This window comes from Onychomys torridus, chromosome 4 (genome assembly GCF_903995425.1).
Source record: "Onychomys torridus chromosome 4, mOncTor1.1, whole genome shotgun sequence".
In the NCBI taxonomy this organism is placed as follows: Eukaryota; Metazoa; Chordata; class Mammalia; order Rodentia; family Cricetidae; genus Onychomys; species Onychomys torridus.
Window position 1 is genome coordinate 128,566,785 of NC_050446.1, and position 72,089 is coordinate 128,638,873.

General features: G+C 45.2%; 1 protein-coding gene across 3 annotated transcripts; it reads right to left on the reverse strand.

The window, feature by feature from the left end:
* Positions 1 to 12,187: 12,187 nt before the first annotated feature.
* Positions 12,188 to 34,244, reverse strand: Znf217 (zinc finger protein 217). 3 transcript variants are annotated; one of them, XM_036186138.1, is made up of 6 exons: positions 34,105 to 34,244; positions 23,193 to 24,905; positions 20,372 to 20,488; positions 18,302 to 19,798; positions 15,983 to 16,118; positions 14,172 to 14,230 (listed from the first exon to the last, which is right to left on the reverse strand). In XM_036186138.1, the coding sequence occupies exons 2-5, from the start codon at positions 24,580 to 24,582 to the stop codon at positions 16,009 to 16,011; spliced, it is 3,114 nt and encodes a 1,037-aa protein (XP_036042031.1). In that variant the 5' UTR covers positions 24,583 to 24,905; positions 34,105 to 34,244; the 3' UTR covers positions 14,172 to 14,230; positions 15,983 to 16,008. The 3 variants fall into 3 exon arrangements, with proteins under 3 accessions (XP_036042033.1, XP_036042031.1, XP_036042032.1); XM_036186139.1 differs by lacking the exon at positions 34,105 to 34,244 and adding an exon at positions 33,917 to 34,051; XM_036186140.1 differs by lacking the exon at positions 15,983 to 16,118 and having other exon boundaries at positions 12,188 to 14,230.
* Positions 34,245 to 72,089: the final 37,845 nt, after the last annotated feature.

The following is a 72,089-nucleotide window of genomic DNA, read 5'->3' on the forward strand; positions in this document are numbered from 1 at the left end:
GCAACTGTGTATCTTCAAGAAAACCCAAAGCTCCAACAAAATGACAGCCACACTGGGGCCTGAGCTCCACAAAGGAGCATCCACGCTACCACGAACCTGCTGCCAGCGCCACCATGTGGCAAAGATAAAGCTTCTGTCCACTTGGACTGGAAGATTTCTGTCAAGTTTCTAAGTTTATGAGATTAATATTACCGAAATTTTCAGACACATAAAGAAATTAACACATCCCTACATCATGGTTCTAAAATATCTCAACTGAGGCACAACCTGTAATCCAAGGGGGAGGGGCAGAAGTATGAAGACTTCAAGACTCTCCTCAGCCACATAGTAAGTTGGAGGCCAACCTAAATTGCATTGAGACCCCTGTAAGTGTTTTGTCCTTAATTATGTCATCATCCTGGGACGTGGGCCAGCCTAAAAAGCGGGCGGGCCCTCTGTGCCCCCTTCTCTCTTCCTCTCTTCTCTCTGCCCTCAGCACGGTCTCTCTCTCTCCCTCCCTCCCTTCCTCTCTCCCCCTCTCTCCCAATAAAGCTCTAGAAAGGTAACCATGGCTCATGATTCTTCCACCAACCAGTACACCCCTCCAGTACACCCCTCCGTTACAGGAGTTACAGGGTGTTGTGGGCAGCCATGAGCTGCTGGGAACAGAATCCTGGAATTTTAAAGATGGTGACAGGCACAAGTGAGACAGGAATCCAGGGAGAAGGCATGGCAGAGAAAGGAAGAGGCGGGCTCAACTCTCACACTCTTACATCAGGACCAGTCTCTTTCCAGAGTTTCCTTGTTTTCCTCTCAAGGGTGATTTACTAGGGATGCTGGTGGTGGGTGACTGGTTTGTTTTGTTTTTGACACAGACCAGACTTGAACTCCCAATCCCCTGCCTCCATCTCCCACAAACTGGGATTATAGACATGAGCCACTACCCACTCAGAACACGGCACTTTAATCTGGGACCCACCTACCCCATTTCCACTTTTGATCTGCAGAAGACAGAGGCATCCCGATTCAGAACCCAAGCAGAGAAGGCGGCGGCGGCAGAGATTAGGAGCTGGTATCTCTAACCCTCCTGGCTCTACTTCCACAACACAAGCGGGAGCAGAGAGAGCCCTGGGTGAAGTCCTGAGGGAATGTGTGCTGTAGGCACAGGCACCAGGTGCCAAGGACACCATAGAGGGAGGGCAAATCCTCGGGTCCCAGGGAAGTGCTGACGTGGGCTGGAAATGTCCACAGCAGCTGTCTCCCCCGGGATGTTTACGGGCTACTTTGCCTACAGAGAACAGTCCTACCGCCGTGAGCTGTCTCCTGGAACCAGCTGCACAGCCCAAGCCCCGCCCCCTTCCTCAGCTGTGTGCGCTAACCCTACCACTAACCCTACCTCTCAGTTCAACTCCATATAATCAACTTGCTGCACTTCCCCCTGGTGGTGGTGCGGTTTCTCTAGCCCAGACCGCCAAACCCAGCTTTTCTGTGTGTCCGTTTTGTGTCCTTCACTCCCTCAAGCCCCAGTCGGACCCATTCCTGGAGTCATGCTGGACAAGACAAACACATTGAGGTTATAGGAGTGCACCACCATCCTAGTTAGTGTGGCTGGGGGATTCACCCCAGGGCTTCACACATACCAGGTGGGCAGCCTGACGATTCTCAGCCCGGTTTGTTCTTCTTTAAAGTTAAATTGGGCTCCTTGTGTCTCTGGCAAAAAAATACCAAAACAGCACCTGTACCCTCTTACACCAGTGCTGTGACCACACTACGTAAGGAGTGGAGAGTACCTCTGGATGGTAAACATTAAAAGTAACCCTCCAGTTGACTCAAACATGTTCATCTTTGAGAACTTGCCCCAGATGGTAAAGCTGAACTGTCAATCTGGAAACAAGGGGATGGTCTACATTGTTCACAGGGGCCATCTGCGGGGGACACTTCAGTCTTGGTCTTTGGGCCCTATAGGGGAGGCACCCATGAATTTACTCCAGCATTCAATTAGGATTTCTCGAGAAAGAGCCTCTCAAAAATCAACAAAAACCTAAGGTGGAGGTGCACACCTGTAATCTCAGCACTCTGGACATGCAAGCCAGACAGTTACATCTAGTTTCCATCGAAAGAGCACATCTGGAGGTGGGCATTTCAGCAGGAAAGAGATTCCTATCATCCTCCCCAGCACATTATTACATGGCTGTCCTCATGGGGTATCCCTGCAGTTCCTACCAACAAAGGATCTGGATACTGCCCCACCCACTGTGGTACTTGACCCAACAGGTCTAGGGAAACCTGACAATCTGCATTTCTAATGACCTTGCTATTCTGGGACAACTGAGCACTGCTTTAGACAAGCAGCTTCAGAAAGAAATACAAAGGCCTCCATGAGCGACCTAGTGAGCAACACTGGATTTGTAAACAGTAAGCTAAAGTATAAGTCATGATGTCACCCAGAGCCCGGGTGTTCAAATCATTAGGAAAAGTCAAGGACTCTAGAAAGTGAATTGACAAGAACAGTATAATTCATCAAGGTGTGTGCTCCACAGCCCTTAAAAAAGAAAGGAGAACCTGTATTTTCATGTTCCCAACATGGAAACGATCCAGGAACCAAATCACCAGGAACTCAAACCCTCTCCCTGCTCCAGTAAGTCCTGACCTCCATGTCTCATGGTGGAGAGAGCTCAGCCTTTTACAGGGCTTTTTGCTCTTACTGAAGATGCTCTAGCCTGTGGCACCTGCAGTCACATACACGTAATTAATAATTTGTGGAGACTGCAGCTGCTCCCTAAGACAGAGCCAGCCAGTGTCAATTGGACTAAGAGGTGAGTCTTTGTTCTCAGACCAAACACCCCAGCCGCTAGGCTTTGGGGCCAGGGGCACAACCCTGCACCCCCACACCACTACCCACTGTAATCCCAGTTTCAGGCCAGCAGACAGGTTTCCTGCAGGCAGGTCAGACTACCACCATCCCCCCACCAAACCCTGTGACCTACAAGCCCCACCCCTCCCAAATTCATTCACCCTCTGAGACTCCAGCTGCTCCCTGAGACAGAGCCCACCAGTGCCGATTGGACCAAGAGAGGCTACCTCAGACACAAACACTGCTTGCACCGAGTGAAGGAAAAGATGGGTAGACACCAATGCAAAAATACAATCAACAATATAAAGACCAATATGGCTCCATCAGAACCTAGTGATCAACATCAGCAAGATGTGAACATCCCAATGCAGAAGTAGCAGAAATTGGCCTTTAAAATGACTTTAAGAATAGAGGCCTTTAACAAGGAAATGAAAAATTCTCTTAAAGAAATCGAGGAAAAGACAAACAAAAAATTGGAAGAAATCAATAAACCCCCTAAAGAAAGCCAAGAAAAAGCAACTTAACAGGTGAAGGAAACAGTTCAAGATTTGAAAAATGAAATAGAGACAATAAAGAAGATACAAACTGAGGGAATGCTGGAAATGGAAAATCTGAGTAAATGAACAGAAAGCATACATAACAAGCTACAGATGCAAGCGTAACCAACAGAATACAAGAGATAAAAGATGAAGATACAATAGAGAAAATAAATTCATCAAAGAAAACACTAAAGCCAACAAAGTCATAACACAAAATGTTCAGGACATCTAGGACACCATGAAAAGACCAAACCTAAGAATAATAGGAATAGAAGAAGGAGAATACCAACTCAAAGGCACAGAAAATATATTCAACAACATCATAGAAGAAAATTTTCCCAACCTAAAGAAGGAAATGCCTATGAAGATACAAGCTTACAGAACTCCAAATAGACTGGATTAAAAAAAAAAAAAAAAAAAAAGTTCCCTTGCCACATATTAAACCACTAAACATACAGAATAAAGAAAAACATATAAAATATTGAGAGCTGCAAAAAAAAAAAAAAAAGAAAGAAAGACCAAGTAACATATAAAGACAGACCCATCAGAATAACACCTGACTTCTCATTGGAGACTGAAAACCGGAAGGTCCTTCCTGGACAGATGTTATGCAGACACTAAGAGACCATGGATGGCAACCCAGACTATTATACCCAGCAAAACTCTCAATCACCATAGATGGAGCAAACAAAATATTCCATGATAAAACCAGATTTAAACAATACCTATCCACAAATCCAGCCCTACAGAAAGCACTAGAAGTAAAAAAAATCCAACCTAAGGAAGTTAGATACACCCATGAAAACACAGGTAATAGATAATCCCACACCAACAAATACCAAAGAAGGGAAACATACAACACTACCACAGAAAATGACAGGAATTAACAATCATTAATATCCATTAATATCAATGGACTCAATTCACCTATAAAAGGACACAGGCTAACAGAATGGATATGAAAACAGGATCCATCCTTCTGCTGCATACAAGAAACATACCTCAACTTCAAAGACAGACACTACCATAGAATAAAAGGCTGGGAAAGAACTTTCTAATTAAATGGACTTAAGAAGCAAGCTGGTGTAGCTATCCTAATATCTAATAAAATAGACTTCAAACTAAAATCAGTCAAAAGAGATCAGGAAGGACATTACATACTCATCACAGGAAAGATCCACCAAGATGAAGTCTCAATTCTGAACATTTGTGCCCCAAATACAAGGGCACCCACATTTGAAAAAGAAACATTACTAAAGTTTAAATCGCACATGAAACCCCACACACTCTTTCTTAGTGGAAGACTTCAGCACCCCACTCTCACCAATGAACAAGTCTGCCAGATAGAAATTTAACAGAGAAATAAGGGAACTAACAGACATTTGACTCAAATGGACTTAATAGATAACTACAGAACATTCCACCCTAACACACACAAAAAAATATATACCTTTTTCTCAGCACCCCATGGAACCCTCTCTAAAACTGACCACATGCTCAGTCACAAAGCAAATCTCAACAGATATAAAAAAAATTGGCCGGGTGGTTGTGGTGCACGCCTTTAACCCCAGCACTCGAGAGGCAGAGCCAGGTGGATTTCTATGAGTTTGAGGCCAGCCTGGGCTACCAAGTGAGTTCCAGGGAAAAGGCGCAAAGCTACACAGAGAAACCCAAACCCTGTCTCGAAAAACAAAAAAACAAAAACAAAAACAAAAAAAAATGGAATAACCTCCTGTATTTTATCAGACCACCATGGCTTAAAGTTAGATTTCAACAACAACAAAAATTACAGAAAGCCTACAAACTCATAAAAACTGAATAATGCTCAACCGAATCACCAATGGGCAAGGAAGAAATAAAGAAATTAAAGATTACCTAGAATTCAATGAAAACGAATGTACAATATACCCAAACTTATGGGACACTATAAAAGCAGTACCAAGAGGGAAATTCACAGCACTAAATGCCCACATAAAGAAGATGTAGAAATCTCACACTAGCGACTTAACAGCACACCAGAAAGCTCTAGGGGAAAAAGAAGGAAACTCACCCAGGTAGGAAATCAATGCCAGGAAATAATCAAATTGAGAGCTGAAATCAACAAAATAGAAACAAAGAGAACAATACAAAGAATCAATGAAACAAAGAGTTGGTTTTTTGAGAAAATCAACAAGATAGACAGGTCCTTATCCAAATTAACCAAAAGACAGAGAGACAACATCCAAATTTAAAAAATCAGAAATGAAAAGGGAGCTATAACAACAGACAATGAGGAAATCCAGAGAATCATCAGGTCATATTTCAAACACCTGTACTCCACAAAATTGGAAAATCTGAAAGAAATGGACTATTTTCTGGATAGATACCACATACCTATCCAGAAAGTTAAATCAAGACCAGATAAACTATTTAAATAGATCAATAACCCCTAAGAAAATAGAAACAGTCATTAAGTCTCCCAACCAAAAAAAAAAAAGCCCAGAACCAGATGGTTTCAGAGCAGAATTCTACCAGATTTTCAAAGAAGAGCTAATACCAATAATCTTCAAATTGTTCCACACAATAGAAACAGAAGGAACATTACCAAACTCTTTTTATGAGGCTAGTTACCCTGAAACAAAGAAAGAATTGCAGACCAATCTTCCTCATGAACATTGATGCAAAAATACTCAATAAAATATTGGCAAGCCAAACCCAAGAACACATCAAAAAAATTATTCACCATGACCATATCCAGCATCATCTCAGGGATGCAAGGATGGTTCAACATACAAAAATCTGTCAATGTAATACACCATATAAACAAAATGAAAGAAAAAATCATGATTATCTCAGATGCTGAAAAAGCCTTTGACAAAATCCAACGCCCCTTCATGATAAAGAACATACCTAGACATAATAAAGGAAATTTACAGCAAGCCAACAGCCAACATCAAATTAAACCAAAACTCAAAGCGATTCCACTAAAGTCAGGAACAAGACAAGGCTGCCCACTCTTCCCATATTTATTCAATATAGTTCTTGCAGTTCTAGCTAGAGCAATAAGACAACAAAAGGAGATCAAGGGGGATAGAAATTGAAAAGGAAGAAGTCAAACTTTTGCTATTTGCAGATGATATGATAGTATACATAAGTGACCCAAAAATTCTACCAGGGAACTCCTACAACTGATAAACACCTTCAATAATGTGGCAGGATACAAAATTAAAATTAAAAAAAAAATCATTGACCTTCCTATGTACAAATGGGCTGAGAAAGAAACCTGAGAAACAATTTATAATAGCCACAAATAATATAAAATACCTTGGGGTAACTCTAAGCAAGTGAAAGACCTGTATGATAAGAACTCATAAGTCTCTGAAGAAAGAAATTGAAGAAGATATCAGAAAGATATGGAAAGATCTCCCATGCTCATAAACAGGATTAACATAGTAAAAATGGCAATCTTTACCAAAAGCAGTCTACAGATTCAGTGCAATTCCCATCAAAATCCCAACACAATTCTTCACAGACTTGAAAAAAACAATATTCAGCTTTCATGTTGAAAAAAAAAAAAAAAAACCCAGGATAGCTAAAAGAATCCTGTACAATAAAGCAACCTTTGGAGGCATCACCATCCCTAACCTCAAGCTCTACTATAGAGAGAGCTACAGTAATAAAAACAGCTTGGTACTGGCATAAAAACTGACATATGGACCACTGGAATCGAATTGAAGACCCTGACATTAATCTGCACACCTGTGAACACTTGATTTTTGAAAAGAAGACAAAACTGTACAATGGAAAAAAAGAAAGCATGTTCAACAAATGGTGCTGGCATAACTGGATGTTAGCATGTAAAAGATTGCAAATAGATCCCTATCTGCCGCCATCCACTAAACTCCAGTCCTAGTGGATCAAAGACCTCAACATAAATCCAGTTACACTGAACTCGATAGAAGAGAAAGTAGTTTTGAACTCACTGGCACAGGAGACTACTTCCTAAATATAACACCAGTAGCACACACACTGAGAGTAACAATTAATAAAATGGGACCTCCTGAAATTGAGAAGCTTTTGTGGGGCAAAGAACACACTCAATAAGACAAAAATGACAGTCTACAGAATGGGAAAAGATCTTCACCAACCCCACATTTGACAGAGGGCTAATCTCCAAAATATATTTAAAAATTTCAAGAAATTAGACATCAAAATACCGAACAATTCAATTTAAAAATGGGCTACAGAGCTAAACAGAGAATTCTCAACAGAAGAATTCCAAATGGCTGAAAGACATTTAAGGAATTGCTCAACATCCTTAGTCACCAGGGAAATGCAAATCAAAATGACTCTGAGATTCCATTTTATACCTGTCAGAATGGCTATGATCAAAAACACTGATGGCATCTTATGTTGGAGAGAATGTGGAGCAAGGGGAACACTCCTCCACTGTTGGTGGGAATGCAAACTGGTACAGCCACTTTGGAAATCAGTATGGCAGTTTCTCAGAACATTGGGAATCGATCTACCTCAAGACCCAGCTATACCACTCTTGAGCATATACCCAAGGAATGCTCAATCATAACACAAGGACACATGCTCAACTATGTTCATAGCAGCACTATTCGTAATAGCCAGAACCTGGAAACACCTAGATGCCCCTTAACTGAAGAATGGATAAAGAAAATGTGGCACATATACACAATGGAGTACTACTCATTAGTAAAAAAAGAGTGACATCATGAAATCTGCAGGCAAATGGAGGGAACTAGAAAATACCATCAGGAGTGAGGTAACCCAGACTCAGAAGGACAAACATGTTCTCACTCCTAAGTAGATACTAGATGTAAAGCAATGGATAACCAGACTACCCACAGCTCCAGAAAAGCTAGCTAACAAGAAGAACCCTAAGAGGGATGCATAGATCGCCAGCGAAGGAGAAATAGATGAGATCTATATGAACAAACTGGGGGTGACAGGAGGTAATGGAGGACAAGGAATGAGGGATGAGAACATATAGGAACAGGAGGGTTTAGCAAGAACAAGTGAAGAGTGTGAGAGCAAGGAAAGAAATACTATGATAAATGAAGACACAGGAATAGGGAGAAACAAGGTGCTAGGGAAGTTCCCAGGAATGCACAAGGATGACCCCACCTTAGACTACTAGCAATAGTCGGAGGGTGCCTGAACTGGCCTATTCTGGTAATCAGATTAGAGAATACCCTGTCATCACAGAGCCCTCATCTAGTAACTGATGAAAGCAGATGCAGAGATCCATAGCCAGGTGACAGGCCGAGCTCCAGGAGTCCAATCGATAAAACAGAAGGATTCTATGAGCAAGCGACATTGAGATCATGATGGGAAAATGTACAGACAGACAGCTAAACTAGTGGAAATTCCCGAACTATGGACCAATAGCAGTGGAGCCTCTGTGGGACTGGACTAGGCCCTCTGGATAGGTGAGACAGTTGTTTAGCTTGAACTGGTTAGGGGGCTCCCAGGCAGTGGGATTGGAATCCATCCCTGGTGCATGAGAGGGCTTTTTTGAGCCCAGTGCCTATGGTGATACACCTTGCACAGCCTTGGTGCATGGTGGAGGGGTTTGGACCTGTCTCAACTGAATGTACCAGGCTCTGCTGCCTCCGCATAGGAGACTTTGCCTTGGAGGAGGTGGGAATGGGGAGTAGGTTGGGGTGGGGAGAGAAGGCTGGGGAGCAGGAGAAGAGGAGGATCTGTGGTTGGTATATAAAATAAATAGAAAAATTCTTTAAAAAATGAATGGTTGGAGATTTAGCTCAGTGGTAGAGCACTTGCCTAGCAAGCACGGGGCCCTGGGTTCGATCCTCAGCTTTAAAAAAAAAAAAAAAAGAGGGGCTGGAGAGATGGCTCAGAGGTTAAGAGCACTGATTGATCTTCCAGAGGTCCCAAGTTCAATTCCCAGCAACCACATGGTGGCTCACAACCATCTATAATGAGATCTGTTGCCCTCGTCTGGTGTACAGACATACATACAAACAGAACACTGTATACATAATAAAGAAATAAATCTTCAAAGAAAAAATGAAAAAAAAAATTTGAGGGCTGCAGAAAGAGCTCAGTGGTTAAAAGTACTAACTGCTCTTTCAGAGGACCTGAGGTTCAGTTGCCAGTAGTCACCTCAGGCAGATCACAGCTGTGCCTCTAAGGAGCCAGTGACCCTGGCGCCCTTGGGTAGTGTGTTCACATATACATAACGCATAATTACAAACCAAACTAATCTTTTTATAAAAGGTAGGCTAAAAGGCTCAGTGGTCATGAGCACTTGCACCCACATAGGACAGCTGAGAGCATCCTACAACTCTAGCTCCAGTGGATCTGGAGACCTTTTCTGGCCCCTGTGGGTATCCACACTGATACACATGCATACTTTAAAATTGTTTACCTTTGTAATACAAAGAACCCAAGATGATCAGGTCTGGTCACAGCAAAAGGGTGATTCCACAACACTCGCAACAAACCCTGGACCACCAGGCAATACTGCCATTGGCCAGCCAGGAGACACTGGACTTCAGCATGGCTTGTTGCCTAAAGCATGTGTCACACACAGTAACACATTCATTCCTGGGTCACTGCGAAGTCAGGAGGCAGCAGCCAGGAATATAGTCTTTGCTCAAACTGTATTTCAGAGCCACAAGTCTGGGGGTCTTGCTTTTGTTACTTACAGACAGGTTCTCCTTGAGTAACCCAAACTGGCCTGGAATTCACAATCCTCCTGCTTCAGACTCCCCAGCACTGGGACTATAGGCCTGAGTTCCCAATCACCACGAATACGGTCTCCTTTATAGTTTCAATAGGTGATGAAGGAACAATGGAATCTTTTACCTTTTAAATACTCTATTACACTTTTATTTATTAATTCTTTATGTGTCTGTGTAAGTATGTATGTGGGTTTCAGGGACTGAACTCAGGTAATCAGGTTTGGAAGGTAAATGCTTTTACCATTGAACCATCTCATTGGTCCCCACAAGGCTTTTTGTAAATAAGTGCGTGCGTGTGTTTTGAAGCCAGAGGACAACTTGCTGGCATTCTCTCCTTCCACCATTACAGGTTCAAGCATGGCAGGAGCTGCCTTTATCCACAGACCCGTCTCACCAGCCCCATGGAACTTTTATAAACATCTTTCCCACATTCCCAGCTTTGACTTTTGGCCACTGAAAGCTTAAGCAGAAAGGTGGGGCAACTTTATAAAGGCATCGTTCTGACTCGCCCTAACCCACTATTCAGCCTGGTATCCCTACCAGCTAGAAATAGCAGGAGGCATTCACCCTTATCCAGAAAAACTGAACCCAAATCCACCTTAAGGTTTTAACTTCTCAGTTCAGTAACATGGATCACAGACAAGGGCAATAAACCCCAAATACAGAACCAAATCTCACCCAGGACTCAGTCTCTTCAGTAACTAGTGCCACAGTGCACAGGAGAGGGGTTGGGGGAAAATGTGGCTCAAGAAACCCACCACCTGTAGCTCCTGGCTCGTTCTACTCAATAGCAATGGGCCTTCCATCAGAGATACTTTTGAAATGCCATAAAATACACAGACTGGTTGATAGTCTGTTGACAGTAAGAAACACTGGTCCCACAGGGCCAGCGACCCAGGTTCAATTCCTAGCACCCACATGGAAACTCACAACTATCCGTAACTTCAGTTCTGGGGTGTCCTGTGTTCTAGACTGCCTTGAACAGCAGGCACACATGTGGTACATACACATACACGCCGGCAAAACACTCACATATAATAAACCTAAAACATTGTAGTCTTTATCTGCTAGGAATACACATCCACATAGTTCAAAGACAACAACCCAGGAAAAACTGGACATGTGACCCAGGACTTGGGAAGCAGTGGCAAGAGAGCAAGTCTGAAGCCAGCCTGAGGCCCGTGCTAAGTCTGGCGGGGCTGGGCTGTCCAGTGTACAGAGCCGGCCTCAAATAAACCCAGGGAGGGAGGGGCTGGAAAGCACTAAGTGCTCCCAAACCCCCACCCCCCCCCCCACCAACAAACCTAAACCTCCAGCTTGGTGTGTAAAAGGCACTCACTACCTGGCATACAGGTCGGGTCCCCAGGTCCTCCTACATGGTGGAAATAAAGAACCAACCCTTAAAGGTTGTCTTCCAACCTCCACGTGCACACCATGTTGCATGTACCTCAACACAAAATAAAAATAAGATTTAAAAAGAAAAAAAAAGTGGATGAACTGGTCCAAGAGATAGGAGCACTAGCTGCTCTGGCCAGGACTCTGAGGACAGGGCTCTCTACCCAGCACTTATGTGGTGGCTTCACAACCACCCATAACATCAGTTCCAGGGAATGCAACACCCTCTTCTAATGTCAATGGGCACAGACAAAAAAAATTTAATTTTTTAAGTAAACAAAACAAGCAAAAGTTAAATTTAAAACAGGAACCAGGGCCCAAAGCCAGCAAGGTGGCTCAGTGGGTAAAGCCATCTGCAGGCCAAGCCTAATGACCTACCTTAGTTCAGGTCATTTTCTCCTTCAGGGCCCCACAGAAAAGGAGAAAACCAACCCCTAGAAGGAGAAAACCAACCCCTAGAAGGAGAAAACCAACCCCTAGAAGGAGAAAACCAACCCCTAGAAGGAGAAAACCAACCCCTAGAAGGAGAAAACCAACCCCTGGAAGGAGAAAACCAACCCCTGGAAGGAGAAAACCAACCCCTAGAAGCTCGTGCTCGCTCGCTCGCATTCGCACGCTCCCCCCACGCGCACACGCACACAGAGAATGAACGAGAACCAGGGACACAATAAAAACCAGAACACCAGAGCTGTAAAACACCAAATCTATATTTACATCCACATATAATAACATAACTTTAAGCTGAAATATATCATAAATAAAGCATGTCTACGGTCTGACAACTTAAGTATCAACAATTAAAATAAATCAAACCGGAATGAAATAAATACATTAACAAAAATCCAACGAATTGTACCTCTATCACATGTACTGTTGCCCCAAAGGAAAGACACAGGAAGCCAGTAGTATCCCAAGAGTTAATACTGATGACAAGACACTCTGTGAAGTACAAAGGGCTGCTTATAAACAAACAAACAAAACCTGGAATTCTTATGCATTCGGAAAATATAACTAGAGAAATCTGAAAGCCCCCAAAATTTCAGCATTACACACATTGACTTGTTTTCTAATAGATTTGGTGATTTTTTTTTAATACAGGTTTAATTTTGCCCCCCATTGTATATAACCTCCCCCCTCAAGATTTACATGTATCATCTCTGCGAGCTTCCTGCACACTCGCTGGATTTAGGCAAAGATTGAGTCAATCATCTTGCAAATGTGTTAATCTTCAAAAATAGGCTATAAAAGTGCAGAACCTAAGAAAACAGTCTATATTATGTACATATGGCTCAGCTTGTGGACGGGAACAGGGCCTAGTGTACATGTTCTTGATACAAAAGCACTTTCTGCAAGAGCAGACACATCTGAACCCGGATCTCCCTTCAACACAGGAGGTCAGGTCTCCCTTGGGGACCGTCCACAGGTCTCCAAGGACCCCCATGTCACATAATCAGGGTGGGAAGAACCGGGGTTCTTTGAGCTCTTCGCCCTTCTGTCCTACCGAGGGGGGGTAAGGAAAAGGAGCAGTGCAAATTCACCTTTGAAACAGTTTCTTAATAAAATACTTTGGGTTTGCTAAACCCAAAAACTGTTGGATAAACTCAAGGCATCAAAGGAACTCAAGTTTAAAATGTCGAGTGAGGCAGCTGGTGGCTGTCACCCTCAAGCCAAGCTGCCTGTGCACTGAGGACATCACCCTGGCTGAGAAACAAAAAGGGGGACGAGCATGACTACAGCAGCTCTTCTCTCCCTGCCTGCCAGGAGGCTCAGTCAGCACTCAAGGTGTTCACAATTCACACCAGACACACCAAGACTCCAGATACAAACTAAAAATCTCCCAAAACCTTTCACTCCCTTTAAAACTGCTTCCCAGCATGCAATTTACACAATGAAATTTGGCATATTTGTCTAAACTTAACCCAGACAACTCTCCAAGAAACTGACTCTCACAACAGAAAGGAAGAACTGAGATGGCCCCCATGGAGCCTGGCTCTGCCACTCTACAGAGCGATGGCGTCTCTGTAGGCACGCTTGCTCAGAAGCACCATAGGCCACCCCAAGGCAGGATGCTGGGGTTCCAGGACAACCTGTCCACAGGAAGACAATGTTATCTTCCTCATTGACTGCCTGATAACAGCTGACTAAAGGTGCCAGGTTCAGTCCTGCTGACTCAAGGTGCACAGCCATCTTCAGAGTGTCACTACTTCCATCAGCAATTGTGTGAAGATAAACAATAGACCGTGGAGGACTCAACATAATACAGGACAGGGAGAATTTGCTTTAAAACACATCTTAAATGAAAAAGCACAAAGAAGCAGAAACTGCTCAAATGATTGAGCTCCATGAGGGAAGGAAATACACACAGTACTTAAGCAAGTTTACAATGTAGGTATTTACATTTACCTGAGGTGCGAGCGTTACAGCAGTCCCCTCCCCACCCCACCCCAAATGATTTCTTTTCAGCAGCGCTCAAGTATGCAAAAACTTATTTGGTCAATTCTTTAAAAAAAATATTTAGGGACAAAATAGATTTGCAGTCCCCATTTGTGTACAGCCCAACTGCTCCCACTAGTTTTTATTGCTATTTGGTACAAAAGTTAATAGAACTTAGGAGAATGTAGTGTTCCTTCTCTGCTCTGCAGTCTATGTACAATACAGTCACAGCTTGTTCAGTAGCTCTCATCACATGCTCTCAGATGAACCGAAGTGTGATTCCATGGAAAGTGTGTACTTGCATCCAGCGAGACCTAAGGGAAACGGTTGAAAGCCATTAGGACAAAGCACTCTGGTCAAGGGTCCTAAGAAGTAAGCTGGAGAAATGGCCCTAGTTAGTTACCACAACTGCCTCTTCCAGGACCCATGTCTGGTTCCCAGCACCCACTCCAGACATCTCACAATGCCTGTAGCTCCAGCTCCAAGGGATCAAATACCCTCTTCTGGACAGTAAGAGCACCCGCACTCACATGGCATTCACTCACAGATGCACACATCAACAAAAAGTATTTTCAACAGACATGAATCAACTATGGGAACCTACAAGTAAAGGATTTCACTTAAACTCCAATTTCCCAATCAACACAGCTAGAGACTAAGTTATCTCAGGGGATGAGATAATTACAGCAAGAACCAGAACCAAGTACTCAGGAAGGGTTACCCAGTGTAACAGCTCACTTCTGTAATACCAGGACTGAGGAAACTGAAACAGGATCCCTAAGTTCAAAGTTAGCCTATGCTGTACAGCAAGACCCTGTTCCCTACTTGCAAAAAGGAAAATCAAACTGGTGCTGAGCAAAAGCCCCTATTCCCTAAAGCTGGAGCATCTTCTCACCTCTACACCACAGCTCCATCCACGTGCACACAGGACGGTTTTACGGGACTCACCTGAGAGGCAGCCTCCTCTGTCCAGGAGCCCCAACTAAGCCATTTAACTGCACTGCTCAAGTCCTAAGCCGAAGAGCCATCCTGGCATGACAGCTGCCCAGGCTATGACATCTAAACGGACAGCCATGCAGTGCTGACAATGCCTCCCTGAGCTCAGGAAGCTGCCACTCACACACGACTGAACTGTTAAGCCAAAAGTCAAAACACACCTCTGCTTGCCCATCCCCAGTTCCCTTCCCAGAATAGATAAGGACTTCAGAATGCTCTGATCAGCTCTGAACCAAGAAGGCAGGCACAGCTTCAGCTCTGTGTAGACCCAAGACATTGCCAGGCAGAAGAAGCTGAACTCTGGGAAGCCACCCAGGCCAAGCCTGTCTCCTCAGGCTGGCTTGGAGTCTGTGTCTTCCAGCCTCAGATCAGGAACTTTGTCTATTTCCTTGGTTACTGGGTTACACGCCCAATTTTGTGCTATGGGGGGGGGGGGGGCAGCTATGGGACTGTGAGTAAACAGATGGGTGTGGCACGCCCCAATCCAACCCCTTTTCTCAGCAGCAGCAGCTGGAGTATAGCCTGCTGGGCCCTAACCTAATGGCCTGGCTGCAGTGGGGATGAAAGCTTGATTATTAGATGCTCACTACATGGTAAAGACTCAATACATTTCACGGGCTATCTACTGCCAGACACCTATAGTTCCTGAGTACTGTAAATTTCAAATAAAAATGGGGCCACTCAGACAGTTCACCTGGTCCAAGCACTTGCTCCGAGCTGACAACCTGAGCAATGTCACCCGTGGTAAGAGAAAATGACTCCCTAAGATACTCTACACCCGCCAGGCAGTGGTGGTGCATGCCTTTAATCCCAGCACTCGGGAGGCAGAGGCAGGCGGATCTCTGTGAGTTGGAGGCCAGCCTGGGCTACCAAGCGAGTCCCAGGAAAGGCGCAAAGCTACACAGAGAAACCCTGTCTCGAAAAACCAAAGGAAAAAAAAGTTTTAAAAAAAGATACTCTACACCCACCCCACAGCACACAAATCAACCAACACATGGACTTTAAAATATTTCTAAAACTTTAAAAAGAAAATTAACCAATACAATCTATTTAAAGATACTAGCACTCACCTTCCCCCCCCAAAAAAAATCAGAAATCAGGTTTTTTTGTCATTTGGTGGATAATGTGTATTTCCAGCACAATTCTCATAGCTTCTCTTCGGCAGCGTGCTGTTGGACAGGTGTTGATACGGCACAGGCCTCTTTCCTAAGTGAAGAGAAAGGAAGAGGTCACCTGGAGGCCAGCCCCAGCAACTGACAGGAGGTGCAGGTGCTCAGTCTGGGAAGCCAGCGTCCACAGCTATTTGTTTAGACAACAATCGGGGACTAAGAAAGGACAACAGTAGTGCATACCTTTAATCCCAGAGGCTGAGGTGGAGACGGGCCAGCCTAGTCTACAAAGTGAGTTCAAGGCCAGCCAGAGCTACAAAAATCAGACTTTCTCTTAAAAGAAACATATGCCAGGATGAGTGGCACTCACCCTTAACCTCAGCACTTAGAGGCAGAGCAAGAGGTATGTTGTAGCAGGAATCTTAAACGTTCTTATTAATAGAAACAAACCTGAGGCCAGTTATTGGGGTGAATGCTGGAAGATCAAAGAAGCAGAACAAGCCACAGCTACCTCACCTCACCAGTTCCTCAGCTCATCCTATTTCCTCAGACTGGAAGCCTCTGTGTCCTCATCCAGAATGAATCTCAGCTAAACTGTGCTGCTCCAAAGCCTAAAAGCTTAATCAGCCAAACGCTTCTTATTTCTGGTCTTCACGCCTTACAAATTTTTCTGCCTTCTACCATCACTCCCTGGGATTAAAGGCGTGAGTCACCATGCTTGGCTGTATCCTTGAACAGATGGATTTCTGCCTCTGGAATGCTAGGATTAAAGGCATGTGCTACCACTGCCTATCCTCTATGTTAAATATTGTGGTTGTTCTGTCTCTGACCCCAGATAAGTTTATTAGGGTCACACAATATTTTGGGAACACAATACCACCACAGAATGTCTAAAAGATTGAGGCTAGCCTGGTCTACATAGCCAGTTCCAGACAGCCAGGGCTACATACTGAGATCCTGTCCCGAAAAGTGAGTAGGTAGGCAGGTAGGTAAGTCGGTAGGTGGGAAGGCAGACAGGCAGGCAGGCAGGCAGTCAAACAGATAAGCACACACACTTAAACTGGGCACCAACAAGATGGCTCAGTCAGTGAAGGCACTTAAGGCTGCATAAGACTGGAGACTGAGTATGGAGGAAGGAAGTGTGTCTACACACATCACACACACCATAACCAAACAAACAATGCACTTAAGCCTATACAGACCATAAACAAAACTCTCTACAACAGGAAAAAGGGTCAGACTTACGTTAAAGACCATGGAATACTAGACACCTAAATCCTCAGGGAGCAAAACCTACCGCTTCCTTCAGGAGTAGGGATGCAGCTCAGCTGGTGGAGTGTTTGGTGAAAGCACCCAAAAGGCCCTGGGTTTGAGAGCCTACACCCACAAAACACATCACTACTTCATCACGACTTTAATGCAATCCACTGAAGTAGATGGGAACTCCTGGTTGTCTCCAGCAGGAACTGCCTGCCCAGAACACACTACACTGAGAGCAGTCCTCAGGGCTTCACCATACAAGTGAAGTGGTGTACAGATCTACAAAATCCAAACTGAAACTGCCTCTCCAAGGCCAAACCAAAAGGTTTGACTGTGGCTGTCTGTGGCGCAGCCCAGACCCACAACACCATGATGTAGACAAGTCTGCAAGAGAGACACATGGACTACTGTCCTCTAAGCACTGGAAAGAACCAGAAAGCTCCATGAAACACTGGAAAAGAAACTAGTTCACTATGGGAACTCCAAAGTCATCCACAAGAGGACCCGACCTCCTCAGCAACAGAGCCAATAGCAGACCACAGTGTACCAGTGCCACATACAGTCTCTTCAGCACAGGAACACAGAAGAATCCCAAATCCCACCAGAGGTTTACAGTGTTGGCCATGACTTGTGGAAAGAAGAGAGTTGTGACAAACGCCTAAGCAGGATCTCAATGGCACTCAGTTTTGGTTTGTTGTTGTTTTTCCTTTGGGACCAGTGTATATAGCCCAGGCTAATCTCAAAAGCCTTAGTCACCCAGTGCTGGGACAACAGACATGCACCACCATGCCCAGACGGTAACTGGCCTTCAACAGTAAGGAAAGAAACTACTTTTAGCTTGTTTTTATTTTTGTTTTATTCAACATTATTTCCTTAAGAGAAATTCAAGACTTAATCCTTGAAAGTTAAGCTCTGAAGGCTCATAATCCATTGCTGTGTGCTGGGTATGGAAGAATGCTTGCTTGGGCTCCTATAGGATGTGTGCCTAAACTCAGTGCCAACCAAGTGCCTGGGCAATACCTTCAAGGGCTGGGCTGGCTCCTGTGTGTCCCACAGGTGCACAGGTGTACAGAGGTCCAGAGGCGTTGTAGGGCTTCTGCACAGTCAACACACTGGGCGACTCCACCTCCCCAGGGCTCAGGAAACGGGCTTTCGGAGGCATCACAGGCGATGGGCACACACACTCTGGTAACAGCGAGGTTATGCTCCTGACCACATGGTACTTGGGTAGCTCGAAGCCCCTTCTGCCGTTGGGTCCAGGATGTTCTGTGTCCAGGGCCACCACGCTAGATTTGAGTCTTTTGGGAAGTGGCTCACAGAACTCTGCTGTGGCACTACCAGCATTCCGGTGGCAGTAGTAGTCTCTCCCTTGCGGCACCCATGGGCCATCAACCTTCATGGGGTACTCGATGGAACCGTTGCCATTACTACTGCCAAGGGGGGACTGAGACTGAGCAGCTGGCAGGGCCTTGAGCTTCAGCTCAGGTCTTTTCACCTTATCTGTAGCAGCAGAGATGCCACCTTTGGGAAACAGTTCTGACTGCTGCTGTCTGGTGGCCCCGGGACCCCCGGCACTGGGCTGTGACCTGTGTGACTTCAGGTTACTTGGGGCTAAAGTGCTGCTGTCTGGCCCTGATGTCTGGGGAGCTTTGCTTGGCCCGGAGGTACCCTGGCGGGCCTTCTCCAGGAACAAGGACTTAGCCTGTGACGAGAAGGCAAGCTTAGTCTTGGGCTTGTGCAGGCCGGACAAGGGAGGCACATCTTTGCCTAGCAAGGCCGGAGGACACCCTGTCCGCCTGCTCCTCAGCACAGACTTGCTACTGCAGCTCTTGTGGGTGTCGGGATTGTACCTGTGCTCCAGTCTCTGGTGCATCAGCAGAACTTCCGGATAAAAAGTCTTAAAGGTACAAAAGGGGCAGGCGATGGTGGGGATGAGATACTTGCTCAGAGAGAGAGCAGGAGAGGTGTGGGACGCCCCAAGGGACAGATTCAAAGGCCTGTCCTGGCAGTCGGCCTCCCACTCCATCTTCTCCCTATGGCCACCTTCCCTGGCCAGAGGCCCACTCCCCTCTAATTTGCAGGCAGGAATGCTGGCCTGAGGCTCGCCCGATGCTCTTTTTGGCATGTCCAGATAAGCAGGGGCAGGACTCTTTCGCACTCTCTCGCCGTTATCAGCTACATTTTTATGGAAATCCTGAGTATCCTTGTTGTGTGCTGGTGAGAGGACGGCGCTGCCCAGAACACTCTGGAAGACAGAAGGCGTCTCCTTAAGCTGCTTGGCAGGTGGGCTGCCCTTAACATCTTTGGCACCATCAAGAAACCGTTTTAAATTTTTGGTCTGCGCACTGTCAGCAGTTAGTAGTGCCTCCTGCGGCTCCTGGCTCCGACCTTCACTTTTAGCCGCAGCCGCAGCGTCCACCAGCTGTCTGTCCTTGTGATGTCTCTCCAAGTGGTACCTCAGTGAGGTCTTCTGGGCTGCGGCATACTCACAGAATTCACATTTGTACGGTTTTTCACCTAGAATGAGATATGCCACTGTATCACAACATTTAGGAAAAAGCACCAATACAAACTCTGCAAGCCAGACAAGCCATGACACAAAACATGGGTTGTTTGTTCCCTATCTGCCAATCTCCCTATCTAGGCCATCTGACCGCCCCAGTACACTGACCACTTACTTAGACCTGTCTTTCCCAGAAAAAAGCTCACTGACCTGGTACTGCTGCCTTGTGGCAGTCTGTGCACTTTTTCAGATAAGGAAATGGGAGCACGGGGGACTAAGAAGTGCTCCCAAGCCACAAGGCAGGCTCATGATCTCCTAACCCACACTGCTGCTACACTACATCAATAGCAACAAACACACCCTCACTTCCCTCCAAAATCATAAAGTGGTTTAAGAAAGAATGGGACAGTAAAAATATTGCACATTTGTCTTAAGAGGAGAGCCAGAATATGGCAGGCATCAACCAGCCTCAAAACAGGACCCACTGGTCAAGTTAAGGACACTCCAGCCACTGAACCACAGACCAGCAGCACATCATCATCATCATCATTTTAGCTAACACATGCTTTCAGAAACAAGTCCTTTACCTGTATGAGTTCTGAGATGAATATTGAGGTAATAGTTTGAACGGAAAAACTTGCCACAGTAACTACACTCTCTCGAGGACGTGAGGGGCTTTGCTTTTCCTCCATCATCACTTTTATCTTAAAGCAGAAAGAAACAAAAATATTTGTGTAAGTCAGACGAAGCACATGATTCAGGCATGCGGACTCCAGTATTCTTTACACAAAACATTAGGAGAAACCGTGAAAGTCTCAAAGGCTAAAATAATATATCAAATGCCATAAGGTAGTGTTTCATGTCTTACACCGTGTGCTTTTGTTTTGTGCTGTTTTGGAGACAAGGGCTCACCTGTGTAGCCCTGACTAGCTTGGGACTCAGGAACCCACCTGCCTGCCACCCAACTACTGGGATTAAAGAGGTGTTTCACCATGCCCAGCACTGAACTGTGCTCTTCTGTGATCAGAATACAGCCTAGTGCCCTTGTGTGCTCAGGGTTTGCACCTTCATCACCAGAATGACCATTTCATGGACGGAGCCTGGCATGTACCGAACCTGGCTCACTGGCCAGAGAAGCCACCTTACTCAGAACCAGCAACTGTATTTGGAGGCAATCAATATAAAACCTCCTAACCACTGGCTGAAAACAGCTTGAGATGAAGGAAGTGACCACTAGAGGGCAGCCAGCACCAAGAAACTTCAACAGCAACCTTGGCTTTGGGCAAGCACCTAAGAAAGCTGAACAAAATTTAGCCAAGTTTGGGAAGGTGGAGTTTATGGTTTCCAAGCAATCTCATGGGCAAAACAGACCTGGCTCATCAGAATCTACGCCAAAGGCAAGACTGAAGCGCCTGATGTGAAGGCCCACTGGAGACAGGGGCAACCAAAGCCGGCTGAGGCTTCACTCTCTCACCAGCCCACCAACTTGCAAGTCATTAAGACAACTTGCAACTGTTAAGGCTCCCCCTAGTGTCAGCTCTAGCAGGAAGGTATAAATGACCCACCACAGCCATCTCTGGAAATGTAGTCATCAGCCAGGATGCAGGCAGTGGCTGATCACAAGTACACAGGTCCCACCTGGGTTCAAAAACGCAAATTTAAACTAGTCATTTTGCCTTACAAAACTGATTTCCAATTACAGGCCTCTTCCCTGTTCTGCCACATGCTGCCTTCTTACTAATTTGCAAAGATAGCTGATCCACAGACCTGGGCAAGAGCAGGTGTAATGAATGGACCTAGGCTATCTCCATTACACCAAATCCCCACTAGGGAAGGAAATCCATAAAACACAACTCCTGACTTAAAATGGTACCACAGACTTTGAAAATACAGCACTTTTTGAACTTCTTGAAAGCAAACCTAAAGCAAACTGGCTGACTGCACAGTGGATGATGCCCTTGCAGTCAGTCCCACTGCATTTCCAGCCAGGCTCACAGCTAGCCCTGCATCCAGCTGTGTCAGTCAGGGTGTAGGCTTCATTACATCACATGCATGAGGCTAGGAAACACCTCTGACACACACAGGCTGTAGCCTCTTAACATCTGGGCCTACCTTCTAGCCTGGAACCTGACTGGACGATGCTGTTCTGTACAAGGTTGCAAACTTACAACTAATGTCAAACTCATCCTAGGGAGGAGTGCCAGAGGTGGATAAACCAATTTTGCAAACAGGGAAATCACAAGGAAAGGTTGGGCAATGTGTCACCAGGAACTTGTGACAAGCCAGGCCAGGGAGCCTCCCTTAGGACTGACCCCACAATAGTGTCCATGACGTCATAAGAACAACCTAAAGATGGTCTCTGTGCCTCTGCAGTGTGTGCAGTGTCAGCACTGGAGATGCCCACGTGCTCCCAGAGAAAGGAGTCTACTGACTGAACATCTGTCACGAAAGCAAAGATCCTCAATCAGTGGCCAGAAAAAGAACTAGGTACTGGTTCAAATGCACAGTGGTTGTTGACAGGTCAGACATAACTGTTGGACTCACCCCAGTCTCACAAAGACTTCCAACACACCACGCAGTGCCACTAACACATCTGCAAGTGTTATCATTAACCGGTGCCTCATGCCCCACACACATCAGGGGTGTTAACTACTTTAAGCAGCAGAGCCCCACATTCTGTGACCATGGTTCAAGTGTGGGTGGGCAGCAAGTCCAGAAACACAGGTGGACTCCACTGCTCTAGGCTGGCACCCAATCCTGAGAACCTGGGCAACAGCTTGTTTCTATAAACACCATTACAGCACACTGAATTACAGCACACCAAATTCATGGAGCAGGACTGAAGTAGGCCCACATTCCTGGATTTCACCTACAGACCATTTCGGAAGCTCACTTCATCAACACTGGCCTCACAAACACCAAGGTGATCAGAATGCAGCAGGCGATTCCCACAACAGGACGAGCTGACTGGTTGGGAAACCTCCCTCGCTCCTTTTGGGACCACTAGAAACCCACCTGAACGTACCCAAACACAGGGTCTTGATAGTCCTGGTCTTACACGTTAAGAACAGGAATGCCAGAGAATGGATACCAAGTCCTGGTCTCAGACCCAGGACTCCTAGTATCCTGCACCAGGTCACTCCAGTGCCTGAGGAGGCAAGCAGCATTCCCCAGTCTCTACCCCACTGTGCACCAGCTATAAAAACCTGAGTCCTTTGGGAGCAAAATGTGCAGGGCCCTTTCAGAACAAAACAGCATTTGGGACATGCCTTTTAACTCCACCCCCTCACTACAGAAAGGAAAGAAGGGCTGAGAGACACTGGCTACAGGGAATTTAACCACAAAGGACTGAGATTCCAACTTGACTCCCATGTCCCAGCACTGCCTGGGAGGCAGCAGAGTACTCACCCAAATGGAGCCCTTCAGGGAGTCCATCCTCAGACCCGTCTTCAGAGCCCCCTTCTCGGTCCACAGCACCACCGTCTTCCATAGTGGTAACGAGGTCTGGGGAGCAAGTCCCAGGCTGCCTTCCATCCACAGACATGGTGGGTGATGGGGCATCGGCCCTCCTGTCTTTCTTGTGCACTCTCGAATGCAGGACAAGCTGGTGGTAGGTTCTGAAGGCTTTACTGCATTCAGAGCAGTGTGTGGGCTTCTCCTTGCTGCTGGGCAACTTGGGATCGCCATCCCCAGAAGGCACTTCACTGTTGGCATGTCTAGGTTTCTCTTTGTCTTGCGAGAGACCTGGACAACTGCTTCTATTTGTTTTGGACTTTCCAGAACCTTCCGACTTACCCCCAATCCAAATTTCTCCAAGTTCCTCTTTCTCTGAACACGAATCATCATTGTCCGTGCTTCCTTCTTGCCCTGACTCTTTCACCTCTTCTTGGGCAACGGCCACTTTTCCTTTGGTGGCCAGCTGCCACGCCTGGTAGGTGGTGAAGGGGTCAAGCTGAGGTATACAGGTGATGGGCTTCGCTGTAGTCTCTGGGTGGGATCTGGGTCTCAAGTTCAAACACTGCAGCAGCTCTTCCATCGAAGATGTGGGTCCCCCCTCTTGCTGGGCATCAGGGGCTGTGCTACTGGCACTGGAAGCAGTTTCTTTGGCATGAACCTTACTGTGCTCAATGAGGCTCTGCTTATTCGGGAAGAGGAAGCCACAAACCATGCAGATCTTGTAGGGAGTGGGGATGCTCCCAGCTACATGTTCCTGAACCACTTCATTGATGGTGACAGGACTCTCCAGGCCCTGCTGCAACTTGCTCCTGGTACCAGACTTGCCATTGTGTGTCCGCATGTGGTTCTTCAGGAACCAGGGCTCCTTGAACCTTCTCCCACACATGTTGCACCCGTAGGTGAAGGAGTCCTTGTGCTTCTTCATGTGGCTCTCAACGTCAAAAGCCCCTGGGAATGTCTGCCCACACACATCGCAGCTCAACTCTTCCTTCTCTTTGCAGTTCTTCTCCTTTGGTGGTTCTGTTGGCACCTGACCTTTATCAAGAGGACTGAGGTACTCGGCCTCCACACATAGGACGGCTGGCTCGCAGAGGATGGGCCGGTGTTGCCTGAGTACATGCTGACTGAGGTCTTCTGCATGGGAGAAGGCTTGGTTGCAGAACATGCAGTCCAGGGGCATGTGTCCTTCAGCTGGGGTCATGCTCCTCTCCTGCGCAGCTCGGAAGGGGACTACAGCTGGCCCTTTGATGGACACAGCATCATCCACCTCCGTCTGGGTACCTAAAGAGCTGCCAATGACTTCCGGCCCGTCCATGTACACAAGCAGTGATTGAGTTGGCATGCTGCCTGCCACTTCAGAGTGAGATAGGAAGGGACAATCCAGCCGTCTGCTGGGGTTAGAATAAGGCCACTTGTGAGACGTCACTCAAACCTCCAGGAGCCCTGGGCTTGTAACTAAAGTTCAGAGGGGCATGTGTATTCCAGAGTTTAGGACAAGCTCAGTGATGGAGATGGGTCTTTGCACACAGTATGCTGGCTTCCCTGTGCTGTGATTCAGATGTGAGTCAGCACAAGGGCACTAGTTCTGTCTGCCTCCATTGGGTGAGTGGCTCAGTTGAGCAAGACGTTGATCCCGGCAATGTGAAGACAAGGGACTTCCAAACTCTGAAAGGAAAAAACAAGACATGGTGAGGATCAGAAAGAGAGGGTTTGGCCGATGAGTCACATGGTCTTTTCCACAAAAAGGGACTAGACTCAATTGCCTCACCTTAACTAATCCATAACGCATCCTGCTAAACATGTTTGTTAATTAAATCACTAGCCGATACGCTTACTAAATGAGTAGAAATTCAACCAGTAAGGAGAGTTTAATCCAGACCTCTGCTCACTGGAATATAAAAGCCAAGTTTTAAACAGGGAATGGCTCTGACAGGCTAGCCAGGCTGAGCTACAGAGTGAGTTCAAAGTAAGCCTTGTCAACATAAAAGACAGTCTAAAAACTTAATGTAGTAACTATAATAAACAAGAAGTCAAGCTTTAGGATAGAATTGTTATAATTCTGCTGTAACAAGATACACATGTGCCTCCTCCATACAGACTACAAAAGCCCCAGTATGGTGGGGCTTTAATCCCAGTGCCCAAGAGGAAGAGGTAGGTGGATCTCTGAGAGTTTGAAGCTAGCCCAGTCTATATAGCAAGTTCCAGAACAGCTAGAGCTATATAGGGAGACCCTGTCTCTAAAGAAAAAGTTAGGAAAATGAGCTGACAAAATGGGATAGCTTCAGGTAATACCCTACAGTCAGCACTCAAACCGGTTACCTACACATGAGACACACAAGGTCTCAACCTCAGTCACCTAGAGGTCTAACCCTCAGCACACGACACAGGACACACCTTAGAATGGGCATTCACCTTGGCCCAGGACTCTGATGTGTTTGGGGCACTGGATGCTGCCAGGTAGGGTGGGGCTCCAAAAGGCAAATGACCTATCAGATACAGGAGCACTTACTTTGCAAGTGGCCACATTTCTAACAGGCCTCCACAGACCTGGCTCCGTGTGGCCCATCTTTCCATGAGAGAACACACCTCTCACTTTGTATTCCACCTTTCACTTGGGCACTGGCCAGGTGGAAGGGGACTTGACTTAGCGCTCTATGGGATCTGCTTTGGAGGCTGGTCTTTCACTCCTGAAGGATTAACCCCTAAAAAAGTCAGTGTCCTTCATGGCACATAAAGGGCTTGTTTTTACAGCCCTGCCTCCTCTCCTAACAAGTTTGTTAATTCCACCCAAAGGAACCAAAGGGCACAAGGCCACCTGCTACAGCTCTGTCCTCCTCCTTCTGTGTCCCACCCACTGCACACTCCTGAAGCTGGCTCTTCCCCTTCTTCACACTAGGGCTGTGAAGAGCACAGAGGGGAAGAGCAGGCCTTTATTACAATCACAATGAAGGACAAGTACCTGGAGTGGTTACCACCTTGTGACCTAACAGAGACCTGAGTTCTAGCCCAAGTTAGGACCTTAAAGGTGTCACAGCAAAGCTAACTCAACCCGGGCACTTCCTGCAGTTAAAACTAGAGCAAGACTCACAAGCACTGAACTGTTGTTGTCTATGGCTGATGGACAGATCCACACAACCAAGGCACTGGCCGCAATCCAAGCTTGGGACCAATTTTAGATTTCTACACATTCACTAACCTGACACCCACAACCCAGGCACAGTATGCTCACTAGAGAATTAAGCAAGCCTCTGGAAAAGCAGAATCTCACTCACGCTGCTGACCCACTTCTGTTCAGAGCCATAGGATTAACTGCAGTTCAAGTACGGTCACTTTGTTACTAGACGTCCTTTCCCCTTGGAAGCTCTAAAATAACTATTTAAAAATGGCAGAGAAGCAATAGTTGTATCAAATAGTGAGTTCCAGGCCAAACTGGGCTATCGTGTGAAACCCTATCTCAAAAAGCTAACAGCGAACCTGCTTGAGCTGGGGTCATAGAAGGGGACAGCACCGCTGATCTGTGAAACCTAAGCTTTGGGAAGACCCCCACTTCTCTACAAGCTCCCTTTCTGAAAGGTTACCATCCCTTGGTTCAAACCAGGACCACTAACCCAGGGGGTAAGGATAACTTACAGTCCCCAGAAGTGCCGTCTGAGCACCTTTACTCACTCACACAGCCTACTTCCTGGACGGTGCATTCTGTTCAAATCTGCACTGTCCTGAGGTTTTGAATAAAGATTCTTGCTACTTCAGGGAAAAAAGAATGGTTCCAATTTTCATCTCTGAACTCCTCGGCTGAGGGGAAGAGGCTGCAGCTCAAGGTAAAGATGCTCTAAAGATGGCAACCCGAGACACATGCCCAGTAAAAGACAGCAAGAGGAACACTGGCCAACCAGTGGCCGGAGAGAAGCAGGCTCTCATCTGGCTGAGAGGTAGACAAGGGAAGAGCCAAGCTGGAAGCACTTCCTCCTCCTAAGAAGCTTCCAGAACAGATTCTGATGGTCACAACTATGCCCATGATGCAGCCCTGGACAGCCAGAGTTACAGCATCTCAAGACTCAGGTGCAAGCCTGTCCCACAACTGCCTACCACCATCCACTACGCTTCAGTTGTGACATACTCTCAGGACTTTAGTTCAATCTAAAATCATCCTATGAGGAAATATAAATTTAAAATTAAAGATAAATTACCTTTATCTACCATCATTTTAAAGATTTTAAGGTTTTAAAATATAAGAAAGTAGGGGTTGGGGATTTAGCTCAGTGGCAGAGCGCTTGATTAGCAAGCGCAAGGCCCTGGGATCGATCCTCAGCTCCAAAAAATATAAAAAATAAAAATAAAAAAGTAGCATCCTAAGAACCTAAGGACAGAGTGGCTGGCTGGTTCACTGCTGTTTCTCTGGGACCTGGCACTGGATTTCGCAAGGAAGCAGAGGCCAAAGCAGCAGCAGCCATTCACTGGGCTACAGTGCCTGCCACTCCTGCTATGATGAACCCAAGTGTTCACAGGATTCTCTTCCTGAGTCAAAGGCCACTCCCCATGACCACTCTCTGCAACCAAGACTAACAGAATGTAAGATGTAAGTAGGTGTGCAGGTGCCTGCAGAGGCCAGAAGCTGGGGGCAGAGTAGAAGTAGGGTACCAGACTCCCTTGGAGCTGGGGTTACACAGGTGGTTGTGGGCCACCTGGAGTGCACGCTGGGGACTAAAAAAGGATAGTCTGGAAGAACAGCAAGTGCTGTTAACAAGTGAATCATCTCTCCATCCCTCCAAGATTTTTTGTTTTGGATATTTTTATTTGAGACAGGGTCTCTCTACATAGCCCTGGCTGTCCTGACATTCACTGTGTAGACTAGACTTAGCCTCGAACTCGAAAACTGCCTCCCAAATACTGTTATCAAAGGCATTTCCCAGATTCACCACCACCACCACCACCCCTTCTTTCTCTCTCTCTCTCTCTCTCTCTCTCTCTCTCTCTCTCTCTCTCTCTTACATACACACACACACACACACACACACACACACCTTATAAAGCTGACCAGCACAAACAGCTGTGCCCCGAGTTGAGGCCAGAGTGTGGTCAGTTGCAGAGCACTGACCTGCCATTGTAGGTCTGGGATTCCATCTCTAGCACTGAACAATAAAACTGCACCCCTTGAGCGTGTCCCCTCCCGTGGTCCATCAAAATGGGATAGCAGGTGCTCCCTCTTCCTCCCTGAGAAGCTACTAAGTCTTCCTCCAGAGAACCTAGGTTCAACTCCCAGCACCCACATGGCAGCTTATGGCTTTAACTCCAGTTCCAGGGGATCCAATGGTGGTCTCAGAAGGCGTGTGTGTGCACTCACACAGTGCTCAGAAGTACATGCAGGCCAAATATCCATTAGCAGATAGTTTGTGGGAAGATGGTTAAGATTCATTTATTTAGTGTTCTGCCTGAGTGTATGTGTGTGTGAAACATCTACATGCAGTGCCCAGAGTTGAGGAAAGGTGTCCTGAGCCCCTGGAACTGAAGAGTAAGCATGTGGATGCTGGGAACAGAACTCAAGTTCTCTGCAAGAGCAACAAGGGCTCTTAACCAGTTGCTGAGCCATCTCACCAGCCCACTACATTATTTTTTTCTTAACACTGCAACAGGACTAACTTCTCAGTCTACAGTAACAAAACCTACCACTTTTTTAAAAATTACATTTGTGTATTATGGGGGGGGGTGGACAATTTTTGGAAGCCAGTTCTCTCCTTCCAACATGTGTGTCCCAAGAATCAAAATGTAGGTTCATCAGGCTTGGTGACAAGGGGGCTTACCATCTGAGCTCTCTACAGCTTCTAAACCTTTAATTTTCTCTCTTTTCTTTTTCTGAGACAGGGTTTCTCTGTGTGTAGCCTCAACTGTCCTAGAACTCACTCTCTAGACTTGGCTGGCTTCAAACTCAGAGAGATCCACCTGCTTCTGCCTCCCGTGCACTGAGATTAAAGGTGAGAGCCACCCGCCACACGTACCCACCCCCACCCCACCCCCACCCCCCACACACACACCCTGGGGCATAAACCTGTAACTTTTGATCTTTCAGTACCAGATCAACTTTTTCCTAGCAGGTGAGTGAAAAGGCAATTAAAAGTTCAGAGAAACTGATTTAAGTGTAAATTCTCAGGTTAAATTCAGCATCATAATCCAACCATCACAGGCAAAACACTGCTACAAGGCAAGGTGAGAAACTCCTGGGCAAAACAATCCCAGTTCCGGAAAGTCCTGAGAACACTTCACTCCAAACAGCAGGAGACCCAAGGGCTGACAGCAGAAATTAGATCCTGGCCCTTTAACTAGACTCGGCCTGATTCAGCCCCAAACAGTTCAGGTGTGCTGAGGGAGCCAGTTTTACTTTCAATATTGCCAATATTAAAGATACTGAGATCTGTAAACTGGCTTCCAAACACTCCATGTTGAGCTGCAAAGCAGCTTATGGGGGAAATTATTTCTTGCTAATTTTCAATTAGGCAAGATGGGACACTGGGGTCCCAAGTTTCCCACAGTAACCCTGCCTATCTAGGGCAGCCTTACATCTGCTTTGGGATCTGCTGGGGCAGCTGCAGAGAAATGGATTTCAGGGAACTACTGCAGCAAACTCCCATTTACCTGGGTTCGTCAGCTACACTGACTCAGTGTCTGTGCACAGCACATCCGTGTACACACACCACACAATACTACATCAACAAACAGTATGCCCATTATGTGGCAACAGGAATTATACACTATGTCACCTTTTTTCAGGAGGTTAAATGGGCAGGGTCTAAATTAAGACTCAATTTAACTAACCAGGTAAAACACAACCTCAGGCAATGCCTTTAAACTCCAGGAGTTTTCCTCAACCTCACAGAACACCCCCTTTCTTTCTACATAATAAAGTTGAATAAATGCTAACATTGTGCTGGCTCTTTCATAGTTACCTGTTTGCATCTCAAAGTAAATAAAAATAAAATTTCCTTTCAGTGAATAAGACCAACCACTGTTGGTGAGATTTACATGTCAGAGTTTCAATCAGCAGCAACTAGGGAGTAAAAACTGCCGCCAACACTGAATTTTGCCCTTTTTAAATATTCACATAAGCAGAGTGTCAAACAAACTATTCCTTTTGACATAGCTAAATGTTTTACCTTATCCTGCTCCAAGAGACATGAGAAAAGTAAAGTAAAAAGCCACCTCACAATTCAGCACTGTCTTAAACTTGAGAGATCATCACAATCACCAATTAAAAAGGCAGCTGACTTGGGGGTAGTGTAGGGGGAAAAAAAAAAAAGGCATTGGAAAAGCTGAAGAACAAAAGCCAGGGGTCAACTCATCCATCCCCTTGCTCACCTCAGCTGTCTTTTCAGGGTTAGTAACTGTATTTCTCAACTTTAGCATAAAATTACCAAACTGGCCCCAAATTTCCAGTAACTCAATAATACTGCTAGCCTGGGCAGGAAGCAATGGCTCTTCAGAGGTTGCAGTCAACAAACGTTCACATGTGAAGTTCTCTAGGGAGTGCAACATAAAAGGGAAATCTGTGGTAGCAGCTGGCTAACAGGGGCTCCCCCGTTTATTTGGAAGTTAGACATGTCCAGGAATTGAACTCACTCATGAGGAGATAAAGATTTTTAGGAGAGAATGGTGGTGTGTGTGCCCACTCCCTACACACACACACACACACACACACACACACACACAACTTCCTTAAAGGCAAGATTGCTATCTGCCCTCGTGGTCTGAATTCAAAACCCTTTGGCCCACATAACATTGTAAATTTGTCTGTCTATATTACTACTGGCTAGCCAAGAACCTTAATCCAGATCACCTAACTGAAAGGCCAGCTTTTCAGCACTTTCGACAGGGCCCCCACAACAAGGCCATTAAGTGATACTCCACCACACTTCCCCCACAGAACAGAGTGAAGACATTTCCCCAAGTCTTTGTGTAATAATCCACTTTCTTCCACGTGCATTTAAACTAGTTAACACACTCCCCCTGAAAAACCTGGAGCTGAGGTGTGTGAACTGAGATGCCTCCTGTCACGGCTTCAATTTACATGCCTGTAGCTAAGCCTTTCCTGGTTCAGAATATTTAACAGGACTGGAATCCTTTAATTCAATTTTGGTAGCTGTTCCACACACATCTTCCAGGTTCTTGTTTTTTAATAACCCTGGTGAATTCAAAACTATTCCATATGCTCAGTTGTGATCATTCAACTTCAAATGGCACGTTTTGACACTGGAACACCAGACAATTTACCCCAACTGCCTCGTGTTGTTCCTTTTAATTCGAAAGCTGGGAAACCCACTTCTTGATAACTCAGCTTCAACTTCCCAAATTATTAATTACACATACTGCCACGGGATTAAACTGAAATGGCAAATCAGGAACCAGCCACTTAAATTACAGCCAGTGACCTCAAAAATCCACAATGGAAGCCACACAGTATAAGAGGACAATCTCAAACTGTTCTCTGAGCACTGGAAACAGCTTCCTACACAGTATCTTTAAGGCCCCAGTGAGAGCAGATCCTTCATGAAGTTCTGTTTTTAAGGCAGTCAAGGGTCATTAAAACTACTCCAAAGTTCGTATCAACCAGTATCATGTTTAGAACAACTGAGAAAAAGCCTGTCATTTAATAAATTGGGAAAGGAAAAGGAGCTCATCTTTTGGACCCCAGGCAGTTCAGAATTAAGAGGGCTCCTAGGTTGAGGATGGCAGCCCTGCTGTGGCAAAACATCGTTTCATACTCAAGTGATGTTAAGAGAGAGAAAAGGTGATTAGCACTTATCTTCTAGGAGGAGATAGACTGAGTTGTCGAGGGCCATTGTGTGACTTAATTTTTCATCAGTTTGGAAGACACTCGATGATTAAGTCTTATTTTCAAATTTCCTCTAAAACAAGCCCACTGGAAAGGGATTAGGGGCACCTGGTCACCCCCAAGTTCGGATTACAAAACAAATGCAAACCGCCGCCCCCCCCCCCCCCCCCCCCCCCCGCCAGAGTCTGAACTTTCTCTCCCCCTCTTCCTCCCCTACCACCTGGGGAAAAGAGAGCTATTATTAAAATAGATTCTTCAGCATAAAGGGGAAAATTTTCTAAGTGGTATGTTAGTTCCTTTTTTAAAGTAAGAAGTGAAAGGGAATAATACGAAGCCAAGACAACTACTAAACTTCAATTATTACACTGAAAAAGACGAAATCAGACTGCAAAGTGGGGGGCGCGGTTGAGAGGTAAAGGGACTAAAAGCTGGAAACTAAAGAAATGCATCCTTCCCCTCATTTCCTTCTGTATGCATGAGGGCAGTATCTTTAGAGGTCACCACCGCCTCTCGGATTTCATACTTACAAGACTGGGAATGGCAGGATGGGTGGGGGACCTTGAGGGCAATTCCCCACAAAAAGATCAGGAATCAAAATGAAAATCTAAATAACCCTAAAAGGCAAAACCACCACTGGACTCCAAAAATCTGAAAACAGTATCTAAAATAAATAGGATTTCTGGGGAAGAAAAAAAGTCATCTACCATTAAGGACACACCTTTAAAAGTTCTCGGTACATTAACTAAGTAAGCACAGACTAGTGGTCTGATGGTTCTATTTTTCAGACAGCAATTAGGTCAGTTCTCTGCACTTGTCACTACAGAAAACAGCTTTTCGGGGGGGGGGGGGGGACTAGACCTGTTTATCCTTCTCCAAGCAAAAATTAGGCGTCTGGAATCTGATTTGGTGCCGATCAAGGCAGTCAATCCACTAGGGGGAAAGTAGTCAAGAAGAAGGCTCTGGACATCCTTCACTTACAAAGCGAGGTGAAAGGCCCCCTGAGGCCCCTACCTAGTCTCCAGGCCTGGCAAGCAGCTGTGGCTACCCTGCCTCTTCTTTTGTTGGCCTTAATCTCATGTCAAGTTATTCAACCAACTCAAAAGCGATGAAGACATAATTGAATCAACCTGAACTAAATCAGACCTAGGCCTCTTAAAACATACAGCTTAATGGCTCCAACCCATCCTGAAACCAGGAAACCGGCCACGGGATCCTGTGGTACACATGGTACCCCACAACCAGGGACCCCAGGCTGGCTCCCCTTAATCAACGCGTGCTCAGGAATGCCTGTTTCTCAGAAAGAGAAACTAAGGCTCAAGGACACAAACCTTCTGTCTGGGGAGGACCACCCCCCACACACCCAAACAATAAAAAGTTAAAAAGTTTCTACTGCCGGAACGCGGACTGGGACCCACTGGGGGTCTCAGATGGGGGCCCCCAAGGCTTCGGCTCACTTCAGGAAGCAAACCTTTTGGGAAAAATCCCCGCCTGCTGTCCCCACCCCCACTCTCCCCGCCCAAGAATGCGCTTCCCGTGCTCCGAGGGTCCGCGGCGGGGGCGCCCTTCCCCGTGCGCCCGCTCGCGTCGGGGCTAAACTGAGGCGCTCGGGGCCGCACCCTCCTGTGTGCGGTTCCGCCTCCCGCCGCCCCGCACCAACTTCCCACGGGAGTTTGCGGGGCGTTCTAAGTTTGGGCGTGAAACCGAACACCTTCCCTCACTTGCAGGATGCAGGTCCCGGAGGAGGCGCGGACCCCCGACGGCCACGCCGCACCGGGCGGGCCATTGTCTCCCGTCCGTCCCTCCCAGACCCACGCGCGGCCCCGGCCGTGGGGATGCGGCCCCGGCGCCCCTTTACCTGCGGCCGTCCGGCTGCACCGCCCCGGCCGCCGCCTGAACGAGCGGCAAGGGCGGCGCGGCCTTTGTGCGTCCGCCGCGGGGCCCCGACGGCGCGGGGCCCCACACGGGGCCGCGCCATGCCCGCCTCCCACGGCCGCGGGCGCCGGGACCCCCACCCACACAGCGGCTCCGGGGGGCCGGGCTCACCTCCGGCGCGGGGCGAGGGAGCGGCGCGGGCGCCCCCTACTCGTCCGCGCGGGGACAGTGCAGGCGCGGGGTCCCTGCGCGGGCGGCCGGCGTCCGGCGGGGGGACTGTTGGGGCAGAAAGTGCTCGCAGCAGCTGTTGCGCCCTCCCCCCCCGGCCGCGCCGCCCGACGCCCCGCCCCCGGCCGCGCCTGTCACGCCCCCTCAGCGCCCGCGCGTGTGCGCAAGCGCACCCCTGCCCCGCCCACCAATGCCGACCACGCCCCCCGCGGCCCCCCGAGGCGCGAGCCCCGCAGAGCGGCGCGCGCACGCCGCTGCCGCCCCACGGGCTCCGGCGCACGCGCGCCCCGCTCCACCTCCCGCCATCCGGCCTAACGTGGCGCGCTCGCGCCCGGGCGGTTCCAGTGACAGGTATTCTGGAGGGGGGGGCTGCGAGCACCGCGGCGCAGGCGCACAGCCAATCCTCCCTGGCTGCCTCCCCTCTCCCCCCCCCCCCCCCCCCGCAAGGTGCGCCCGGGAGCGGAGGGGAGGAGCCGGTTGCCCAACTCCCGGGTCGCCCAGAATCAGGAACAAAAAAACAAAAAAAAAACTTGCCACTGGTTTGGGGGAGCTTACAGGATAGGGATGTTCAGGAAAAGGAAAACACTTTCCAGAGATTCAATGTGAGATAAGAGGATTAAATTTCTCCAAATTAGTATCTTCATAAAGCTAATTGTCTTTTTCCTTAAGACCCTGGGCTTGCGTTTCTATTATAATTTGACGTCTGAATTTGGATTTGGTACCACAAATCTACTGAGTTTGCAGAGAAATTCACTTGGGTGAAACTAGGCTTAAAAGTGGGGTCAAAACAAAAAAGAATACAGCCCCCCACTCTCCACCCCCGCTTTATGCCCAACTCACTTAAAACGTCTCCCTACCGTTTTGTTCCCGACTTATAGAAAAGATGAAAGCAAACAGGAAAAGGTTATGACTCCAAAGGCCTGGGACAGATGCCCCCTGTTTTAAGGAAGCCCCAGGGAGGAACTATGGCGGCCATAAATCACATCCAATAATTTTTCTGCTCCAAAATGCAAATGAATTCAAATATAGAATAGATCTATTGCTTCACACAGAAAGGCCAACTTGTTTGTTTCTTTTTCAAGCTGGCCCTCCGTGTGTCAAAAGATGGAAAAACATCAATAAAGCATTCATACCCATTTCTAAATCAAAAGGACGGAGGTGGGGGGGGGGGCGGAAAAAAAGACCGGAACTGGTAAGCAAGGCAGTCCTTAATAAATAGGAAGAATTCAAGAAACCAGCTTATCTAGGGGCAAGAATCTGCCTTGTAGAATGTTTTTGCTGTCGTTTTACATAACTACCAACCCACATATGGTCTCGTTAGTCTTTTTTTCAAAGGAAGTGAATCAATTACTTACTCACAATTAATTAGCAGCGCTGGAAGTAGATCCTTAAGCCAGCCCTGATTCTCATTCAAGTCCATAAGATATCGATCATTTTTAGTACTACGGTTCCTTCTCTAACCACAGATTATCTTTCTTTAAAGTTCTGGTTAAAGCCGTATAAATAAATATTCACACTCTACACGCAACAAACAGCTCAAACATTCATAAGCAGTAGACTTCATTTAACTTTGTCCCAAAAAACGATTGGGGGGGGGGGGGGAGCAAGCTTTGACACAAACAAAGAAAACTCTGAGCAAGTAAAGTGGATGGAGGTTGAGGCTAAACCGAAGTGTAGCCTCAGTCTACATGTTAATGGCTAACCTTCGCACTCTGAAGCCTTGCATACTGTAAACACAGTGCTGAGAGTTAAAAATCTTAGTGTGGAGATGGAGCATAAAGAGAAGTCCAAACTTCTCCGTAGCAATAGGGAAACAGTCAAATATTTTGACAAATAATCGTTTGGCTAAGAACAATGAGACTTGGGTCTCTCAGACCTTGTAGCTACTGAGTTATTTTCAGAGCAAAGGAAGAAAAGGGGGTGGGGGGAGTGTTTTCCTCCATGTCCTCAACAAAGCCACCACTCTAAGCCATTTTGGCATCAGATGGTCTGTTACTGTTTCTCCTCCCCCTCCTCCCACCACCACAAATAAAAGGGACAATTAAAAAAAAAAAAAAAAAAAAACTTACTATGTTGTAGCTTTTAAAATTGAAAGAGAATTGCCTTCCCTGATCTATCTGCTAGAGATTTGTATGTGATCCTGATGTCTGAGCAAAGAATTACAAAGAACCTTCCCTCCTGGAGATGTGCCAACAAAACTGGGAAATCGTTGCAAAATTCTGCCAGTGACGGCTGGGCTTGCAAACACACACACCGTGTTTTCCAAGGGACGTGGAGGGATCGAATTCCTGCCTTAGAATGCAGAGGCTCGTGCCTCGCCTTGATTTGGGCAGCGTGGGTCGTTAGTCACAATTAAAAGTCAGAAAGTCACAGGAGAATCCGAGGGACGTTTGGTTTCGTAATAAGCAGCTAAGAACTCCCCACTCCTGGGCGAAGTGGAAACTGAAAAATCGAACGTTGGTCTCCACGGCCTTGGCCCCGCCCACGCGGAACACAGCTTCGCCATCACTCACTTCCCAGGCTGCGCTACTTCTAAAGGAATCAGGTGCTGGAGGACACAGCCACCGAGAGTGGGACCCGGCTTTCCTGTCCCTGCTGCTGGGATCTACACGTGTACCCAGACTCAGGCTCCATCCCACCTCCTCCTGAACCCGACAAACCTCAGCCATGTCTCGTCCTTTTCACAGTTCCCAACCCAGCCCCAAGACACATTTCCCAATGTGCACTTATAAAAAATCACACCATTATCTCTGATTTCATCTTAGTGCTAGACAGGCCTCTTCCTTGGACTAACATCTGATTTTCTATCCAGATCCTGCCTGTATACGAAAATCTCACAAAAACAAGGGCAAGCCTGGTTTGCTGTATATACTATCTACAGGAATTATCTTTTTGAGACTAAGTCCTAATTAGAAGTGCAGATGGAATATAATCTTTCCTAAGTATTTATTTCACTGTGGAACAGATTACTGAGAAACAACTTGGAAACGAAATCCCTGGAGCTGCAGCAGAAACACACACTCGCTCGAAAGAACTCAGTGTGCAGGGCAGGAAAACCAGAAAAACTGCAGGCAGCAGGAAACAGAAAAGTTAGCCGGACTTGCATTTACAAAGGACATCTGAGAGGGAGCCAGGGGCAGCCCTCTTCCCAAGAATGAAAGCACTAAATTAAGGAGAGATAACAAAGCCAAACGAGGGCACTCTATTTCCCCTTCCTGGATTTCCACCCCATGGAAGTCATCGTTTTGAAACATTAAGTTAAGGAAAAGTAGACGGCAGAAGTTACCTTTCAGGAGGGAAGGCGGAGCTGAAGCCTGCCAGTCCACCTGGCCCGGAACAATACAGGAGGAGAGGTGATTGCTGGTTTTTACGAGCAAACCAAAAAGGGAGGGGCTAAGTAAAACTCAATTTAAATGGAGGCTGAGATATAATCCAACTTGATTGACTTAAATCAACCTTGATTGGGTTAAGAACACCATTTGATTCTAAGGACATCTGTCCCTTTGGCAACTTTGTTAACCCCTTTACAGGCACAACTGTTTGTTCCTCTAATATTGCTGTTTCCCAAGGTTGCCTTCTCTCAAAATATTCGTGGAAACTGCCTTAAAGACTTATACATATAATGTTCCCAAAGAAGCCCCTTTCAAAACTTTTTCCACTCAACAGGTTTTCCCAATGGGACAAGGGAAGAGAGAGAGAGAAAAGTAAAAATTATTGAAATCCAATCATGGCCACCAGTCTCAATCAAGAAAACCATTTTCTATTCACACACTCAAACCAAAACTTTTTAGAAGCAGGCAGATCAAGGCATTCAAGGCTAGACTGAACACATGAGATCCTGTCTCAGAAAAAAAAAAAAAAAAAAAAAAAAGCAGAACTGGGAATATAGTTCAGGTGGTGGAGTGCTTGCCTGCATGCAGGAAGCCTGTATCTGTCTCTAGCACTTCAGAAACAAGGCATGGTAGCCATGGAAGCAGAAGGATCAGAAGGTCAAAAAGTCATTCTCAGCCAGTGAGTTTGAGCCCAGCTTGCGCTGTATCATAAGTTCTTGTCTCAAAATAATAACAGTAGGGCATGATGATGCATGCCCTTTAATCCCAGAACTCTGGAAGTAGAGGCAGAGGTGATAGATCAATCACTGAGGCCAGCCTGGTCTACATAGTGAGTTCCAGGACAGCCAGGGCTATGTAGAGAGACCCAGTCTCAAAGAACATTATTAGCCGGGTGATGGTGGTACACGCCTTTAATCCCAACACTTGGGAAGCAGAGCCAGGCAGATATCTGTAAGTTGGAGGCCAGCCTGGTCTACAGAGCAAGATCCAGTACAGGTGCCAAAACTACACAGAGAAACCCTGTCTCAAAAAAAAGAAGAAGGAAAAGAAAAAAGAAAAATAAAAGAACATTTAAATATTATTATTAAAAATTTATAGCTACAGGAATATTACAGTTACTGCTCAGTCTGCTGCCACCTTGTATTATAATCAGTAAACTTTTCTTCCCCACAAATAGCTCCATTAAATTATATATACACATTTACCAGGAAATCCTATATTTTCTGGGTTGGTTTTTTTTTGTTTTTTGTTTTTTGTTTTTTTTTTTTTGTTTTGTTTTGTTTTTGTTTTTGTTTTTTTGTTTTTTTTTTTTGTTTTTTTTTTTTAAGACAGGGTTTCTCTGCGTTGCTTTGAAGCCTATCCTATCCTGGATCTTGCTCTGTAAACCAGGCTGACCTTGAACTCCCAGAGATCTGCCTGGCTATGCCTCCCAAGTGCTGGTATTAAAGGTATGCACTACCACCGCCGCCTGGCTTTTCCCTTATTTTCAACTTTGGAGCTGGGAATACAGCTGAGTGGTAGAGCACTCACCAGACATGCAGGGGGTCCCAGGTTCAATTCCCAAGCACCTCAAAAATATTTCAAATCTCACTTCTGTTAATTTACCTGTGTCTTTAACCCCACCCTGGTATGGGGCACCTAGTTCCCTCCTCTAGTCACACATGGTGACCACATACATGCTTCTCAGATCTATCTAGCTTGGCCTTCATGCCTTCTCCATCCATAACAAAGGACATCCTGCACAGTGGAGAATAGAGCCTGTCACCACCATGCTCAGTGGTTTCATATCGCCTTGGGTGACTACAACTTTCCTGGCCAGTCTGGCTAGCCTCTGGGTCAGACCTAACTCTTGTAGTCTCAAGTCTGGACAGGGTCCTCACTTCAAATCCTACACACATCAACCAGAAGTCTTCTTAGAGAACAGCTTTCCACCTGCCCAACCTCTGCCGCCATCACTTCCCACTCAAAAAAAAAAAAAAAAAAAAAAAAAAAAAAAAAAAAAAACCACCTACTTCTCCTCTTCTCGAGGGATCTGACATGGTGGCCTGCACAGGCGCATCTTCTCCCTTCACTGGGGCTCAAATTCCCAGGTGCTACCATCGAAGAGTTACATAATCCTAGACCATTATTTAATCTCTGTTAAAGTTCAATTTCCTTACCTAGAAAAAGGGTGTGGTAAGCCTGGCCTGGTGGCTCAGTAACTCCAGCTGCTCAGAAGCCTGAGGCAAGAGGATCACAAGTTCAAGACCAGACTGGGCAACCTGAAACCCTGTCTCAAAATAATAAAAACTAAATAAAGGATGTGAAGGCACATGTCAATAAGGAGACAGACAGGAGGATCTCTGTAAGTCTGTGGCTACCCTGGTTTATAGTGAGACTCTACATTAGTTAACTAAAGTTGTGACTGTATGATGCTATAACCTCAGCATTCCAGAGGTAGAGGCAGGAGGATCAGCGTTTAAGGTTGACCTAGGTTACATATTAAGTTCTAGGCTGGCCTGGGCTCCATGAGATTGCTGTCTCAAAAATATTAACAAAATAAACTAATCATGATGCTGGATGCCCAAAATCCTAAACACTCAGGAAGCTGAGGCAGGACCCTGTCTCAAAACAAAACAGGGCTGGGATGTAGCTCAATGGCAGAGCACCTCCCTAGCATGCATGAGGCCCTAGATTGCATCCCCAGGACTGAAAAAAAGAAAAAGATGCAAAGGCAGACGAGCATGACAAGAAATATAATGGTAATGCAATTATTCAGATTGCCTGCAGAAATAATACACATCTCTATAGGACTCTGGAGGCTTAATGAGACCTGTTGAGCAAACTCTAACCAGCCAGGCTTCTGGGTCCCCTGAGCTGGCTGTGAGCAAAGGAGACAGAGTGGTAGTAGAACAATGAGTCCTCGTCCTTTCTGGGCTCATCTCCTGACACAGAAAAGGGAACTAAAGAGAAGTAGAGATTCCCTTCCAGGAAGGAAAGCAAGCCATGGTCATTATGGCCAGGCGTGGTCATATTGCTCCGTGAGCTCAGACTTGGGGAGGGTTAAGCCAGGAGAGTAAGAATTCCCTGCCACCCTATGCTACCCTATGCTACCCTATGCTACCCTATGCTACCCTATGCTACCCTATGCTACCCTATGCTACCCTATGCTACCCTATGCATGCGCGCGCGCACACACACACACACCTAAAAATAAATAAATAAGGATTTGGGCTATAACCAAGTCAGGAAAGTGCTTCCCTAGCATGCACAAAGCCCTGGATCTGGTCCCTGGCATGAACTGTACAGGATGTGGTTGCTCATGACTGTAATCCTGGTGTTTTAGAAGTGGAGTCAGAAGGACCATTGGTTTTAAAGTCAAACTCTACTACTCTCAAAAAAAATTTAAAAAAGAAGAATAAAAGATATGGCTAGGTGATGGTGGCACACACCTTTAATCCTAGCACTTGGGAGGCAGAAGCAAGTGGATCTCCGAGTTCAAGGCCAGCCTGGTCTAAGGACAGAGTGATTTCAGGACACCCAGAGCTGCACAGGGAAACCCTATCTTGAAAACAATAAATAAATAAATATATAAATAAATGAATGAATGAATACATAAATGAATGAATGAATGAAAGAATGAAAATTAATATATATTAATGAGTTAACAAGGCCATGGCAAAGCCTTGGTTTGTCGTTGCAGTTGGCTACCGAAGGTCAATTCTCATTCAGCACATCAACAGCACTCCATAGAGCTGTTAATGTGTTAACCCTCTTAGTCTGTGGCCCACACACCCTCCTGATTCCCCTCAACCCTCTATCCTGGTCTCCACATGCCCCTGGTACCCCTTTTCCTGTTCAGGTAATCTCCCCCATTCCAACAGCTCAAAAAACTATCTCCAATGTTTCAATAGGCAAGCCTGGTGCCATCACAGACCTGCCTCAAGTCCCCAGTGTCTTAGAATAACAGTAAAATCTACAGCAAAGGCTGTGCGACCAGGTGGACTGCTAAGAGCTCAGTCCTTAGCTGACTAGAGATGGCTCAGTGGCTAAGACCCTGCTGAGACTGCAAACCACAGATCCAGGGAGGCTACCTAGCAGGGGGACCCTAGGATGACTGTAGCTTATAATAAGTTTGGTTTTGCCCAATCACTGGGCGTGCTTTAGTGAAACATTCCACTATTAGGATAAGAATTTGTACTGTATCAAGCTGATGAAAGGATATGCTGGCCATACTTTCAGAAGGGGAGGCTAAAATCTTTTCAGATTATGGATTAGCCTATAGAAAAAGGTCTGCCATAAATCAAACAGTGAAGGGGAAGATGAATAGGAATCTCACTTACACAACTTAAGTAAAACATAACTCTCTCAACAGATGAAGATAGGTCTCTTCTGTATTCCAGAATCTAATCAATATTTATATGTATAATTCAGCTATTATTTGACTTAAAAGGCCTTACTGGGAAATATTATAATTTTTTACTATTTTCTACAGAGGAAATACTTTCCAGTTTCAAATAACTTTGGACTTTGGAATTATAACCTGTTTTTATATTAAAAAAAAAAAGTAAGTGGAAAATGCTGAAGGACTACTGAACTCAATGTTGTATTTACATATCTATATCTGTATAAAATAATGAATATAAAGTTTGTTTAAAAAGGTTAAATAAATAAATAAATAAATAAACAAACAAACACATAAATAACATGAGGGGAAAAAAAGAACCCTGCTGAGGCTGTCCTGGAACTCACTCTGTACACCAAGCAGACATGTTAATCTAGCACTTGGAGAATCGAAGCAGTAAGAAATCAAAACAACCTTGACTCCTTGAGACCCTATCTCAATAAACTAATCAACTGCCCAGAGCTGGTGTTTCAATGCAGGCCTGGAATCTCAGTGCTCAGGAAGCTGAGGCAGAAGGTTTGTAAATCTGAAACCAGCCTGAGCTACAGAGGGGTTGATGGCTGGCCTGAGCTATGCAGAAAGACAAAAACAAAAGCTGGGCCTGGTAGTCCATGGTAGCCCACGGTAGCCCATGGTAGCCCACGGTAGCCCTTGGTAGCCCATGGTAGCCCATGCCTATAATACCAGCACTGGCAGCTGGAGGTAGGAGTCCAGAATTTCAGACCAACCTCAGCCACAGCAACTTCAAGAACAACCTGGCCCACATGAGACCCTGTCTCCAAAATAAAAATCCCAATATAGGGACCAACTCCCCCGACACCTCCTTCACCCTGACCCTCAAAGCTATCTGCTTGTCCTCCTGGGCCACTTCTCTCTCAGGGTCCCTTCCTTCTTATTCCCATCATCCTTGATTAGTCCACCCTCCTGACCCCATCTTCCTTCCAACCACAATGACCATGGGACTTGTGTCCCTATAAGAGAATCTCCTATTTTCCAAAACATGACTCAGTTCACTCTCTGGACACCAGGATGCAAAACTATTGTGGCCCCAGCCAACCTTGCAGCCTGATTCACTTAGTAAATATTTACAGTCCATTCCTTTCTCCCAAGCAACTAAGCTAGGTGGTAATTACAGGAGCCCTGCCTTCCTGAGGCTTCTATTTTACAGAAGTACATGGTCACCAAATTTAAACATAAATAAGTAGAGTGATATATAAATATGGTATCTACCCTGGACAGGTCATAGCTCATTTATACATAGGCAAATACAAAGGTGTCCAGAGTTTCATTGTAACAGGGCAAATCCTGAAATGCTGAAGACATATTTCAGAATATAAACAGCAGTTTATATTAGCAATAAAAGAATCAGAGTTCTCAGGCAGCTGTATCACCAAGACAAGAACTGACACAATAGTCCACAAAAGTCTGCCAAATTCTTTACAAAAACAGCTTTGTGTTTGGATGGGTGTCAACAGGTAGGTACCCCTTCCAAAACAGAAAACCACAGAGATCGGGAGACACCAAAAGTCACTAACTCGTGAACGAGAAGGGGGGAAAAAATCAAAACATTTGATGGTAAATGTTTTCATTTCTTTTTCTTTTTTTTTTTTTCAAGACAGGGTTTCTCTGTGTAGCTCTGCCTGTCCTGGAACTCACTTTGTAGACCAGGCTGGCCTGGAACTCAGAGATCTGCTGTCTCTGCCTCCTGAGTGCTGGGATTAAAGGCGTGTGGCCTATAAACCTAATTGCATGACATAAGCCAAACACAAAAAGATCAACACTCTCTCCTCAAATTGTATCGTCTGAAAAGTTGAACTCAAAGCAGAATACAAATAACTAAATCAGGTGTGGTAGGGCACACCTAACATCCCTCCACTGCACTGGAGATTAGAGGATCAGAAGTTCAAGGTCATCCTAGGCTAGAGCACAAGCTTGAGGCCATCCTGGACTACTTTGAGAAACTGTCTCAAAAAGGAAAAGCACCAGCCTGGTCTACAGAGAGTTCCACGACAGCCAGGGCTACATAGACCCTATCTCAAAACATACACACAAAAAAGATTTTTGGGGGGGAGGTGTCAAAGGATAGAAAAGTGAGTTAGACTGGAGAACATCCCTGGGAATCTACCAAATAGCATGAATGCAGCTGATTATGAATTAATGTGTGAAATAATATTATGGTTGGGTTTGATAGTACACACCTTTAATAACAGCACTCTAAGTGGAAGGAAGCAGAGCTCTGTGAGTCTAAGGCCAGCCTGGTCTATTCAGCAAGTTCTGGGACAGCCAAGGCTACATACATAACAGAGATCCTGTCTTTCAACACTAATATATATTATATGTGTGTGTGTGTGTGTGTGTGTGTGTGTGTGTGTATATATATATATATATATATATATATATATATATAATTTCAACACACACACATATATATGGTGTTATGTTTGTGTGTGGTGTATTAAGAGATTTCAAATATTCTAAAAGCAAGCCAAGCATGGTAGTACTGGCATGTGATCTCAATACGAAGCTGAGGCAGGAGGATTACTAGGTGTTCCAGGCAAACAAACTATCTAGTGAATTCCAGGCCAGGCTGGGCTACATTGCAAAACACACACACACACACACACACACACACACACACACACACACACACACATATAATATTAAGAAAAAATTTTTGGCTGAGTGTGTGGTACAAGCCTTTAATCCCACCACTTGGGAGGCAGAGGTAGGCAGATCTCTGAGTTCAGAACTCACACTACAGAGCTAGTTCCAGGAAAACGAGGACTACACAGAGAAACCATGTCTCAAAAAAACAAAAGAAAATCAAATTTTAAAAAAGGAAAAAAAAATTTTCAACACACCAAAATATATAAAGTAATATATACATTAATCAGCTTCAGTTTCTCATTCTACAGCATATACCTTTAAATAATATGACATTGCACCCCATAGATAAACACAATCATCATAGGTCAATCAAAAAGTAGTAAGTTTGCAAAAATCCCCAGTTTGAAGACAGCCTGGGCTACAGTGACACCCTGTCTCTAAATGTGTATGTGTATACATGTATGTATGTTTATAAATATACTCACACACACCACATATCTGCGAGAAAGACCTAGAATACTTTTTTTTATTGTATCCAGGGCCTTGTACATACTAGACAAGTACTCTGCCACTGAGGTACATCCCAGCCCTAGAAATTTTATAAACATTTGATGAGCATTGCATTCACTCCTCCCCTTTGCTGCTTAGCCTTCCCTGGCTTTCAAGTTCCCCTAACACACCAAGTACCCCCTACATGTACAAAGAAATGTGCAAGGCTTAGGCGGCTCAGTGGTTAGGGGCTTGTATAAGATCCCAAGTTTAATTCCAGCCCCTAAGCAAAGTAAAGCCTTTCTGGGCTGTTTAGCATAACCCTGCCTGGCCCTGGCCCCTTCACTGCCCCCATTCTTCTCTCAATACAAGTTAGGATCTAACACTTCATATCAAATGACCACTGGACAAGTGGATCTCTGTGAGTTTAAAGCCAGCCTAGTCTACACAGTGAGTTCCAGGACAGCCAGGGCTACAGAGCAAGATCCAGGAGAGGCACCAAAACTACAGAGAAACCCCCGTCTGGGGGGGGGGGGGGGTGTGGAGAAAAAGAAAAAAAACCAAAGTCCAATATGTGCGGGGATAGGCAATTTGTTATTTCTGGTTTCTGGCTGTGTCTCCAGCACCTAGAATAGTGTGCTTAGAGTATAGTAGGTGGAGCTGTACACAGCTGGACATACACACAGGTGCTTAGTGGACTTGAGTAGCATATACAAAGGTCCTGGTCCAACCTCCTGTGACATTTTTTTAAGGGACTCACTATATAGCCCTGGCTGTCCTGGAACTCAAAGAGATCCACCTGCCTCTGCCTCTCTAGCATCAGGATTAAAGGTGTGTGCTACCACACCTGGCTTTAAACATTTATATTAAGTAGGAAGAACCTGCATGAGTGGCATATTTATGTAATTAAATAGAAAATCCAAACGTCCACAACATGGAGTAAACAGATCTCCCCTTCAAGGATCCACCGTCTAATCACAGGTTAGGTTAATCCACACATCCAGGGTAATAGCACTCTAGAAAATGGCATGAAAGCTCTGGAGCAGCGGAAAGGGTCTGAAGGCAGTCTGGAGAGGACCTCCAGGGATAGAGAGGTGGAACACCTAGTTTTCTTTCTTTCTGCAAACGTTTGAAGATGATAGTGGGAACCCCAGAAGATAGATCACTCCAGGCTTCAGGACCAAAAGCTCCAGGAACAAGTCCAGCCTGGCATGGAAACCCGTGTATCAGCTGCCTGGAGCCTCCTGGCCATGAGCAACCAACTGGCTCAGGTATCAAGTGACCCTTCCTCAGACAGTAACACAGACCACTCAGTAACAACCACTCAGATAAGTAAGTGTGTCCAATTTTCAGGTCACTTTTACAGCAACTACAATAACTAGTAATAAACAAAAAGGGGGCTGGCAGTGGTGGTGCACACCTTTAATCCCAGCACTCAGGAGGCAGTGCCAGGCGGATCTCTGTGAGCTGGAGACCAGCCTGGTCTACCGAGTGAGTTCCAGGACAGCCAAGACTGTGGCACAGAGACATCCTGTCCTGGGAAAAGAAAAAGAGGAAACAGGAAACCATGTACTGGGGCCACGCTCTGAATCAGTGCTAACTCAGTGACCTGGGTACACTTAAGATCCCAGAAAAGACTGAGGCAGGAGGATCGAGAATTTCACATTTGCCTGGGCTGCAGAGTCAGTTCTCTGCGTAACTTATGTCTGTAAATAAATCCTCTTCCCGCACACACCTGTAATCCCAGCACAGGGGGGTGGAAGCAGGATTAAGGGTTCATATACAGCAAGAGGATGGATCTCTGTGAGTTCCAGGTCTACAGAGAGTGTTCCAGGACAGTCGAAGCTACACAAAGAAACCATGTCTCAAAAAAAAAAAAAAAAAAAAAAAGTTCATGGTCACCTTCGACTGCATAGCAAGTGAACTCCATGAAACTCTTTCTAAAAAAATAATAACAGCTGTTACATAGAGAAACACTGTCTAGGAAAAAATAATAATAAATAACCTCATATAGAAAAGAAAATAGGCAATCCAAATGACCAAACTTTCCAATTTACTAACTTCTTATTTAAGGTTCTCTGGCTGAAAGAAGCAGTATGGCATTTCAGACCCAATCAAAGCATCAATCTCAATCAGCAAACACTTCCTGAATAGGTCTTCCCGGTCCAATCAGAACACCTCCTTTGTATGCCCTTGATACCAAACTTAAATTTCTGAGGTCCAAACCAAGGCTTCACTGCCCAGCTGTGCCACCTTCACCATCTGGATGTTAAGTCTCGCTGCCTCTGTTTCGCCCATTTTACAGATGAAGGAAAGGGTACTTGGAGATACTCATACTCTGTATCGGGGTTTTGGCACACACCATTACTGTAAAGACCAGTGATTCTAGGCCTGGTGGTTCAGACCTGTAATCCCGGGCACTCGGGCAGAGACAGGGTGATTACAAATTCAAGGCCTGCCTCGGAATGAGTTCAACGCCAACCCTCTTACAGCACAGCCTGTCTTAAAACAGAAAATGAACACAGACCCAGGTAGACATTGGGTTCATTGCCCCCCAATACTCAAACTAACACAGAATACCACTGACTAAGGTCATAGACTCCACCAGAACATCAAACCGGCAGACACAGACTCCTTCTTGTTCACTGTTGTGGAGGGGGGGGGGGGGGGGGGGTGGTCGTCAGACGTGAGCCCAGATTTGCTTACTTTAGACAGTCAGTCCTCAGCTAGACGGCCGGTAAGAAGAACGCAGGTGCAGCTGTCCGAAGCACATACCTTAGAGTGGGCAAGCTTCTGTGAGCCTGAGCCTGTCTCTGCGGAGCACCAAGGACCCTCTCCGCAATTCTGGTCTGGGGAGAAGCCCGCCCAGCTTATATACCAGCAGGGGGGCGGGCCGGCAAACCTGCTACCCAATAGGCCTGCAAGAACACGCCTTGAGCCAACCCTCAAAGCGAGATTAGGGTGGGGTCCGCACACACCTCCTAGTATCAGGCAACCGGAAATGAACACAACAGTTCTCATGGACTTCCGGAACTCAGTCCTGCTTTTTGCTCAGCCTGGCCCTTCGCATTAGTTGGAACAGCAGGGATAACCGGTGGACACTGAGGGTGGAGACCTTTGGTGGCTGTGTGGTTAAGGCAACGTCTTAGGTAGCCCAGGCTGGCCTCCTAGTCACTATGTAACTGAGACTGTCTTGTGTGGATGCCTCAGCTTCTGTAGGCCTGCGGGGTGGGGGTGGGGGGCCCAGGACTGTATGAATGCTAGGCAAGAGCTCTTACCACTGAGCCACATTCCCAGCAAGCCCTGAAATTTCATAAGATGGAGCCTGCAATGACGACCAGCAAAATAACATTAGCCGTGGATCTCTGCCTATTTCCCAGTACCCAAAGAACTTTCTGGTTCAATCCCTCTGACCAAAAAAAAAAAAAAAAAAAAAAAAAATGTTGATATATTTTTACAAAGACCAAGCCACAGCCTCTTCTGGAAAAATATTTTTTGTCTTTTTTTTTTTTTTCTTCGAGACAGGGTTTCTCTGTGTAATTTTGGTGCCTGTCCTGGATCTCACTCTGTAGCCCAGGCTGGCCTCGAACTCACAGAGATCCGCCTGGCTTTGCCTCTCGAGTGCTGGGATTAAAGGCGTGCGCCACCACCGCCCAGCTTCTGGAAAAATATTTGAAGAGATTGAGTTTTGTTGTACTTCCTGGAAGGGTCAAAACACCTGATCATTGACCGACTTTCCTGAACTGTTAGACAAGGCTGGCCTCGAACTCAGATCCACCTGCCTCTGCCAAGATTAAAAGTGTGCTCACAGGCCAGCTTTAAAAAAAAGGAATTTAAAAACTAAGATACTGGGCTTTTGAGAAGTAGGAATGATACATATGTAGAAAAATGTCAAAGAATTAAAAAATATTTTTTAATAAAGAACTACTACCCTGACATGTTATCATTGCTCTTTCCACCCCCTCACATAAACGCCACACTAATGAGTTTTCTTTCTCTTCCTCAAAGGGGTGGGGGGAGGGGTGCAGTCATAAACCTCCAAACCAATAGAGCTGACTTTCCTGCAAGAACTTGTAAGCCAGCCATAGATCCCTCGAAGGAAACAAGAATGTTAGGGACAGAATAAACAGTGTGATTGGAAGTCCACAAATAAAAACAGTGTGTCCCCAAGAAAACAGAGCAGAATTTGTCTAAATGGCTCTGGTTTAACCCTCTACTAGCCAGCACAGTGGGGCTGGAAGAGGAAGCCTCCTTTCAGAAGGCTGCCAAAAGTGTTAGTTAGGCAGTGTTGTATCATGAGTTCAGCCATATGGAAACAAATACAATAGTCACTGTAAATTTTATATATATGGAAATAATAAAGTAAATGGAGAGGGTGCTGTACTGTGTGCTGCTGGCCTGGTCACACTGCAGAGTGGCCTGTGGACCACAGGGTGGAAAGCATTTCGTTGCCACATTTTCAAGTCCTCCGGTTTCCCCTTTTAATCCAAGTGACTTTGTGGTTGTTTGGCTGTATGGAAGCCCATGTGGTTTTTTTGTTTGTTGTTTGTTTGTTTTTGTTTTTTGAGACAGGGTTTCTCTGTGTAGCTTTGTGCCTCAAACTCACAGAGATGCGCCTGCCTCTGCCTCCCAAATGCTGGGATTAAAGGCGTGTGCCACCACCCACCATGCCCGGCAAGCCCGTGTTTTTATAGCTAAAGAAAATGGCTGTTTACTTTCAGAAGCGCTCAGTCACATGACTGACACAAGCCAGCCTCCTACAGGCAGTGATTTATGGGAACTGGGAAAGGCTTCTGCCTGCCAGCCTCTTCCTAGGGCCTCCCTCAGCCTTTGTAGATGGCGGAAGTGTAAATTGGTCGAGTCTGTTTGTATACGTAACAGGAGACAGGCAAGGGCCTTACAGACCTATTCATGGGTCTGGATCCAACGGCTGGGAAAAAGAAATGCACACTCTTCCCCAAGTCAAAGGAGTTACCCTACACTAGTACATAGCAATTTTCAAGTCAAAACTTGGACTCAAAGGCTCAGCCATTAGGAAACTTGCAGCTCTTGCAGAGGTCCAGGGTTCAGATCCCAAAACCCAATGGCCACTCATAACCTGTTACTCTAGAAACATGGGATCCCACGATCTTCTGGCCTCATCTGGTACCTGCATGCCTGCGCGCGAGCACACACACACACACACACACACACACACACACACACACCACACCCATAAGTAAAAATGAAATAAATCTTTAAAGATTAAATCAGAACTTTACATAATCCCAATATTTAGGAAATAAGAGGCAAGGCTATCCTGAGTTTCAGGTCATCCTTGGCTATACAGAAAGTACCAGGAAAGTTTGAGCTACAGGAAACCTTTTCTCAAATTAATAAGTTAATTAACTGAAAATTTGTTTTAATTTTTTTCTTTCTTTTTTGAGCTGAGGACCGAACCCAGGGCCTTGTGCTTGCTAGGCAAGTTCTCTACCACTGAGCTAAATCCCCAACCCCTTTATTTTAATTTTAATAGTCCACTGGGAAATAGTTTTAATAGCAAAACTATTTGGAAAATCCAAAATGCAATCACACTATTTAAATTTTACAAATCAAAGCCCAGCGGCAGTGGCACACACCTTTAATCCTAGCACTTGGGAGGCAAAGACAGGTGCATCTCTGTGAGTTTGGTCTACAGAGTGAGTTCCAGGACAGCCAAGGATAAACAGAGAAACCCTGTCTCAAAAAAAATAATACCAATCAATCGAGGTATGGTGGCACACACTTTTAATCCCAAAACTTGGGAGGCAGAGGCAGGATCTATGAGTCTCAAAAAAGCATAACAAAACAAAAAAACCTACAAACCACTTTCTTAGAAAGCAAACCAATTAACCAACCAAACAAAAAAGAATGTTGGCACACATGAAAATGTTTAAATTCACCATGCAAGTGGTCCAAGTCTGAAATCCCAGCCTTTGGGAGCCTGAAGCAGGAGGATCAGCCCAGGCTTCATAACATGACTCTATCTCAGAGAGAAAACCAAAATAAAGAAACAAGAAATTTAAACCAGCTACCAGTGGTGCACACCTTTAATCCCAGCCCTAAGGAGGCAGAGGCACGTGGGTGTCTGTGAGTTCGAGGCCAGCCTGGTCTACAGAGCAAGGACAGTCGGGACTACATAAGGAAATCCTGTCGGGAAACATCTTCCCCACCCCTAAAAAAAGAGAAAAAGATAAATCAGGCTGGGGAGATGGCTCAGCTGGTAAAGACATTGAGTACCAAGCTGCATATCCTAAATTCAATTCCGAGGACCTACAAGGTAAAAAGAAAAAATTCACTCCTGCCTGGTGGTGGTGGCACATGCCTTTAATCCCAGCACTCGGGAGGCAGAGCCAGGCGGATCTTTGTGAGTTCGAGGCCAGCCTCGTCTCCAAAGCGAGTTTCAGGAAAGGCGCAAAGCTACACAGAGAAACCCTATCTCGAAAAAAACAAAAACACAAAAAAACAAAACAGCCGGGCTGTGGTGGCGCACGCCTGTAATCCCAGCACTCGGGAGGCAGAGGCAGGTGGATCTCTGTGAGTTTGAGACCATCATGGTCTACAGAGCTAATCCAGGACAGGCTCCAAAACTACAGAGAAACCCTGTCTTGAAAACCAAAAACAAACAAACAAACAAACAAACAAAACAAAAAAAACTCCCAAAAGTTGTCCTCTGACCTCCACATGTGTTCCATGGTATGTACATACAGACAAAGTCAATGTAATGAACAAAAAAAATAACTGAAGAAATTTTCTTATTATGGAAATTTTTAGTACAGATTAAATATTATATGACACCAACAAACTCTGTATAAAATATATAGCATATGGAAAATTCTCTAATAATTCACACTTAACTATATACATGTGTGTGTATTTAGAGATATATACAGAAATCTATAGAAAACTGACATGATAATAAGAATTTATAATACTTTCCCAAATTATAAAAGAAGAGAATTGAAACAGTTGCTAACACATTGAAATTATAGAAGCAGGTGTTGGGTTGGGAGAGACCATTCTACTATTTCTGCTATCTTATTTACATGCACTTCAAATTTGCTCAGAATACTTCTAAATTGTCGTTTTTTAAAATAATGGGATATGAATGACCTTTTCTCTACTTCCTGTTTTTCTCTAATTATTTTCCACAAACCTGCTGGTAACAACCTTTGAAACGAAAGAAGTCTTTGCCCAAAAAGAAATTTAACACTCAAATCTAACAACCTAGTGAGATGTTTTCCTTGTCATGAAACTGTAGTGCCTGAAAACCGGTTACTTGTTACTGGTGCATGCAATGTTCTTTTGGGACAGCATTGTGCCGTCAGAATCTATGCTGTAAATATGATCAGATGATAAAAGCGCCCTGCTGCGAGCCTTTCCAAAGACCAGGAACCATCTAAAACACACACACACACACACACACACACACACACACACACACACACGCTGCACCTCCTTCCTGCTTCTTAAATGTTAAATGGCAAGACACTATGGTTTTATTTCTAAACTTCCATGCAGTAAGCAGAGAGCTGGGCAGAGTTCTACATACCTCGGTGCTGACTCAGAAAGGAAGGGTTCCACATTCCTTAATTAGCAGTATCAGAAGCACCCCACTTCCGTCAGCCCAGTTCCCATTTTGCCCAGCACACGGCGTGCTCAACACCCCACGGGTCCACATACAGGACCATGATGGCACTGCTTAATTTATTGTGTTCTGCTCTATTCTGTTACACACCATTCTCTCGTTCCTAGTGCTTACCGGATGAAGAGATCTGAGCTTCAAGACCTCAGACATACCCCATGTATCTGTAGATCACAGTTAGAAACAGATAAGCAGTCGACCAATTTGAAACTATAGCTGACTTGGCAGGGTGTAGTGCTGCACACCTTTAATCCCAGTACTCCAGAGGCAGAGGCAGGGGGATTTTTGTGAGTTTGAAGCCAGTGTAGTCTACTAGTGAGTTCCAGGCCAGCCAGGGCTACATAGTGAGACACTGTCAATAGTAGTAGTAGTAATAATAATAATAATAATAATAATAATAATAATAATAATAATTATGGCAATAATAATAGTAATACTAATAATATTTAAAAAACAAACAACAACAAAAGAGCTTCCTCAGCTGTTCATAGGCAAATGACTCTAAAGTGTGGTGTCCAGAAGTTTCTGTTTTAGCGCCAGTTCCCGGATCAAGTTTATGATTTGTCTTCTGAAGACAAAGCCTGAGGAAGATTTCCAAGTGACATTACATCCAAAGTAGCACATTTGTTCAGATTGGGAAAGTAGGTGGTAAAACTATTACAGCCTAAAAAAAAAAAAATCACATTCTCACAGAACATGTCGTTCCTTGTAAATATTGGATTTGAATACAGCCACGGTTACTTCAGAGAGTTCACAGGGATTGTTAAACAAACAAGCAAACAACAACAACAAAAACAAAAACAAAAAAAACATGTAGCCCCAGCTGGTGGAACTCATGGCAATTCTCCTGCTTCACCCCCTAAAATGGAATTACAGTCAACCTCAAAAATACTAGTATTTCAAGGAAAAGACCACAACTCCTGGCCAGTTTTTTAAATTTTTGTTTATTTGTTTTTGTTTTCAAGACAGAGTTTCTTTAATCTCAGAGTGCTGGGCACAAAGCAGTGTGCCACCATACCCAGGCAGGCCAGAGCTTTTTAGGTGTTAGAGAATGGCCCTAAGAAGACAATCAACAGACTTGACAGGATTTTTTTTACTGATAAACTATTTTGAAAAATATCATTTTGTGCATTGGTGGAGCCCAATTCTCCAACATATTGCGTTCCATGGTCCTTACGTGTTTGTTTGTCTGTTTATTTAGAGATAGGGTTTCCCTCAGGCTGGTCTGGACCTTGTGATCCCTCTACCTCGCAGTGTGCACCTTCATAATTGCCCTGTTACCTCACTTAGAGCTGTTCTTCCTCAAACTGTGTGTTTCCTCTTGATAGATTTCCATTTATTTTAACTGTGAATAACACAGAATGACTTGTGACTGTAATCTCCACACTTAAGCGACAGAGGCAGGAGGAAGCCAGCCAGAATTACACAGGAAGACCACGTCTCAAAACATAAACACACACACACACACACACACACACACACACACACACACACACACACACATTTAAGCCAGGCATTGAAGCACATGCCTATGGTGAGGAGGAACACGGGATTGAATAAAGCCATCCATCTGGGAAATATTGGATGATCTTGTCTCAGAACAAAAACCTTTAGGTTGGGTGTGATGGAACAGGCAACAGGTTTCAGGCTAAAGCCAGGTAGTGAGGCCAAATCTCAAAAAAATAAAACTGTGTGTGTGTGTGTGTGTGTGTGTGTGTGTGTGTGTGTGTGTGTGTGTGTTTTATATGTGTACATTTCACATACATATTTGAAATACATTTAGGTGGGCGGTGGTGGCGCATGCCTTTAATCCCAGCACTCGGGATTGAGCCAGGTGGATCTCTGTGAGTTCGAGGCCAGCCTGGTCTACAAAGCAGTTCCAGGAAAGGCGCAAAGCTACACAGAGAAACCCTGTCTTGAAACACACCCCCCCCCCCAAAAAAAAGAAATTTGTTTTATTTTATCTGTTTTTCTTTTCATATATATTTTGAGACAGAGTTTCACACTGTAACCTAGGATGACCTGGAACTCAACAATTGTCCTGCCTCTACCTCCCTGGTGCTGGGATTATAGGTGTGAGCCCCCATGCCCCTCTGAAATACATTTACTTAACGTAAGAACCATGTGAGGTTTAACAGATAGAACTATGTAGAGCCAATGACCTCGGTAAGTCGAATAGGCCTTGAATTAGGATGTGAGTTAGTAGTTGAATGCCAGTTTAGAATGTTCAAGGTCCTGGTTCAACCTCCAGCACCAAAATAAATAAATAGGTATATAAATGAATAAATGGATGGATGGATGGATGGATGAATGGATGGATAGATGGATGGATGGATGGATCCTGGAATTTTGATATTAGGGGATCATGGAAAACCCATAGTTTGTCACGTGCCCTAACTCAATTTCCCTCATAAGACACTATCACGGGCCAAATATAGTGGTTTCTGCCTGTATCCCAGCACTCTGACAGGCTCAAGAAGCATCTCACCAGTGAGCTATCCCCCTTGTAGAAGCATAAGTCACAGACTTGGGTTTTTTGCTTCACTTACTAGTTTTTGTAAGCAGACCCCTTGCATAGACCTTACATATTTAATATAGTACAGGTCTTGGGAGGCTGGCTAAGGGAAGAGTACCTGTAGGACACAGGAAGGGCCTTGAGTTCAAATACCAAAATCAAAATAAAAACATTGGAAAATACAGTACATTATTGGACAGAATCCTTAACCAAAGAAGTGAAATCTTTCAATGTCAAAGAAATCCAGCTTGAAATGGAACTGATCTAATCAATATTTGGGGGATAATACTTGCATCTAACAGAAGTTTTGCTCATCAAGAACAAGAAGACAGGTTGGTGGTGGCACACCCTATAACCCCAGCACTTGGGAGATAGAGACAGGCAGATCTCTGAGTTTAAGGCCAACCTGGTCTGCCCAGTGAGTAGCCGGAGCTACAGAGAAACACCATCATGATGGCGGCTGGATTAACTCTCAGAACTAGGCTCCCTCCACCCCTGTGGATTAGAAAGCATTTCATTTTTTTTTTTAATGAAGCAGTTAGGGATTTTGTGGTATTGTGTTCCCCAAAAATATTGTGCACCCTAATAAACTTATCTGGGGTCAGAGAACAGACAGCCACTAGATACAGAGGCTAGAAAATGGTGGCACTCACGCCTTTAATCCTAGCATTTCAGAGACAGAAATCCTTCTGGATCTCTGTGAGTTCAAGGCCACGTTGGAAACAGCCAGGCATGGTGACTCACGCCTTTAATCCCAGAAATCGAGCCTTTTATCTCAGGGAGTGATTGTAGAAAGCAGAAAGGTATATAAGGCATGAGGACCAGAAACTAGAAGCACTTGGCTGGTTAAGCTTTTAGGCTTCTAGCAGTAGTTCAGCTGAGACCCATTCTGGATGAGGACTCAGAAGCTTGCAGTCTGAGGAAACAAGACCAGCTGAGGAACTGGTGAGGTGAGGAAGCCGTGGCTTGTTCTGTGTCTCTGATCTTCCAGCATTCACCCCAATAACTGGCCTCAGGTTTGATTTTATTAATAAGACTCTTTAAGATTCCTGCTACAGGATTTTATTAAAATTATTTTAATGTAAACCTAAAGATGAAGGTTAGGAGAAAAGAGGTTGCTCAGAAGTGTGGGTACAGGCTCCTTAAGAGAGAAGAGCCAGAAAACAATTTTTACCTTGTTCTTTATTTTTTCTTAACTACTAAAAAACTTCCACAGCTCTCTTCACTTCCAGGCTCTGTAGAATATGTCAGCCATCAGGGAGACACTAAAATTCAGACCTGTCCTCTAATAAATAGTCAAAGGTTTTTTGTTGTTTTGGTTTGGTTTTTCAACACAAGGTTTCTCTGTGTAACCTGCCCTAGAACTGGCTTTGTAGACCAGGCTGGCCTTGAACTCCGATATCTCTGTCTTCCTCTTTCTCGGCCTCCAGAGTGCTAGGATTAAAGGTGTGTGCCAGCATAGCAGTTATGAATCGAAGTTTTGAGACTTTCATATTCCTGGGTTCCATCTGAAGCGATGCAAAACCACAACAACAACAACAACAATAATAATAAATAATATACAGTCAGGGGCTGGGAAATTATTACTTACCATGCACAAAGCCCTGGATTCTACCCTTAGCACCACATAAATGGGGCCTGGTAACCCAAGCCTTGAATCCCAGTGCTAGGGATTTGGAAGCCAGAGATTTAGAAGTTCAAGGTCACTCTCTCCTTTATAGAGAGTATTTGAAGCCAGCCTGGGCTACTTGAGATCTTGTCCCCCAAATTAAGTAATTGATTCTAAGCTTTATTGTCTCAGACACAAGGACACCTACCACAGCTGGTAGCTTCTGTCCTGTTCATCTAGAATCCAGTGGGGAGGGTGCTCCTTTGCAGTCATTCACTGAGGCTCTCAGCAGCTCTGCCACGGTTTGGACTCAAGCACTGCCCTTTGCCAGCCAGCGGTGCCTGCAGAAACTGCAGATATTGTCGGGACTGTTAGATAGCAACCTTGGGCCTCCTGGCTCTACTGATATTTCTTCACCTATCTTCATTGGTTGGGGTTATTTCCTTAGTCACAGACTGGCAGTTATTTGGGAGGCTGTCAATAGGAACTATGAAGATAAACAAATTATTTGAACAAGAACACAAAATATATATACACGCTCTATCTTTGGGGGAACCTTTGATTTTTTTTCTTTCTGTTCCTTAAATTTCAGGTGATTTTCAGAATTGTGATCTGTTGTTTGCATCTTTCCCAGGACATCTGAAGGTTTAAACCTTCTGCAAACATTTACATTTCCGACCAGCCAGCAGCGCTTAATATCTTCGACACTTCCTAAGATTAGAAAAAGGAGGAGAAAGCTTAGGGAGATTTGGCAAACAAACCTGTCATAATCTGGCAAGGAAGTGCTGAGCAACAGTATCTGGGTCTGACTTTATTGGAACGTTTGAGAGCAATTAAAATGTCTTTTCTTCCCACTTATTTTAGAATGTTTTAAAGCACACACAGGCATAGAATTGAAAACTGCTTTGACAGTGGAAATGAATTATCAAGCTGATCAGAGATGTTCCTACCACTCGGTAGACTGTCTATATATAATCCTTCCTCATACTTCCTGACGTCCCTATGAGCATAAACAAAACAAACAAACAACAAAACACAGGGATGGTGGTGAAGGTCTAATCCTACCACTCTGAAGGTGAGACAGGAGAGTGAGAAGTTCAAAGCCATCCTCTTCATGAGGCCCCAGGTTCAATTCCTAACACAGCAAAAATTAAAATATAAATAAGCCCTTGAGCATCATGTGTGTGTTGCAGGGAGGTGCTCATGCCACGGCCTCCATGGGGGTCAGAGGTCTTCCCTCTCCCTCCACTATGTGGGTGTCAGGGCTACACTTCATTTGCCTCCTGTAGAACCCCTCCCAGCCACCCCCCACCTCCCACCCCCACCCGGCACCCCCAGCACTGAGCCCTAAGACCAGCCAGTCCTTGCTTGGTCTAAGTCCCGATAACTGATCTGTAGGGCAGTTTTGCTTTTGGGTAAGGTTTTATCCTCTCTTTCATTTCTGTTTTGTTTTTGAGACAGGGTCTCACTATGTAGCCCTGGCTGGCTACATAATTCAATTTGTAGACCAGGCTGGCCTCAAACTAACCAAGAGCCATGTGCCTCTGCTTTGAATAAAATTTTCACTTTGTAAAACCAACCAACCAACCAAATAAATAATAAATAAATAAGTTTAACTTAAAATGCTGTTTAAATTAAATGTATTCTCTTCCTGAATAAGTATGGCCCTTACTTATCCTGGTGTGTCCTTGAACTATCTCCAACGCATAGGGTTTTTGTGGTTTTGTTTCTTGTTTTGTTGTTGTTGTTTTGTTTTGTTTGTTTTTGGTTTTTGTTTTGTTTTTCACATACTACCAGTGATTCCGGTTTCCCTTGCCAGGATTAAAGGAGCCCTAGGTGTAAAGGGAACCTCACAGGGCAGGCTCCGGGGAGTCCTCGATTCAGGGTGTCCATCTGTCTGCCCCTGTCTGAACTACAGAAAGTTGCCACAACCCTCTTCGACCTTGGCTCCACGCAGAGGCAAAGCTCACGAGTGGAAACCGAACCAGTCCCGACTTAACCCGGCAGTCCCTAGGGACAAAAGTGTGGTTGTGCAATTTTCTCAGTAAGATGACCCGAGGCGGGTGGTGTGCTTGCCGGTCACACTGGAAACTGTTTCTGGTGTGTTTTGGATTCTCCACACTCAGCACTTAGGGCCTGTGACCGTCGTGTTAGGCGACTGTATTTTGAGAGCATGTGGTAGAAACTGGGATTTTTTCCCCTTCTTCCTCCTCCTCTCTCCACCCCTCTTCTGCCTTAAAAACAAGATAAGCCCGTATGCAAATAGATTCCGGGTAACCTCTGAGACTTCCACAACCTTATTTACTGAGGTACAGAGTCTTCCTGCGACCAGACTAATTTTTATTTGCATGCCTAGAGCATTACCAATATTCCATGTTTGAGTCCCTGAAGATGGCTCTGGATTTATCACTCGAGGCTGCTTTCAACCACACCAAAGGGGAAATGTGCGTCCTCTGTGTCAGACTGTTTATATGGAGAGACACAAAAGAGAAAGGATTTTTTAAAAATTTTTTTATTTAAAATTTTTTTTTTTTGCATTTTAAAAATGAATCTTTCTAGATTAGCAAGGAAAGTAATGGGTTTCGTGTGTCATTTTCATTTTCCCGTGTCAGGACATTTAGTTCTATTGGTTCAGGAATATTTAAGGAGGTTTTAAAACTGAAGTGAGTTTTGGAAGGGGATGTGGCTCAGCAGCAGAGTGCTTGCCTAGTTTGCCACACAAATAGATTCATTAAATTTAAAAATATAAAATGGAAACGTGGACACATGACTTAAAGGTAACATTTGAAATAGTTTTATTCATGTAGTTTATATGTTTAAAGAAGCAGACAGTGTGCTATTCCCATAAATACAGCTATTCTCCTTTTGAGGTTAAAAACTCAAGTTTTTTGTGGAAGAAGTATACTTTTCTATGTTGAATAGTTTAAGGTGGAAAAATAGCCCTCACCCAAACTCCTCTAAACAAGCCTAATTAGACCTACTGGGTAATAAACAAAGCTGAATGGACCTGTAAAAGTGGAAGGAGGGCTTTGTGGAAGGTGACAGGGGTTGGGAAGGGCAGAGATGGGAAGGAGTGAGTGACCAGGACCAAATGCGTTATATTCCTGTCTGAAAAGGTCCTAATGCAGCTCATTTTTATAAATAATTAATAGATGCCAATTAAAAAGACAAATGAGTGAATAACTTTATGACAAGAAAACTAAGAAAAATAGTAAATGAAATAGAAAAGAAAAAGGAGGACAGCTTCAAGGCGCTTGTCAGAGAGAGCCTGAAGCCTGAAGGAGAGTGTGTGACAGTTTGTTTTCAAGAGCTGCTGCCGCCGAGTTATCAGGTGGATGAACTCCCTCTGCAGGGTGTAAACATGCAGCCAGGATGCCTGGCTGCTCCAGCAGCTCCTGGATATTTAAGAAGCTTCTCAAAGCCAGTTCTTCTCCAACACCAATTACGGCGCTTTTCTGAAGGGAAACACTGAGTCGCTCATGAAATCATCAAGATTTCGAAACCTGCTTACACCACTTTTTTTCTCTTTCTTTCCTACCTATGCCAAAAGCAGACAGTAGCCCAAACCTGGAGAGGATGTACCAGATTATTTGCTTAGGACTGAGTGTTTTGGCAGAGTGGGGATGGCTGAAGGTGAGTGAGGTGTTCTGCCAAGGAAGGAGCTCAAAACTCCCCCTACCCTGCTGGTCCTCTGTGGAGGGGCTTATCGTTTTCTCCCCGGGGCCTGTGATTAACTAACTCTGGTGCAGTAACTATTTGGCCATACTTCTGGCCGGCCTCCAAGTTTCATGTAGAATTGTAAATGGGCGTGACCCCCAGATAGGCTAGCCTGTGTTCTCAGGAAGCCTTACATACAGCCTCAGCCCTGCAGGATTTGGCCAGCCAGAGATGGGTTACAGAGTGTTTGGCTAGGGAGTAGCATCTTCTTGATCTGTTTCTCACTACTGTGTCAGCTCAGGCTAGCACATTGGGACCAAAGGAAGGTCAACAAATATTTGTGTCAGGAATAAATGTGAGAAAGGTGGGTTTTAGCTTGAAATAGCTTTATCCTGTCTTTTTTTTTTTTTTTTTAAAGGGGAAGAGTGTTTGGGATACTTTTTTTTTTTTTTTTTTTTTTTGCCAGAGCTGAGGACCGAACCCAGGGCCTTGCGCTTGCTAGGCTAAATCCTCAACCGGGATACTTAATTTTAAATAATTATTTATATTTATTTATTTTTGAGATGAGCTGTCATGAAATCACAGGCTGCCATCTATAATTTGCTTTGTAGCTGAGGCAGGCTTTGAATTCCTGCTGCTTCTGTCTTCACCTCTTAGAGTACAGGTGCACCATCATTGGGGGTTTATGTTATGCTAGGCAGTCCAGCCCAGGGTTTCCCACATTCTGAGCAATCACTCTACCAACTAAGCTATATTCCTAACATTGTTTATTTATACTTTTTTTTTTTTTTTTTTTTTTTTGAGACAGGGTCTCTCTCTATGTAGTCCTGGCTGCCCAGAACTCACTTTGTAGACCAGACTGGCATCTAATTCAGAAATCCTCCTGCCTCTGTTTCTGGAGTGCTGGGACTAAAGGTGTGCACCATCACATCCAGCCCTTAATGTGCATTCTTTAAAAGATTATTATTATTTTATGTGTTTTGCCTTCATGCACATTTTGGTGTCTGGGGAGGCCAGAGAGCATCAGAACACTGGAAATGGAATTCTAGATCGTTGTAAGCCAACGTGTGGGTGCTGGGAACCAGACCCAGGTGCCAGATCTCATTTAAATTCTTAGAACATAATTTCAGCCAGACAGGATGGCATGGACCTCTAATCCCAGAAACCCAGACCCAGGTGCCAGATCTCATTTAAATTCTTAGAACATAATTTCAGCCAGACAGGATGGCATGGACCTCTAATCCCAGAAACTGGTAGGTAGAGGCAATTCCAGGCCAGCCAGGGTTATGTAGTAAGAGTAAAACAAACCTCGACCACATAAATTTATGTAAAATCAGTAGCTGGGGGTGGGGGTGATACAGCATAGTTAAGCAGCAGAAGTTTCTGAATAGTTGCTGCTAGAAGCTTCAGTATTTTGTCTTCAGCGAGGAGGACTGTAAAATCTCTCCTTTGAATGGCACCTTCTGTTTGCATGGCAGTGTTAAGAGGATTTCACAGAGACTTCAAGGCAGGGAGGGGAGGAGAATGCCCCACTTGATAGACCGACAGTGACTCAGAAGAGACAAAAATCAGCCCTATAGGATTCCAGGACTCAGGTCTTGTCTTTCCCAAAATTTGCATATTCTTATCTTACAGGGGAAACCTAGGAGATTGTGTGTCTTGCTTTCCTATGAAACCTGTGTTTGTTAAGTTCTGGAATCCACAAGGAAGGTTTCAGCTAGTTTCCTCTCTGCCTCGAAGCTTCCTGTCCCCTCCTTCTTCTCCCTCCCTCTGAGTCTCTTGTTCTCTCTCTCCCTCTCTCTCCCTTACAACAGACAGATCACCTGTAAGAGAAGGAAGTGGTCTAGAGTATGGGTTTCCTGTGAAATGGCTTCCTCTTTCTTTTTTCTTGCTGAGTGCATTCTGGTATTATTTTATCCCAGCTCTTCCCGCTTGAGACCCTCTCTATTCCGTCCTTGTCATCCACTAACATCTTATTAATGATCCCCACTGAGTTTTAATTTCCTTTGTGTGGGTAGCTAGCTGTGTGTTTGAGTTCACATTTTTAACAAGGATGTAAGACTTGGGCTTTTTCCTGTCATTTAGGGAGACTTTTCCTTTTAAACTCTTATCCTTTTTCTGGTGATTCACCCAGCGGGTGCTACACTGACCCCGTGGGAAACACACTGGAGTTCGCGGACAAACTGACACTGACGCTTAGGATGAGGGGGGGGCGTGTCTCAGGTGGGTACACAGAACCCCTGGGAGACTGGGCATTTTTGTTGGGGTTTGACAATCTTGGGAAGGAGGAGGAAGGCTATGTGAGGCGGAACTCTGCTGTATTACTCAGCTAAAAGTCCCGGTGCCCTGCCCTCCTGCTGGGCTGGGCGGAGTCAGCCTTTCCCTCTCCCCTGGACATTCTATTGGGCTGTCTTCCAGTGCAATTTCATTTTCTTTTTCTTTATAAAAATATCCATATGTTTATTTTATAATTAATTTAAATTTACATATCAGCCTCGGATTCCCCCATCCTCCCTCCTCCCACCCCCCAGCCCTCCTCCACAATCCACCTTCCTCTCTCCCACCTCTTCCAAGGCAAGGTCTCCCCTGGGGAGTCAGCCCATCCTGGTGGATTCAGTTGAGGCAGGTCCAGTCTCTCCTCCCTGCACCAAGGCTGAGCAAAGTGTCTCAGCAAAGGCCCTAGGTTCCAAACAGCCAGCTCATGCCCCAAGGACAGTTCCAGTTCCCACTGTCCAGAGGGCCTCCCAAACAGTTCAAGCTCATCAACTGTCTCACTTATCCAGAGGGCCTGGTCCAGTTCCATGGGGGCTCCTCAGCTATTGGGCCACAGTTTATGTATTTCTGCTAGTTTGGCTATTAGTTCTTGTGTTTTTTTCTAATCATGGTCTCGATATCTCTTGCTCATCTCATCCCTCCTCTCTCTTGCCAATTGCACTCCTGGAGCTCCTCCTGGGGGTTGGCTGTTCAATTTCATTTTCAAACCATGTGAAAGAAAACTCTGTTCTCTGGTGTGTGGTACTCCTCACTGAGGTGGCCACCGCCTCCCCGTAGTTTCTCTGGGTCCCATTTGCAGAGCACTGGCCATTTGGGGGAGGAAAAGGACTGTCACCAACCACACGGCTTAGGGGCACTTCTTTATTCCTGGGGGCACCTTCTGAACTTCACTTGTATTCTTTAGTTAGTCCTAAATGCAACCCTAAGTGGGTCAGGAACTATGAGTGTCCTCAGTCACAGACGGGAGCCAGGTGGTGGTGTACGCCTTTAATCCCAGCACTCAGGAGGCAGAGGCAGGCGGATGTCTGTGAGTTCGAGGCCAGCCTGGTCTACAGAGCTAGTCCAGGACAGGCTCCAAAGCTACAGAGAAACCCTGTCTCGAAAAACCAAAAAAAAAAAAAAAAAAGGAAACAAAGCCAACCAGAACAAACTAAAACAAACAAACAAACAAAATCAACTCTAGCTTTAGCTTTAATGCTTGGAAAGATGTTTTTCTCTCTCTCTTTTCTTTTCCTGAGACAGGGTTTCTCTGTGTATCTTTGCACCTTTCCTGGATCTCGCTCTGTAGCCCAGGCTGGCCTCCAACTCACAGAGATCCGCCTGCCTCTGCCTCCAAGGGCTGGGATTACAGGCGAGCGCCACCACCGCCGGCAGGATGTTTCTCTTAATCTAGCTTCTATTTACTCAGCCACTAATAAAAAAGGTGGGTTTTTTTGGGAGGAGAAGATGGGGAACTAGGGGCTGGGGAGATGATTGGCTCTGTGGTCAAGAACACTGGCTGCTCTTGTAGAGGACCCAGAGGACCAAGCTTGTAGGTTTGATTCCTAGCAGCCACATGGTAGCTCACAGCCACCTGTAGCTCTAGTCCCAAGGGATATAAGACACTCATTGGGCACCAGCCATGTGGTGCAGAGACATAGGTCCAGGCAAAATACATACACAGGAAAATAAATAAATAGATAAATCATTTGTAAGAGTTTTGTTTAATTTTTATACATTTTAAATATATTAAAGTGTATTCACATGCCTGTGTAAACATTTCTCATCCACAGCATGGTAAAAATGCTCTTTGTTGTGAGGTCGGAGGCTCAGCTGCAGGCGGATGGACACTTCATTTGTTGTGGAGACTTTACAAGCCTGTAGTGTTTTCATTCTGAATCCATGCGATTGGTCCTGGTGGACACAGCCCAGGAGGAAACACACACACACACACACACACACACACACACACACACCCAGACTTGATAATGTTCCGGAAGCTTCTTATTCTGGATCAAATCCTCACTATCATTTCTCTTCTGGTGATTTGCCCCCACCTCGTCCGAAGAGGAAGGGAGCCACAAACACTCTTTCCTGTTCTTTTAAATCTTTCTTCTTCTGTTTATTTTGTTTTTGTTGTTCTGTGGTTCTGGGGATAAGCCCACAGCCTTGATCTTTATAAACAGTCTGCCACTAAGCTGCACCATAGCTTTCTGTGTGCAGGCTTTCCTCACACACTTTTTTTTTCTTTCTTGGAGATGTCCTGTGTAGCCTGGCGGGCCTCAGAATCACAGAGATCCACCTGTCTCTGTCTCCTGAGTGCTATGATTAAAGATATACACCCTACTACACATGTTTTAAAAAACAAAGCACCCACTATATCAAATAACATTACCATTGTTTTGTTTTGCCTTTTTTTTTTTTTTTTTTTTTTTGAGACAGGGTTTCTTTATGTAGCCTTGGCTGTCTTGTAACTAGCTCTTTAGAACAGGCTGGCCTTGAACTCACCAAGACCCAATTGCCTTTGCTTCTCAAGTGCTTGGATTAAAGATGTACACCACCACTGCCTGGCTAGTGCAATTTTTTTATAATGATAATTTAAATTTTTCCCTCAGATTTAACAGATTTATTTATTTTATTTTTATGTGTGACTGCTTTTCCTGCATGTATATATGTATGTATATTATATGCATGCCTGGTATTCTTTGGACCTGGAGTTAAGAATTAGTGTAAGTCATCACGTTTATGCTAAGAATTGAACCCAGGTCTCTCTGCAAGAACAAATACTCTTAACCACTGAGCTGTCTTGCCAGCCCAGCTGTATGTAGAGATTAAAAAATAAATAAAACAGCAAGGGAGGTGGGTGAGGAGACGCAGCAGACTGGAAGAAATAGGTCTAGTTCTGCTTTTGGGGGGTCGGTAGGTAGAGTTTTTTGCTTTGTGCTTTCCCCTCATTTCTAGCTTTCTTCCAAAAGGACACTAATTTTTCAGAAGTTATTTATTTCATCTAACTTCAAAGGCTGTGTCTACTGCTTTTAGACATTATTACTACTACTAATTATTATTATAGTTTGTTTTTCTTTTCTTTTCTTTTTTCCAGACAGGGTTTCTCTGTATCCCTGGCTGGCCTGGAACTCACTGCAGACCAGGCTGGCCTTGAAGTCACAGAGATCCACCTATCTCTGCCTCCTGAGTACACCTCCATAGCCCGTCTATTTTTCTTTTTTCTTTTTCTTTTTCTTTCTTTTTTTTTTTTTTTTTTTTTGAGCTGAGGATCGAACCCAGGACCTTGTTCTTGCTAGGCAAGTGCTCTACCACTGAGCTAAATCTCTAGCCCCATCTATTTTTCTTTTTTTCTTGAGTGGATGCATGTATGTGTATTTATGTATATGGGTGTGATGGTGATATTTTATTTGTACTGAAATGTGATTTTATTTGTATGTTAATAAAGTTGCCTTGGGGTCAGAGCAAGCCATAGCAGAAGCTGGGCGGTGGTGGTTGCACACCTTAATTCCAGCACTTGGGAGGCAAAGCTAGGCGGATCTCTGTGTGTTCAAGGATACAGCCAGCGTGGCAACACAGGACACAGGAAGTAGGCCTCTTGCAGAGAGGAAAGACAGAAGCAGCAGTGAAGGGTAAGGTTTTCAGCTCTCAGCTATTGCTCTGACCTCTTGGCTATTAACTCTGTATTTGGCTCTGTGTTTCTTATTTAACAAGACGGATACATCTATAGTGTGTGGATAAGTGTGAGCACATGTGTGTATGTTTATAAGTGTGTATGCCCATATGAGTGGAGGTCAAAGGTCAACCTTGGATATTTATCTTTCTTCAGGAACTGTGTACCTTATTTTTGGGTCTTTCACTGAATAGGTCAGACTGGCCAGTCAATAAACTCCAGGATCCTCTTGTCTCTACCTTACCAGAATTAGACACGTGCGTGCGTCTGTCTGTCTGTCTGTCTCTGTGTTTTGGGAATCTGAACTCAGCTCCTCATACTTGAAAGGCAGACACACATTATTGACTTGAGTTGTCTCCTCAGCCCTGGTTGTTTCTTGTTTGTTTTGGGAGTGTCTTACACTAGAGGTAATCCTACTGCTTCGCCCTCCTGCGTGCTAGGATTTGAGGTTTGAGGTACCATATCTGTCTGTCTTTCCATTTTTCTTTCTTTATCTGAGGTAGACTTTCAATCTGTAGCCCAGGCTTGCCTCAAACTTTGTGCCATTGTCCTGCCTCAGTCTTCTAAGTGCTGCAATTTCCGGTTCACTCTATTGTACGCAGCTCTTTTTATTTGTCTGTCTATCTATCTATCTATCTATCTATCTATCTATCTATCGACAGTCTCACAGGACAGACTTGGCTGTTCTGGAACTTACTATGTAGACCAGGCTGGCCTCGAACTCAAAGATCTGCCTACCTCTGCCTTTAGAGTGCTGGGATTAAAGGTGTATGTCACCCCTACATCTGGCCTGTAAATTATTTTTTAAATGTTTGTAATAATTTCCTTTCTTGTTCACTCATGTGTTGGGTTTTAGGGATGAATATTTTCTGAAAAAGCAGAAAATATTCAATATATTTCTTCATATGGAGGAAACCAGCTTCTGTGTCCGGCAGGTTCCTTGGTCTTTTGTTTTGCTTGTTTAAATTTTTTTTCTTTTCTTTTTTTTCTCTACTTGTTTGATTTTTTAAGACAGGATCTCACTTAGCCCAACTTAACTTTGAACTCACTCTGGAGCCAGAAGATGACTTAGAGCTTCCGAATTTCCTGCCTTCACATCTTGAGTAGTGGACTTACTAACACGGACCACACTTGATTTGTGGGGTGCTGGGATGAAACCCAGGGCCTCAGGAATGCTCCACATTCTCTCCCATGTGAGCCACATCTGCAGCCCCTCCTTGGGCTTCCCTGAACTGTGAACCTTGCCAAGAGCCTGAACATTTGCATTGGTTAGTCTTGGTTGTCTGGATTGGGAAATGCCTTGAAGGTTAGTGCAAACACGCCTCTGGGTGTGACAGGCTTCATGAACACTTCAATCCACAGGCAGATGCATCTGAAGAGGTTATTGGGAGGCAGTGGTACGGCTCCCTGGCTGTAGCAAACCCTGGTTCCTTCCAGTCTCCATGATGGGAAGTCCTCTGCTCCACCCCCTCACCCCACCGCACCCATGACCCAGGAAACTGCCAGACCCAGAGCAAACACATCCTTCCTCTCTTAAGCTGTTTCTGTCAAGCATTTCGTCAGAATGTGGAAAAATAGGAATTAATACAATCATGTTGTTGCCACTGGCACTGTCATTTGGAAGATTCTCAAAAGCCTTCTAAAAATCATTTCCTTGGTTAGTGTGTGTAGGGGGGGCAGGAGGAGGGAGGGAGGAGCATGTGGAGGTCGGAGGAGGACAGCCTTGGGGAGTTTGTAGGGATCAACTTCAGATTGTCAGTCTTAGCCGGAAGTGCCTTTACCAACTGAGCCATTTCACAGGCTTCAGATGATTCTAAATATATTAAGAGGTGCTTTTTTTTTTTTTTTTTTTTTTTTTTGTCCTGAGACAGAGTTTCTTTGTGTAGCCCTGGCTATCCAGAACTTGCTCTGTAAACCTGGGTGGCCTTGAACTCACAGAGGTCTGCCTGTTTCTGCCTCCGGAGTGGTGGGATTAAAGTGTGCGCCATCACCACCTGCGGCTCCCCCTCGATTTTTTAGATAATGTTTAACTATCTCCCGGTGTAGTCCTCAGTCTACCTTCTGAGTGCTGGGATTAAAGGTATGTGCCACCACCATGTGGGATGTTGGGCTTCTTTTAAAAATTCGTGTTTATTGATTTTATGTTTATGGGAATTTTGCTTGGACGTACATCTGCATACCTTGTATGTGCCTGGTGCCTGCAGAGGCCAGAAGAGGGGATCAGAGCTCCTGAGTCTGGAGTTACAGCAGGTTGTGAGCTGCCATGTGGGTGCTGGGAACCGAACCCAGATCTTCTGAAAGAGATTTTCTTCACTTCTTTTCTTCACTTCCAAATCCTCCCCAGCTGGGCTTCTTTCCCAAGAGAAGTTGTTGGTTTCTTTTCCTGTTGCTGTGATAAAATATCCAGGCAAGCCAGGTGGTAGTGGCGCACACTTTTAATCTCAGAGTTTGGGAGGCAGAGGCAGGCAGATCTCTGTGAGTTCGAGGTCAGCCTGGTCTACAGAGGAAGTTTTAGGACAGCCAGGGCTACACAGAGAAACCCTGTCTTGAAAAACAAAAACAAAAACAAACACACAAAAAGTCCTGGCAAAGACAATTCAAGGGACAAAGGATTTATTTCAGCTCACAGTTCAATAGTACAGTTGATTCTAAAGGAAACATCCAGGAGGCAGGAACCTGAGCCAGCTAATCACATTGCACCCACAGCCAGGAACAGAGAACAACAAACACATGCTGATTTCTCGGAACAGTCCCGAACCCCTGCCTAGGGAATAGTGCTGCCCATAGTTGAGATGAATTAACCTAATCAAACAGTCCCTCCTCACAGGCCCCAAGGCTAACCCAAGCTACATAGTCCCATCCACACATGCCTAGAGGCTGTCTCTCCTGTGATTCTAGATCCTGCTCAGCTGCCAGCTAACACTAATCATCATATTGGTAAAGCATGTGGATTTTGTAAAAGCACTACTCTCTATCCTCTTGGAGCCATTGTGATGGCTAGTATGGACAGTCTCCTGGGAGGCAGACCTCTGGGTGTGCCCAGGAGGGAGTCTCTAGACACGACAGTTGATGGGAGAAGATCCACCGTGCATAGGGGTGTCATCTTCCCATGGGCTGGGATGCAGGGGCCACTAAAAAGAAGAAATGAAGTTGAGAACCAGCATTCATCTGTCTCTGCTTCCTGACTCTTGAAAACGCAATTCAACTGGCTGCCATGACTTCCCTGTCATGATGGACCGGACCCCTCAAGGTGTGAGTGAGAACAAACCCTCCTTCCTTTCTTCCTTGAGTTTCCCATGTCAGGCATTTAGTCACCACCATGAGAAAAGTGTAAAACACAGAGAGACTGAGGGCTGGGGCTGTAGCTCAATTGCTAGATGCTTGCCTGATGTGCACAGAGCCCTGAGTTCCTCCCAAGCACGGCACAAACTCGTCCATTCCTGTAATCCCAGCACTCAGGAATGGGGGTATCCTGGGCTATAGTGCAATGTAGTGAGTTCAAGACCATCCAAGGTTAGAGGACTAGAAACCCTTTCCAAAAGCAAGTAAGTAAAAACTGTAATGACATTTTCAACTTTTATAATGGTGATCTTCTATTTATAGATATCAGTACAGGGCTGGAGAGATGGCTCAGCAGTTATGAGCACTGGTTGCTCTTCCAGAGGATGGGAGTTCAGATCCCAGCATCCACAGAGGGCAGTTCACAACTGCCTATTACTCTTACTTCAGGGGATCTAATGCCCTCTTCTGGCTCCCTCTGGTATCTACACTCACTTGAGAATACTCACATGTGGACATACACATAAACATAATTAAAAATTAAACAAATAAATCTTTAAAGAAATACCAGGGCTGGAGAGATAGCTTAATGGTTAAGTACACTGGATGTTCTTCCAAAGGACCCAAGTTCAAGTCCCAGCACCCACTAGCTGGATCACAATCATAATTGCTCTTAACTGCTGAGCCATCTCCCCAGACCTCTGTTTTTGTGAAAAGGTCTCATGTAGGCCAAACTCACTATGTAGCTGAAGATGGCTTTGAACTCCTGACCCTCCTGCCTCTGACTCCTCAGTGCTGGAACTATAAGGGAATACCACCAAGCCTAGTTTTTAGGTAGAGCTTCACACGTGCTAGGCAAGCACTCTTACCTGGGCCACACCTCCAGTTCATGTTATTGTTTTTGTTTGTTTGTTGTTTGTCTAATACTGTGTATTGAATGCAAGGCCTCCCACATGCTAGACAAGCATTACTACTGAACTGTATCCTTAGTGAGAACTTTCTCTGTCCTCCACACACTTGGTGTGTGTGTGTGTTCTGTCTGTCTGTCTTTTCTTCCCTCCCTTTCTTCACTTTTGAGTCAGAACTAGGTAGACCAGGCTGGTTTAGAACTTGCAGCAGGAGCTGGAGAGATGGCTCATCAGTTAAGAACATTTGCTGTTTTTCCAGAGGACCAGAGTTCAGTTCTGAAGCTCCAAAGGATCCAACACCTTCTTCTGGCCTCTTCCAGGACACACATTCACTCAGACACACAATAATAATAATAATCTTTAAAAAAAAAAAAAAAACAAGAAGAACTTAGTGATCTTCCTTCTGATCTGCCTTCTGAGTTCAGGGATGGCCGGCTCCAGCCATGATTCTTCATTTACACCGGAGAAGAAATTGAACCCAGAGCCTCCATGCATGCGAGGCAAGCACCCTGCTGACTGATCTACACCCTCCAGTCCCATTGCTGCTTTCTATAGCCACTAAGAATGCCTTGGTGGCGGGAATGGTGGTGAAGCCATCAACCCCAGCACTTGGGAGGCAGAGGCAAAGGAATCTCAGAGTTCGAGGCCAGCCTGGTCTACAGAACGAGTTCCAGGACAGCCAGAGCTACACATAGAAACCTGTCTTGAAAAATTAGAAACAAAAAGAAAGAAAGAAAGAAAGAAAGAAAGAAAGAAAGAAAGAAAGAAAAGGAAGGAAGGAAGGAAAGAAAAAAAGAATGGCTTTGTATTTTGAGGAAGGAAATCAAAAGAAAGCAAAATTTGCAACATTATATAAGGTCCCACTTAATATCCAAACATTAAGTTATATTAGAACAGCTACATTGGTTCTGCTTTTACTTATTTTCTCCACTTGATTTTGCTATCACAGAGTTGAGTACATGTCACAAAAACAAAAACCCTAGAATATTGATGGAAAATACTTGCTGACTACTGTCCTCAGGGTCATTTGAAGAGAAGTTTAATATAAGTGAGCAAGCTACTCTCATATTTAGCTGAAGGTGCATCCAAGTGGAAGTCACAGCAAATTGGAAAGTCTTGAGGCAGGATTGTGTTTGATGTGTTCCTAGTAAGATGAGGGAGTCATTGGGACCAGGACAGAGCAATAAGGCCAGAAAGTAGAAGGGGACCAGACCACATTCGGTCCCAAGTGAGAACATCATCATCTCCTTGTCCTAGGAGAGGTAGCCTCAGCAGCTTTGAGACAAAGGGTGTCATAAATGTGGCAAGTGGGTTTATTTAAACAGGACTTGTGTTTAAGAATAAGCTGGACAGACATGGGGACACTCTTCTGTCCTGGCACTTGAGAAGCCAAGGAAGAAAGATTGAGAGTTCTAAATCAGCCTGGACGACGACAAGATGGCTCAGCTCTTGAGAGCACTGGCAGCTCTTGGAAAGGACCCAAATTTGGTTGCTAGCACCTCCATGGTGGCTCACAACCATCTATAACTCCAGGGCCAGGGGATATGACACCCTCT

Coding starts and splice junctions, on each gene's coding strand:
- Znf217 (XM_036186138.1), bottom strand. CDS start 24,582: ATGCCAACTCAATCACTGCTTGTGTACATGGACGGGCCGGAAGTCATT. Junction 20,489..23,192: donor CCCTGAAGGGCTCCATTTGG/GTGAGTACTCTG, acceptor TTCTGCTTTAAG/ATAAAAGTGATGATGGAGGA. Junction 16,119..18,301: donor AGCCAGCCCAGCCCTTGAAG/GTATTGCCCAGG, acceptor CTCTTCACTTAG/GAAAGAGGCCTGTGCCGTAT.